At 39.6% G+C, this 64,679-nt stretch overlaps 1 protein-coding gene across 1 annotated transcript; it reads left to right on the top strand.

Annotated features, from left to right (window-relative positions):
* The first annotated feature begins 4,997 nt into the window (after positions 1 to 4,997).
* LOC100347582 (putative dimethylaniline monooxygenase [N-oxide-forming] 6) lies at positions 4,998 to 29,182 on the top strand. The gene is made up of 8 exons (XM_002715214.5): positions 4,998 to 5,934; positions 11,609 to 11,797; positions 15,684 to 15,846; positions 17,274 to 17,416; positions 18,698 to 18,897; positions 21,666 to 22,021; positions 26,029 to 26,101; positions 28,687 to 29,182. The coding sequence occupies exons 1-8, from the start codon at positions 5,803 to 5,805 to the stop codon at positions 29,027 to 29,029; spliced, it is 1,599 nt and encodes a 532-aa protein (XP_002715260.1). The 5' UTR covers positions 4,998 to 5,802; the 3' UTR covers positions 29,030 to 29,182.
* The last annotated feature ends 35,497 nt before the right edge of the window (positions 29,183 to 64,679 follow it).

Genomic DNA, 64,679 nt, shown 5'->3' on the forward strand with positions numbered 1-64,679 from the left:
AAGAGACTTACCAGGTAGCTTCCTGATGACCTCTTACCATATTAAACCCTTAAGCACTACTCCAGGACAGAAACTGAGATTTTAACAATCTTTTTAAAATCTGTTCCAACATCCTAGTAAGAGGTGGAGCTCTGTAAGTTCAAACCATATAGCCATCCAATAATTTTTTGAACACCTGCTATACACTTAGCTGGACCCTAGTCAGAGAAATAAGAAGATGAGTAAGGTGCAGTCTTTGAGTTGAAGACCCAATTATGAGATAATGCAAAGTTACTGAATTATTTATAGAGACCAGAAAAATCAGAAGATCAGAAGGGGGAGTATTGTAGAAACTGGACTATTAGAAAGAGCTAATTGCCCACAGAGCATCACCACCTATGTGAATGCAAACGCTAAATATGCAGAAATCCCGGTTGGAGACATTTGCTCTATCTGAGAACTTTGGAGAAACAAAAAGAAAAGGCACGAAGATATCTTGCTTTGCTTTGTTTTTTTTTTTTTTTTTAACAAATCCATTTTATTTATTTATTTATTTGACAAGCAGTTACAGACAGTGAGAGGGAGAGAGAGAGAAAAGTCTTCCTTCCGCTGGTTCACTCCCCAAATGGCTACTATGGCTGGCACTGCACCAATCCGAAGCCAGGAGCCAAGTGCTTCTTCCTGGTCTCCCGTGCGGGTGCAGGAGCCCAAGCACTTGGGCCATCCTCCACGCCCCGCCCCGGGGCAACAGCAGAGAGCTGGACTGGAAGAGGAACAACTGGGACTAGAACCCGGCATCCACATGGGATGCCGGTGCCGCAGGCAGAGGATTAACCAAGTGAGCCACAGCGCCAGCCCACAAAAGGTATCTTATAAGAAAATATTTTCCTTACTAGTTCTGTCTCCTTATGAAGTAGAACTGCTCAACAAATAAATTGAGTCTTACTGAATGCCAAACAGTTTTCATTTACTAGATAAAGGTTTTCAGGGACTAGCCCCACATGTCCTATAGCTAACTTAGCACAGCAGCCCACAGGCAGGAAGGCAGCTGTGTTTGTTACAGGCTGAATGAGCCTCTGGGATGGACTTTGAGCAGTGACAGGAGCTTCTCTTACAATGAGCAAGGTGAGGTATCATTTTTAACTAAACCAGACCATTTTTAGAGTAAGAGATGGCACTATTAATAAAGATACCAGCACAGCTGATGTAACTTAGGACTTTCAGGAACAAACCAGGATGAGTGGCTACCCTAACTGTGGGAAAACACGCTCCCGATTTTCCACAAATGCTTGAAACCCCATCATTAGAAGTATATTACTTCAGTTTAAAACATTCCTGTTTCTGGGCTGGTGCTGTCGTAGCTGGTAAAGCTACCACCTGTAGAGCCAGCATCCCATATGGGTGCAGGTTCGAGTCCTGACTGCCTACACTTCCGATCCAGCTCTCTGCTAAGGCCTGCTAAAGCAGTAGAAAATTCCCCAAGTCCTTAGGCTCCTGCACCCACCACATGGGAGACCTGGAAGAAGCTCCTGGCTCCTGACTTCGGATTGGCGCAGCTCCAGCCATTGTGGCTAATTGGGGAGTGAACCAGCAGATGGAAGACCTTTCTCTTTCTCTCTCTCTCTCTCTCTCTGCCTCTGCCTCTCTGTAACTCTGCCTCTCAAATAAATAAATAAATCTGTATAAAAAATTCTTATTTCTTAAAACCCTTGTTCTACTTTTAATGTTTCCTTAGTCATTAGCCACTGTTAGTCCATTTTTCATTAGTATAATGAAACACCTGATACAGGTGAACCTCAGAAGTAAAAGAGGTGTATTTGGTTCAAAGTTTTAGAGTTTAAAGGGCATGCTCCTGGCATCAGCTTAGTTCTGGTGAGGACCTTTTAGACTGTGTTTCCTCAGGACAGGAGCATACATGGGACAAAGAAATGATATCCCCAAACTGGAGGCCAGAGTTCTGAGTGGTGTGTGGGGCTCAGGCTTTTATAACAATCTTCTCTTGAGAACTTGAGAACCAATCAGGGTCTCATAAGAAATACCTCAGTCTCTTTTGCAGGTATGTCCACAGCTGACCTAAGGACCCTCTACGAGGCCTTACCTCTTCAAGGCTCCACCACGCCTTCCTGGGGAGCAAACTCCCCACACATGAATCTTCAAGGGGGCCAGGCTGGGGGCTGAGGGGACAACCTACAGACCACAGAAGCCACTTAGTGAAACTGTTACTCATAAGCCATGCTGAGCCATGGCTACCTGGGGTAAGGCTCTGAGATTCACGCAGGGCATGCACCTGCATTCTGACACTTGTGTTTGACAGCATGCTCACCTTCCTGTGCTCTCCCCCAGGCTTGTGGCTTGGTACCCTGGGGCTGCTAGTGCTTTTGCTAAACTCTAATCATATATTTCTCTGCATTCTTTAAGTCCTTGCTCAAACATCGAGGCAACTATGTGTCTTTATCCAGTCTTTACACACAGAGAAAACTTGTCACACTTCTGCATTTGGGGAATAATTGTTTTTAAGCCAGTTTTATGGTACAAATCATGATCAAAACTATGTTGAAATTGGCAATGTATGTGTCATCCTCCCATTATACTTCCATCTACATTTTCCAATACAGTGACTAACACCTAATAAACACTTCCTACATCTTCATTCCTTTCCCTCCTTTTGCTTTCCTTAAGTAGAGGTAACACATTGTCAATAACCCTACCAAGTGTTAGCTGTGTGGCCCTGTGCAGGTTGCCCTGAGTCTCAGTTTTGTATCTGTAAAGTGGAGAAAGTGATATCTGCCTCAGAAAGTCCTTATGAAAGTAAGTCAGCATATTTAAACTGCTGAACCAAGTGTCTGGTACTCAGTGAGTTCAGAATCAACAGTGGTTATTATTAGTGGCAATATTATTAGATAATTATAGGTATATAATTCAATATATAAAATTAAATAATATCAATATTATATCTAATTCTGATTCTTCCAAATTATGAACATGAGGTCCCATTCGTGGTGGGGAAGGGACACACAGCACACCAACAGCTGCTTCCAAAGAGATACGTGCCAAAGATTCTCTCTCCTGCTCTGCTATCTCAACCCTCTTCACTCTCTGCTGTGTCTGTGGAAATTGCCAGCTTAGTATCGGGGCACACAGCGGGGCACACAGACTAAAAAAGTTTGCCTTAATCATTTTAATTGTATTTTTTGTTTTCTTTGGCTTATATTTCCCATCTCTGAAAAGCTTTATTGAGGCATATGCAGCAACTTAAGATTTTCAGTGAATGTTAAAGGGGAATTAGTAATTATCTAGCTCATTTTACCAGGGAAGATCTGAAGTCCAACAAGAATTAGCCTAAAACATACAATGTAAGGGATAATTCACTGAGTTTTTGCTGTCTTTACATTAGAGAAGAATATGAGACTGTTTGAGTATTCTAAGACATGGCTGGCTTCTACTTAACACCGCATAATCCACTGGGCCAGACACTCTCTAGCTTCATTTGACATATACTACCTGGAAGGATATACTTCCTGTAATGCAAGACCCGAAAAACTAAAAACAACATTTGTATGACTTCCTTGCTATTAGGACTTGATTGCAATTTAACTTTTGCATGAGATAGACAACTGAGCTTGGAAGGGAAAAGGAAGCAGAGACTCAGTTTCTGAGCATGTTTTTGGGCAAACACATTCCAACCATTACAGGCAACTATGGCCACACAGGGGCTTCCTCCCTCTGGTAGTCTAATGTCACTAGTCCTGTGGAAGCCCCCTAATTTATGCTCCTCCAGCCCTTCTACATTTTACAAGCCTCTAATTCCATGTATTATGTCCCTTCTTTGTGAAATAGAGTGGTTTCTACTTCCTGAACTAGTAAATGAATGAAATGCACATAACTCATAAGATTTTAAAGATGGAAAAACCATCTTTGAGGCATGCAGCTTACAGTTAGTCATTAGATTCCCAAACTTCTGTTTCCCAAACAGCTCTTAGGTGCTGTTTCTATACTATGTTTTCCTGACATTGCTGGCATTCCTGTCCTTGGCACTCAGCATCTCTGGCCTAGATTATTGAAACAACCGGATTCTAGTCTCCTTGACTCTGGTCATCATCTACTCTGGTCTCCATGTCAATCTGGTCTTGTCTGATCTTGTGGCTTAATTGTTCAAAATTCCTGAATGGATCACAATCACCTAGAAGGTGGTATCCAGACCCTGGAGTATGGCAGTTCAATAGCCTTTATCACCTGTACCCTGTGTGTTTAACTCATCTTCTATTCCCGTCACTTTATGGCCCAACCACACTGAACTAATTGTTCTTTGTCACGTTCTCTTTTCTGTGCGTTTGCACTTATTTTTGTCTCTTCCTGTTTTGTGTTTCTTGCTTGTCTATGTAGCCAACATTTATTCATCCTTCAAGTCTCAGCACCACCCTCACTTCCTCCTGAAAACACTTCTGCTTCTATTTGTCTCCCAGTTGGACTTACCTGTTCTTGCTGAAGGCTGGCACTAAACTGATTTGAAACATCCAGGTGACACTTACCATCTCTCTCTCCACTAGACAACGTGTGTCCATACGGAAAGCACTGTATCTTCTCATCCTAGAGCCTCCCAAAAGGTTAATACAATGTGTGATATATGGAAGAGAAGAAGTGAGGGAGGTATGGGTGGAACAAAATGGAAGCTAGAAGAGCAGGTAAAGAAATGAGAGGAAGCTAGAGATCAGATTCAGTGACTTCACAAGTCTGACCTTGCATCCACTAGCTTTACAAAGGCTCATCATCGGGAAGAGTTAGCTCAGCTCCTCAGGTCAAGTTCATTTTACTTTCCGAAAATTGGACTATTTTTCACCGTTGGCACAACAAAATATTTTCTTACACTCCAGGTGCATAGCCTTTGTTTGTATATTCTTTAATTCCAGATCAAAAATAAATAAAAGAATCATTGTTCCCATAATCTCCCAGGGGTTTCATCTTACAGCTCTGGTGACCGTATCAGCCACTATTTTGTTTTGTGGAACCAGGACCAGAGACCTCCTTCTTGCCCTTCCCTGTTTCTTTCTTTCCTTGCTCCCTCATTCCCTCCCTTGTTCTTCTCTTATCAGTCCTTCTCTCCTGGGATCTACACCATGAAAAACTCAAGAAAACAGGAATTTTTACTTTAAGAATAATGACTCCTCCCCCTTTCTCACTTTTTATAACAAAAAGACATTGAAGAAAAAGCCATTCTCTTCCACATTTAGAGAACAGCTGGTTCTCTAGGGAGAAGGTGGTTCATCGAGAGGTAAGGCTTTGTAGAATCAAGCATTGAAAGTAAGAAGAGGATATATGGTTTGGTGGATTTAATGCAGAAGACTTGACTTCCACTTCTGACTCTAAGACCTTGAAGAACTCATTTCTTATTTTGGAGTGAGAAAGCTTTATTTGCATTGATTTGGATTGATGATTTTCAAGGTCCTTCCTGCTACAGTATTTAATGTCTACAGTTTGGGAACATTAAACAATCAAGAGAATAAGTCAGTTTTAGTAGGAAGATGCTTTTAAAATTTTGTGGAAAATGGAATTAAAAGATAAGTATATAGTGGCACAAAAAGCTTTTTTAATGCATGCAGTGTTTTTAGAATGTGCACATTCCCATGCCCATTTTGAAGATCCTTCACATCGTAGTATCCCAAAAGTAAAAATGATGAGCATAACCTGTTAATGTTCATCTATGCTTTCTTTTATTGAGGTAAGCATTCCAATACATAAACATCAACTGGTAATTTCTACTGAGAAGCCTCAAGGATTATAGGGCACTCTTGAAGAAATTCTCTCCAGACTCTCCAACAGGCGACCATGGGGAAGAGAGTGGCTGTCGTTGGAGCTGGTGTCAGTGGCTTGGCTGCCATACGGTGCTGTCTGGAAGAAGGGCTCCAGCCCACCTGCTTCGAAAGGAGCGATGATGTTGGAGGCCTGTGGAAATTCTCGGTGAGTGGCACATCACACAACACCAGTGGAAAGAAGTGGGGAGTGAGGGGAACCTGAGTAAAATAAAATCTAATCAGTTCTGGCCGGCACCATGGCTCACTTGGCTAATCCTCCACCTGCAGCGCCGGCACCCCAAGTTTTAGTCCTGGTTGGGGCACCGGGTACTAGTCCCAGTTGCTCCTCTTCCAGTCCAGCTCTCTGCTGTGTCCCGGGGGGTGGGGGTGGGGGGCAGTGGAGGATGACCCAAGTGTTTGGGTCCCTGCATTCCCATGGGAGACCGGGAGGAAGCACCAGGCTCCTGGCTTCAGATCGGCGCAGCACTGGCCTTAGCGGCAATTAGGGGAGTGAACCAACAGAAGGAAGACCTTTCTCTCTGTATCTCTCTCATTGTCTATATCTCTCTCTCTGTCTCACTCTGCCTGTCAAAAAATAAACCAGTCAATCAATAAATCTAATCAGTTCTAACTCAGGCATGAGAGGCAGATCACAAAAGCTCCACATCTGGGATTAAAATCTTATCTCCTGCATCACATTGATGTCTGACCATGCAAAACTACCTCACACCAGAAGGGCTTGTCCTAAAATAGGACATGTCTGGCTCATTTAGCATGACCACCTGCATTGTGGAGTCCAGGATTTTTTCTTTATTGACAAACAAACCTGGACAGAGGTCCTGAGATCAGCAGTCTTTAATTCTAGTCTCAATTGTTTGGTTTTCTAAGCAGACAGATTCTAGGCAAGTGTCTTTCTTTCTCGACTTTGAATGTCCATTTGACAAATGTAAAGTTTGGAAATCAGGTTACCTCTAGTGTGCCTTCCAATGTCACCAGCATGCGATTCTATAATTAATGCATGTCTTTGGGGCAGGTATAAGTTATTATAAATCATCGTGTGCATTACTTGTGTAGCTATTGAATAGTTTATCAGCTCTTCCACACTCATAAGGGAAAATGACTATCTTTGTCAGCTGGGTGTATTGTTGTAGAAACAATAGAATCGGGAAATAATCATTGTAAATATAATTTCTAAATTTCAAAATACAGGTTTGGAGAAACTTCTAGCGTTTCTGTCTTGAATTCCCTAGCCATTGAGTTTGGAGGCAGATGATACAAATGTGGCTTGAGAAGTACTGTATCCACATCATTCATCTTGGAGCCATATTCTATCCAGAGAATATGGGCACCGTGCCCAACCGACAACAACAGCTTCTTCCAACAGAGGAAGGACAGCAAGGCTGAGACCACATTAATATTCATCGCAACATGTTCATTACAAAAGCCTCCTTTAAAAATTTTTTGATTTTGTAATTTCAATGTATTATGTTAAATTTTTATTTCCCATTAGAGAGAAATGAAGAGTTCACTTTCTTTCATGAAATTCTCTTGTTTATATTTTCTCAGAGAAGTGTGTCTAATTTATACTATATTATAAAATGTATCTCTCTTTGCCAACAAATGCTGCTTGCACATACATTCTTTCAGAATTTAGTGCTAGGCACTGAGATGACAAACATGGCACAATCACTCAACATAAATAGGTCCCACTCTATTTGATGAAGCAAGCCATAATATATGTCCACAATCTTTTAAGAGTAAATCAGCAAAAACCCATATGATTGCAAAACCTGTGCTGTAGTAATAAAGATGAGAAACATGAGTTGAATTCACATGAGGCTAAATCTTACTTTGTGTTATGCCACAGAAACTGTTTTGCAGTGCAAAGGTGAGGAACCTTCTTCTGCCAATGACAGTTTGAATATTTATAACATCATTTGTGAGCCATACAAAATTATCAACTTAGAGTTAGCCTGCTGGCCGGCGCTGCGGCTCAATAGGCTAATCCTCCACCTGCAGCACCAGCACACCAGGTTCTAGTCCTGGTAGGGGCACTGGATTCTGTCCCGGTTGCCCCTCTTCCAGTCCAACTCTCTGCTATGGCCCGGGAGTGCAGTGGAGGATGGCCCAAGTGCTTGGGCCCTGCACCCGCATGGGAGACCAGGAGAAGCACCTGGCTCCAGGCTTCGGATCAGTGTGGTGCGGCGGCCACAGCGCGCCGGCCGCGGCGGCCATTGGAGGGTGAACCAACGGCAATGGAAGACCTTTCTCTCTATCTCTCTCTCTCTCTCACTGTCCACTCTGCCTGTCAAAAAAAAAAAAAAAAAGTTAGCCTGCTATCAATTTATTGAATTTTTTGTACCTCCTGTGGTTGTCTTTTATGGCCATGGGCTATACATTCCGCAGCCCTGAATCACAAATTGTTGCCACAGGTCTCACTAGGAGTGTTATAAAGCCAGGTCCAAAAAAAAAAAAAAAAATCATACATTGCAAAATATATCTGGTCCTTAATGTTTCAGAAGAAATTACAATAAGATATCCCTGGGTGACTGTGAACTCAGTGGACAAGTGCCTTGAGTTCTTGAAAGAGGGCTGACTACTGAAATCTTAGGTCCATCAGTCTTCCTGTGGGGATAGCTCTTAGCTGAGTCTTCAGAGATGTCCTTGGATGAGGGAAGTAGAGGACCACCACGAAACACAATTCCAGAGAGTGCCATTTCTGCCATTTCTTGAGTACCCTGTGAACGGCACCCCTTAATCTTATGTAGTCACTGGCAGTGGGGCCATATGAGGCAGGGGAAAACAGCAATTCATGAAGGGCACAGAGAAAGAGAGCTGAGTTAACCAGTGTAGCCAGATCACAAAATTTATTTAAGAAAGTAGTGACATATCAATGAGATGCAAAGTCAGAGTCTGGCTCATTCACAATAGTCTGTTCTATAAAGTCTTGTGTATAAGCAACAATTCTACTGAAAGGCCCAGTGGGTGATATGAACATATACAAATACTTGAGATTTTATCCCCCTCCTAAGCTATGCGGTTCTCTGTTATAGAAATCAGAGTCAAAGTTTTGAACACCTCACTTCTTCCTTTTCTTAAGAAAAGTTCCTTGGAACAATGTAAAATCTGAAAGGGATTTTTGAAAACTGTTATATAAGCTTTCATCTTGCAAACTTTTCATGTGCTTTTTCAGAAAAATGAACACTCAGTGGGGTTTAAACACCTAGCATGCAGAATATGAGCATGTTTTATGTTCCATACACTTTTTTTTTTTTGACAGCAGAATGGACAGTGAGAGAGAGGGACAGAGAGAAAGGTCTTCCTTTGCCGTTGGTTCACCCTCCAATGGCCGCCGCGGCCAGTGTGCTGCGGCCGGCGCACGGCGCTGATCCAAAGGCAGGAGCCAAGTGCTTCTCCTAGTCTCCCATGGGGTGCAGGGCCCAAGCACTTGGGCCATCCTCCACTGCACTCCCGGGCCATAGCAGAGAGCTAGCCTGGAAGAGGGGCAACCGGGACAGAATCCGGCACCCCGACCGGGACTAGAACCCGGTGTGCCGGTGCCGCTAGGTGGAGAATTAGCCTATTGAGCCACGGCACCGGCCTCCATACGCTTCTATATAGGGTGAGTCTCATGTCTTCAAAAGACTTCATTGCTGCTTTAATAAGAAATTGTTCAACAAGCACTAAGTTAATATAGTTTTAATTGCAAAAGAGGAAAGCAATGGAACCAAGACTGTCTGGACTTTCTCCCCCACTCATTCGTTAGTATATCCATTCAATACATATGTACTGAGTATATTATGTGAAAGGTACTGTTAGGCAGGTACTATTTAGCCAGGCAGGAAGCATTTTAAAAGCAGAGAAAAAAACAAGTATTGGAATAGACGTGAATACATGATCAGGGCATTAAAGACAAAGGGAGCTTGGTGGAAGCAGAGATGATTAGACAGTGAGGCAAAGGCGTAATGAAGGAAGCTTTTCACTTGGAACTTGGGGTGTATTTAGGCCTGCAGAAGGGGGGCAGATAGGTAGAGATGGAAGGTGGAAGGTCAGGACAGACTGCTAAAATGCATGCTCCACATTCTTGAATCAGCCTGGGACCTTACCCTCAAGTCATTTATGTTCTAGTGGGGAAGATGGGAGATGAACACAGTTAGGATCCAAAGCAGATGGTGCTAACATGCCCACAGCTGCTTCCGTCTCTGATTCTCCAGCAAGCTCTCTCAGCCAGGGGTACAGTTGAGCTGCATTTCTTCTGTACTGGCTCTAGCTACTCCACATATTGAAACAATGAAGACCTGTGCTCTCTGGAGCATTTGTCTGTTATATAACACCTGCCCCCCCCCCCCCCCCAGAACAAACATGCAGGGAAAATCCCAAGCTCTTTCCTCCTTCTGTTATGATTTGCTGTGGCCATGGGTCAACAACTGAGAACTTCATTCAAGACAAAAATACTCCATGGCCTCAGCAGCTCTGTTTCCCAGAGCAGAGACTTCATATTTTTAACCAAACCCTCATCTCAGTCCTCTCTCCTTTCTATGAGCAGCTGACACATCTCCTTCCCACCTTTCCTTCCCAACTCTGTCAACAACAGTCAACAGCTGTGGTTGAACAGAGGAGACTCCATCTGCCAGGCAGGAGCCCCACCCTTCCTCTGAACTCCACAAAAATTTCAAAGAGAATCTAAAAAAGTTTAAATCTCTGAGCTTTGATGTTTATGAGAAATACAGCAACCATGAGTGTTGCTGTAAAGGAAGATGCATTATTTTCAACTTGAGCACCACTGAGTCCTCAGGCAGCCCTCCTACCCCTCACCCCCCAAGACAGAGCTTTCTATCTTTTCCCCAGTTCTCACTCCATCCTCCAGAGGCCAGCTGGGTTAGGAGACACATAGACATAGACATCCTGCAGCCAGCAGCAACGTGGCTTTCTGTCCCTTTCCAACATTGTGCAAGAATCCCCCCAGGACGCAGGGAAGCAGGGGATGCCAGCTTTTAAATGCATTTTCAAATTGCCACATTGTCACACTTTCATTGTGTCCTTGCCTCAGAAAGGAAATATTTAGTTTTTCATTTAATCTTTGATTGCTTTCTCAAAAAGAAACCGCTTTTCAATTACTCCATGGCTTGGAAACAAAGTGCCAAGATCTAACACATGCTTGGATGCCTCTGGTTTCCTTGTTGTTTTGGTGAGGAGGGAATACCACTTGCTGGTGGGAAGAGAATTCCTCCAGCACAGAACTCATGAACAACAGAAAGGTGGTTCTCAAAGTGTGGTTCCTTACACATGCAGATGCTCAGGCTCTACTCCAGACTTGCTAAATGGGAAATTCTGGGGGTGACATCCAAGAATCGAAGGCCTTGGAGCCCTCCAGGTGATTCTGAGTAGATCAAAGTTGGGGAACAACTTCAGTGCAGGGTTCCTTTGCCAGTGAATATTCACTGGAGTCCAAATATCATCCAAATAGGCTAAAAGTCACAGCCTCCTTTGGATCGTGTGTGTGTGTGTGTATGTGTGTGCTTAACATGAGTGTGAGATCAGATCCAGTGATGGTGTAGGAGAAAAAAAAAAAGACAACTCTAAGGGACACTAAATACAGAGCTAATCTCTAAACACAGAAGTAATACTAGTGGTGTGCAGAGTAAGAGCTTGAATGTGGAGAGAGCACCAGTTCTGTGCCAGGTGCTGTGCAAAGGGCTTTCTATTCTGTACCTTACAGAGAGCCTTTGAATGTTCTTTAATTTTCTAATTTAAAAAGGTTTTTGGCACCTAAGAGTTGATTATGTGCTAAAGAGAACACCATTCTTGGCTTCTGTTTTAACCATTCTTATTCTTCGTAGGACCACGCAGAAGAAGGCAGAGCCAGCATTTACCAGTCTGTATTCACGAACTCCTCCAAAGAAATGATGTGCTTTCCTGACTTCCCTTACCCCGAGGATTACCCAAACTACATGCACCACAGCAAGCTCCAGGAGTACATAAAGTCATTTGCTCAAAAGAAGAATCTTTTAAGATACATACAGTTTGAGGTGGGAGCCTCATAGTTTGTGTTGTGGGTACTAATATGGTTTGGGCTAGAGTAGCAGTAAACCTATACAACCTTCTGTTATAGAAATCAGAGCCATATGTGTGAACACCTCACCAATCCAAGGTTGCCTCAGATGATAAAATATTACTACATTGATGTTTTTCCCTGTTGATTCATTTGCCACTGGTCTCTGAGAATTTTTAAGACATTAGAAAATGCTGGAGTTACCTAGCCTATCATGGTAAACATTCTACCTTCATGCTTTGGTGTTTTGAATACAACATTCTCTAATGCATATTTATACTTCTGTGCCTTATATGCCAGTAAGTTGCAGTTTAAAAATGTATTTGTTAAGAACCCTGGATTATGAAGACTGTGACAATGTGATTAAAACAGCCATTGCCTTCATCCCTCACCTACCTACTTCATTAGATTTCCTCTTAAAGTGCCTGTAGAGTTATGATACAGAAGCACTGTTTATATCAATGACAATAATGTTTTACAGTTGAATGGAATCCTTAATTGTTAATTGTTAACTGCAGACAGTGTAATGGGAAAAACAATCAGAAAATCATGAATTGGGATTATTTTACATAATTATATTACCTGGAGTTGTTCTAAACATATAGTTTTAAATTCCTCATTATAATTTTTAAAAAATATTTATTTTCATCTACCAGAAATGCAGAGTAACAAAGAGAGACAGTGATAGAGAGATATCTTCCATCTACTGGTTCACTCCCCAAATGTCTGTAATAGCAAGGTAACAGTAAGTCAAAGCCAGGAGCCAGACTTTCCATCCATGTCTCCCACATGGGTGGCACAGACCCAAAGACTTGAGTCATCATCTCCTACCTCCTAGGATGTATTAGCAGGAAACTGTACCACAAGCAAAGTAACTAAGGCTCGATGCATCATTCCGATGTGTGATGCAAGCATCCCAAGCAATGGCTTAACCCCATGTTGTAGCAGGATTCACGTACAGAGACAAGACACCAAGGCCTTTAACAGGAAGTAGTCTTTTAGTATTTATGCCAGCATAAAGACAGGTAGAGTTTTTTATCCAAAACTCTGAGCCCTGAACAAAGAGGAGTATTTCTTATGTATGATTTTAGCTTCTTTGTCTTCCTCATATGGTTACATGCATACACTGGATGAATATAAGAATTGATACAACAGTGTGCATGCACATATATTCACTGATAATGTTTCTTTTAGACACCTACTGAGCTGTACACTTTCTATCATGGGTTAACATCATTGCTCGGTGCTAACACGCAAAAAAATCCAAGCAGATAGTAACTTCACAAGCAAGCCGATGACAACCACTTTTCATTCCCAAGACAGATTCCTCCCTTTTTCTTCTTTTGACTTTTGGAAGGCTTTTACCACACCTTTTATTATGTCAGTTAGAAACGAGCATAATTAGAAGACAGAAGCCACAATACCCCCAATGTTGTCAATTTATTCATTTTTTTTTCATTCCATTCACTCATTTTATTGATGAATTTCCAAATGGGATAAGTAGTGTCATTTTTTTAAGATTTATTTATTTATTTTAAAGTCAGAGTTACACAAGAGAGAAGGAGTGGGGGGGGGAGAGAGAGAGAGAGAGGTCTTCTATCCGCTGGCTCATTCCCCAGTTGGCTGCAACAGCTGGAGCAGAGTCAATCTGAAGGCAGAAGACAGGAGGTAGGAGCTTTTTCCAGTCTCCCACGCAGGTGTAGGGGCACAAGGACTAGGGCCATCTTGTATTGCTTTCCCTGGCCATAGTAGAGAGGCGGATCAGAAGTGGAGCCCATATGGGATGTCAGCACTGCAGGAAGTGGCTTTTCCACCATGCCACAGCGTTGGCCCCCAGTCCTGTCAATTTATAGCAGCAATGTCAACAAATGTTAATGGAGTTCCTACCATCAGCTTGCTTTTACTGTATGCTGTACATCAAAAAATGAAGTCCAAGACTCAGGCCTCAAGAAACCTATACTCTAATTGGAGGTCAAAATAAATATATATAAAACAGTAACAATTAAGATTCAAGTAATGATTTAAATGAAAAGAGAAAAACTTAAACAGGTGTCTATAGCTTATAAATGAAATAATGCTATGGAAATCATGCAACAAGAGTCAAAACTTTGGAGAGAGTTATCTTTCTAGAGAAGGTAAAATTTCAGTTGCATTTGGCAAGTGTTTTAGATAAACGAATGGCTCAAGTAAAAATGGAGGGTATAAATATGCCCTACTCATTTTTATAAAAGTGAGCAAAGCAAATTGCTGAGGATGGAGATATATATGCTGTGATTAGATATGGCCACATAAATCAGTAAACCAGTGTGTATTGTGGAAAATCCAGGGTGGTGGTATGCAGAGCTGATGTGATGACACCACAGCCATCAAAGATTCAGCTTCACTCTTTTCAATATTAGGTCTACATTATCAAGTTAGCTAACAGTTTAAAACAGTTGCTGGAGCTTCAGCCGTCATATCTACCTCCTTGGGAAGAAAAGAGAGGAAGGGATAAAAGACAAAAAGATATTCTCCCAACTGAATCAGCCTCCTTTCACAAAGCTTCCTGGAAAGCCTATCCAAAATTATATGCTTATGTTTCATATGTCTCTCTGTTTGCATAGGAGCGTGGGAAGTCTATCTCTTTTCCAAGTACACTGTTATCCCAAACAAAATCTGGGTCTTGTTAGCAAGGAAGAGGGAAGAATAAATACTGAGGAATCATTCAGCTGTTTTTGTCTAAGAAGAAGTTGTGGGAATATTAGAAAATAAAACCAAGAGCGAAAATTGCAGCAAAATCGTGTAGACTTTAATTATAGCATGAAATGTGTAAATAAATCCTAAAGTAACAAAAACAACTTTGAGCACAAGATGAAAATTTAATGTGGTAGATTGATTCCTCTCTGCCTCTCTCTCCCTACCCTCTGTAACTTTTCCTTCAAAATAAATAAATAAATCTTTTAAAAAATGCAGTCCTTTAAAAAGGTTCATCTAAGAAGCAGAATGAAGCACAGCCTGTAGGAAATTCAGTAGTCCATGCAAGGGAGAAATAAGGACTTGAACCACGGCTGTGTTAGCAGCCATGGAATGAAAAAAAAGATTCCAGGAAATATGATAGTTTAGATATAAAGCAAAGATGGAGAAGCAAGCCAAATAACTAAGGGTTTGAAGTCTGGGTGGCTGGAAGCATGAAAATCAGAGCCAGTTTTGAGGGGAACATTAGTAGGTCAATAATGAATATGCTACATTTGAGAAAGCATTGGTAGCAAAAGGGAGATCAAGGCTGGATATATGTATGTGTTCCTACTATGGAGGATATTAATATGTACAATGGGGAGTACCTACACAGGGCGAAAAAGAGACCACAGGTAGACTCTTGAGACATTCCCATATTTACTGAGTTGATGGAAGGTGAAGTCAGATGATGGAGCCATGTTGGGGTAAACTAGCAGGAAGCAAGCAAACTAGATTTGTTGCATGGCATTCTTCACAGTTACTCACTGTTATTTACTCCCCCTAATCAACCACCAGGTGTCAGAGAGTAAGCATACCCCCAGTGAGTAATTTTCCTGGTGAAACTGGAAGCTAAGATTCAGTGTGACTCCATATTAGTATCTTTACACACATTTCTAAGTGACGAGGTGAGTGCATAATGATTATAGGAACTTTGAAAGAAAAGAAGAACTTTGAAAGAAAAGAAAAAAAGGCGGAAAGAAATTCAAAATGTTCATGTAATAAATGGAATTCAAAGATTAGCTTATTGTGGTACAAAGAATTTTTAAATCTGTACATAGTTTTCTCATAATACACATTTTCCAAGAATTTTTTGAAGACTCTCAGAGAAATCCAAATAAAAAGATTTTTTTCTTCTGGTTTTCTTTAAGACCCTGGTTTCCAGCATACAAAAAGGTCCCAGCTTCTTAGTCACTGGCCAATGGGTTGTTATTACTGAAAAAGATGGGAAGCAGGAATCTACTATTTTTGATGCTGTAATGGTTTGTTCTGGACATCATGTGTATCCTAATCTACCAACTGGTTCCTTCCCTGGTAAGTTTGGGAACTATACAATAATCTGGGAACTTACATGTAAGCATCAATGGTTGAAACAGATCTTCCCATAAATTGTAGACAATGAATTTCCTTAAGATCCTAAAGGTTCTTTAAAAAGTTTAGATCAAGTCATATGCTAATTTTAGTAATACATGACATCCTAAACCCCTATGTTAAAAGAATCAAAGATCAGCAAATCAGAAATCAGACAAAATTCTTGTTTTTAAAGAGAACTCATATAAATATAAGTCCTGATGGCACCCCATGGTATCTGAGTAGACTTATAAGAAGTCTAGAGTCTAGCTGCCAAGTGGTTTCAAGGAAGTCATGTTTTGCATATATTATTCATAGGAGAAACTTAAGCTTCTTTTTTAAAATATAATTTATATTTTTTAAGATTTATTTATTTTATTTGGAAGTCAGAGTTACACAGAGAGAAGGAGAGGCAGAGAGAGAGAAAGGTCTTCCACCCACTGGTTCACTCCCCATTTGACCGCAACAGCTAGAGCTGCACCGATCCGAAGCCAGGAGCCAGGATCCTCCTCTGGGTCTCCCATGTGGGTACAGGGGCCCAAAGACTTAGGCCATCTTCTACTGCTTTCCCAGGCCACAGCAGAGAGCTGGATCAGAAGTGGAGCAGCTGGGACCGGAACTGGTGCCTATATGGGATGCCAGCACTGCGGATGGCAGCTTTACCTGCTATGCCACAGCGCTGGCCCCACAAAACTTAAGTTTCTAATTTCTTTATCCACAATTTAGAAATGCACTTCAGAAATCTCAGTGACTTATGAATGTTAGTATGTATACATGTGTGCACACACAAGTGCATTAGTAACACACTCCATTAAACCCAACACTTGCAAATATCATATAAATACAATGCATTGAAGCCTTCCTTACTTCCTCTCTTCCTTGAAACAGGAACAAGTCCACCTAGGGTTACTACAGCCCCCATCTCCATGCACAATGATCATAACCCAAGGTTAGTAAAAAAGTTTGAGGTTCAGAAAGAATAGATTGAATCTGTTGATGCAAAGGGGCAGTTTCTTCAGCAGTTAGGACAACGGGATCACAGCACTAGGCTCAGCTCCTCATTCCACAGGTTCTTTACCACATCGTTGTCTTTATTTCACATTTAAAATATGGAAAGCAGTAACTATATTCAGGAATAGTAAACCATTGTAGCATTTATTATTAAACTATTTTTACAGATCTAGCCTGTAGTAAGTCTTCAATAACTATCAGCTATTAGTACTATCAAAATACAGGTTATCATATCTTCAGATTTATTTAGGGCACTAAAAGTAATCATTTAGATTTTTTAAAATTAAGATTGGTAATAGAAGGTATTAAGAACACAGTTAAAAATTGTACCTTCGTAATTTCTGAAGATCAACTCAAACCACTTCCTATGTTTCACTTAGGCCTAGACCAGTTCCGAGGCAACCACCTCCACAGCAGGGATTATAAAGGCCCAGAGGCTTTCAAGGGAAAGAGAGTCCTTGTGATTGGCCTTGGGAACTCAGGATCTGACATCGCTGTTGAGCTCAGTCGTCTGGCTACACAGGTATGCAGCATAAAAGGTTTGGAGAAATAAACCTAGGGAAGGCTGCGCCACTAAGTCAACAGCCTAGACACTGGGGCTGGAGTTTGCCTGCTGTATGTGCCTTCTCGGTCAAGGAGGACTTTGGGCATTCCCCAGGTGAAGCAAGGCAATGGGGCCCATGCTCGTTAAGGTTCACTTTGTTAAAACCAAGATTAAGTATAGGAATGTGTGCATGTGTAAACCAACAAAAGTGTGTGTCATTTTTGTTTGTTTGTGATCACTTCCGAGTAGAATGGCTGCTGATCAGGCTCTGTCTTTATTTATTTAACACTATTTCTTGTCACCTACCATACATGGGGTATTGTGTTTACCACCTAGAAGATTTGGAAGGTATATGAAACTTGAATTTGCTATCAGTAATTTGTTCAATAACAGGTACTCAATATTGGAATCTTTATGTATAAGAACTAAACTAGGAATAAACACAGAAGAAGTTGGACTAGTTCCTGACTTCCAGGAGAAACTAATGGATGGAGGTAGGGTGACAAGTACAGGAGCCAACAAAAAGAGGTCATGAATCTTCCAGTGAAATTAGGAATGACAATAACAACCACATGAAAAGAGAATTTAACTTGGATGCAGTCAAGACTTGCTACAGGATTCCAGGCTGAGTCACACATGACCAGTGGATCCTAAAGAGAGAACATATTTTAGGTAAACACGTACTTAATCAATAAATCTATAAATGGAAATAAATAAAACCTAAAGTATTTTTAAGCTGAATATTCCCTTCAGTTATCCCAAAGATGGCAAAACAAACAAGGAGTCAGTCTTGCCTCAGAACATAGGTTGATGCTGGAAGTCCTAGGGTGTGAGTGTGTAGGCAAAGGGACACCAGGCACAGAGAACAGAATTAAACTCTTGGATTCTTCTCAGCCTAATTTCATCTGGAGAGTTAGCCACATTTTCCCACTCAGCCCATCAACCACCCACACCCACCACTCTTTGGGCACACTGGATCGGTGATCTCTACCAGACCTCTCATCTTGGGCTATGAGTACAGGAAGACTGAATCTATCACAATTAAATACAAGAGGTGTGGCTCTAATTCTCTCCACAGCTATGCACCAGTCCTCTCCCTAGTTTCATTTGCGGACTACTGATCCAGATCTAACTCTTTTGAAGTATTCCCATCTGGAAATTGAGGAAAATGCATAGAATTGCCCAGAGAATTGTGTCTCATTTGCTTATTTCTTACAGAGTGATATTGAAATCGAAATCTGTGTTGCCTTTCCCCACCAGGTCATTATCAGTACCAGAAGTGGTTCCTGGGTCATGAGTCGAGTTTGGGATGAAGGCTACCCTTGGGATATGGTGTATGTTACCCGCTTTGCATCGTTTCTCCAGAGTATCCTCCCATCGTTTGTCTCTGACTGGTTATACACCAAGAAGATGAACACATGGTTTAAGCATGAGAACTATGGCCTGATGCCTTTAAATGGGTATACAAATCACATGTATTTTACATTCAAAAGAGAGCACTGGTTCAAGTGAATAATTTCTGCCTAGATATTACTTCATTGAGGCTAGTTGGATTAAATTGGGGACTGTATGGAAGAGACAATATACCCAGAGATCATGTAGGGAGTTAAAAATCTTAATGAAATTAGTCCAGTGGGAAAGGAGTATGCAAGAATCCAAAATGAGAATGGGTAAGTGATAGATCACTCTGACATACAGAATTCACATATGATAGCTACAAACTGTTGCAAAGAACTTGGAGGGTCATACACACTGAAATTGTTTTGAAGAATCTTCTCCATGCTTATGGGTAAAGAGGGATATCAATAATAATACCAGCTTCTCAATGTTGTAGTGATATCCAGTAAGACTATATATGAAAATTATATATATTTATATAAATTTATTTGCAAACTATACAAATACACAATGTATTTAGTTTATAAATTATAAATTATAAATTTTAAGGCTGGCGCCGCGGCTCACTAGGCTAATCCTCCACCTTGCAGCGCCGGCACACCGGGTTCTAGTCCCAGTCGGGGCGCCGGATTCTGTCCCGGTTGCCTCTCTTCCAGGCCAGCTCTCTGCTGTGGCCAGGGAGTGCAGTGGAGGATGGCCCAAGTCCTTGGGCCCTGCACCCCATGGGAGACCAGGAGAAGTACCTGGCTCCTGCCTTCGGATCAGTGCAGTGCGCCGGCTGCAGCACGCCAGCCGGGGTGGCCATTGGAGGGTGAACCAATGGCAAAAGGAAGACCTTTCTCTCTGTCTCTCTCTCACTATCCACTCTGCCTGTCAAAAAAAAAAATTATAAATTTTAGTAAAGCTTTATAGATATTGGTTCCTTTTTTTAATTTATGTAAGGTAAAAAGAAGCTCATGTATTTCAGATATAGATTTAGGAGTGTTGTGATAACTCCCACCCTACTCTCCCTCTTGCCCAGGCTCCCAACATGCTCCTCCTTCCTTATTCTTTCTTTTGTGATTCTAAAGATTAATTAACAAAATAGTTAATCAACATGTAAGAAATCTCAGAACAAAAGTACACACTTCCTGCACCCCTGAAGCCTGGATGTTTTTGCAGGACAGGCAGGAGGCACGGAACATGTAAAGCATTGGACAGTCACAGACCTGATGTGGCTCATAAAATTCACTAATTTACTTCATTATAGAGACAGCCCCAACACTTACTAATGAGGAAAGTATTCTGGGTAGGGGAATCAGTCTATCAGTATAAAAAAATATTTAAATTGGCAAGAAAAGAAAGGATTCACTAAGAAATTTTATCTTCTGGCCCATATTAGCCAAAAACTTTTATTATGTTTAGAGAAACAAGTTTTTAAAAAGTAAGAAGGAACTGTAAATCAGAACAGTAAACACCAGGTTTAAGAGCCAACCCTCATTCCAAGCTGCTTATCCTACTCAGTCTGTAGATTATTGTGTCCCTAAAAACTAAAATACATTTTAAATTCCGTTAATCTAATAAAAGTTCTGAAGTTTGAGCTAGTTAAGATATTTATCTTGTAAGGATAACTGCTAGGAATATTTTGGCTTTGCCACTGAGACAATTAAAACATGATTTTGGATATCCCCTTATACTGAAACCCAGGTTCCCTCTCCAGAAAGGTTCCAGTTACCCTAACTGGCTGCTGACACTTTCTTACTTTTCCCTTCGTTGGGGAGGGGAGGAGAACAGGGAAGAATCCAGGTTTCTCTGTGATCCACCTTCTAAGGAAAAAGCAGAGGTTGCAGAGCTACAGAGGTGGAAAACAGTGTGGATGTAGAGATAAATTTCAGGATTTACAAAGCCTGTATGTGAGGTACTCACAAGAAATTCCAGAACCTTTAAAGGATGCTTCAGTCAAAATGAAGTATGTTGTCATGAAAAATGCCATTCCTAGAATTTGGACAAGTCAAGTGCCATTTCAAAGTTCTCATGCTTTCTTTTGTGACCACAGCTGATGAAAGAAAACCAAACATGGCCACAAAACATTTCACCACCATCAATCTGATTTCCTCATGCAAGACTTTAAAGTTACAACAATAGCACACTTATAATACAATGGCACCTCACTAAGTACATGGGAAAATGGAATTAAAGGCAAGTTTATTTTGGTGCAAAAATATTTGAACTCCATGCGTGACTTTTTATGATACACTTTCTATTTTGAAGACCTTCATTTGTATAGATTTCATAACTTTTTGCACCAAAATAAACATGTATTTTAAATTCCATGTTTTGAAAATTTTTAAAAGTACCTTGTAATGTTATTTGCGTGTGCCAGGTACTGTTTTAAGTGCTTTATAGATCATTGTTAATTTAACTTTCACAACCCCAAGAGGAAGATTCTACCATTATCCCCACTATACACATAAGTATAAATTAATAGATGGTAAAGCATGGAGCTAGTTTATAATTATCTTGGGACAACTGGTTCCCAAGTTTGTACTCTTAACCACTTTATTGTGTCTAGAATTAGTTTTGTATTCATCTTTTTGGTGAATCCTCAAATTGTATAAGTACCTATAAGAGAATCTGCAAGTTTCCAGGAACAAAATGGACAGCTCAAACAGATATTCTTAAGGACTGTAACAGACAACAGGAAAGGAATTGCCACAGTGTGGAGAGTTCATTGCGCCTTATGCTGATGTTTAATTTTTAGAATTTGGTTTCAGTGCTATGGACTGTTGTAGGTATTTCTCAGAAATGAGGTATTTTACAGCAAGAATGTTTACCTCTTGTTTCTGCACAGTCCCTTGAGGAAAGAGCCTGTGTTCAATGATGAGCTCCCAGCTCGCATTCTCTGCGGCACTGTGTCCATCAAGCCCAATGTGAAGGAGTTCACAGAGACCTCAGCCATTTTTGAGGATGGGACCATGTTCGAGGCCATCGACTCCGTCATCTTTGCAACAGGCTATGAGTATGCCTACCCCTTCCTTGATGACTCCATCATCAAAAGCAGAAACAATGAAGTTACTTTGTTTAAAGGCATCTTCCCACCACTAATAGAAAAGCCAACCTTGGCTGTGATTGGCCTTGTCCAGTCCCTTGGAGCTGCCATCCCCACAGCTGACCTGCAGGCCCGCTGGGCTGCTAAAGTGTTTGCAAGTAAGTGGATCATTCTGTCTTTCATTTATTTAGTCAATGAGCATTAACTGAGCACCTACTGTGTGCCAAGGAAACAAAGTGAATAATACAAACATGCTCCTTGGGCTCACAGAGCTTAAAATTGGTGTGAGAGAATGAACAATAAGGGAAGTTTGTAGGTATTCTCAGGGAAGGGCATTGCTAGGTAATGGGTTATTCCAAGAGGAGGGATATGAGGAAAAATTTGAAGGTGAAGACCAACATGAAATATGTGAGGAATCAGAAACATTTTGGTGCAAGGGAATGTAAAGTAGAGGTAAGGAGTAGCAGGCCAGAGAGGAAGATCTGAGCATAAGCTATGCTCTCATAAGCTATGGTAAGGAAATTGGGAAAATTTTTCAAGGCTTTAAGAGAAGGACTTCAGTGGAGTAACTGCAATGTCAAGGTAGGATGTTGGGAGCTTGCTGGAGATCACATCAGAATCACAGTGTCAAACCACTGCATCTCTACAGTTAATCTTCTCCCCTCTTCCTCCACTCTATCATGTCTGCTCTCCAGGGGCTTGTAGGATGCTTATGTGAAAATACCAAGAATATGAAAATTACATCTAGAAAAACATGTCTCAAATAAGTTGATTTAATTTAGGACATTTATATTGATCTTTATTATTAAAAGTGTCCTTTTACTTTAGGTGCAACTTATCTAATGTAATGTTCATAGAAACTTATACTGTTGATAATGAAGAAAATATGAGCCATTTTCAAAATGTTCATGGGAAATAAATATTAGGAAAAAAAACTATGCATGGACTTCAAAAATTTTTTTACCAAAATAAATTTACCTTTTATCAACACTTATTTATTTTAATGGCAGAGTTACAGAAAGATAAGGAGAAACACAGAGAATGAGAGGCATATCGTCAATCAGCTGGTTCACCTCCCAAATGGCTACAAATGGCCAGGAATGGGCCAGGCCCAAACCAGGAGACTGGAACTCTATTCAGATCTCTCACATGCATGACAGAAGTCCAAGAAGTTGGGTCATCTTCTGCTGCTTTCCCAGGTTCATTAGCAGGGAGCTGAATTGGAAGTGGAGCAGCTAGGAGTCAAACCTGTGCTCATACAGAATGCTAGTGTCAAAGGCAGCATCTTAAGCCACTACATCATAACGCCAATCCCAAACTTATCCTTTAATTGCATTTACCACAAACTTTTTGGAGTACACTCATATTATAATCATGGAATGTGTGTATATGTTTTCTGAAAATATTGTGGACAAATAAGTTTTTATTTCAAGTGTACCATGCAGGGCTTGTCATGAAATCATTTGCAAAGGTGCTCCCCTGCAATACTTCTATTGTCTTTTACTCTTGAAAGCCACAATATTGCCAAGGTGCTGAAGTTTTATGAGAATATTTGGTGCAGTTAATAAACTTAGGAAATTTACATGAAGAAAGGAGTAATTTACTCACTCAGCAAATATGTATTGGGTACTTACTATGTGCCAAGATCTGTCTTGGCACTTAGGATACAATCTTAAACAGAACATATCCAAATTTTCATCACTTTGTTGTGAGATGCCCAGCAAATATCTGACCATAAAGTTCTATTAGGCTGAGACGAGATGCCAAAGAAACTGGGAAGTGTTCATGCATTGCAAATGTCATAGCAACTTTCTTGCATCATTTTAAAGGTAAGTGAGCTACAGGCATACTAAATAAATTAATAAAATAAAACAACAAAACAAAGAAGACAAGATCAGACATGGAGTTTATTATTTTCCATAATTAGGGTGTCAGGTATTAGAAAATAATGATAGTAATAAGTTTTGAGACAGGCACATTACAGTGTTTCATTACATTTCAGCCAAGAACGGTTGATGAGGTAGGGAGAGCTTAAATCTGACCTACTGAGCTACAATATATCTTGTGAGTTAGGAATGTCTAATATTTGGTAGAAACCATCTCATCTCATTGTTCCCATCTACACTTCTCCCTTATACTGGAAATTTTCTATCTATACTATTGTTCCTTGTCTGAAATAGTGCATGTGGCTAGTGGTATATTAAGCCTGTGATTATAGAGTAGACTGAAATTATGTATTTGCAAAATTTAAAGAAAAAAAGAAGGAAGGAGGAAGATTGAGGATGGGAGAAAGGGAGAGAGGGAATTATGAATAAAAGCAATCTTTTATTTAAGGAACACAAACTTCATGTATTTCATAAGTACAACTTTATGAATAAAGTGATTCTTCCCACCATACCCATCCTCTCACCCTCCTCCTCCTGCTGCTCCCATTCTCAGTACCATTATCCACTAAGATCCATTTTCAATTAACTTTATACACAGAGGACCAACTCTGTACTAAGTAAGGAATTCAACAATTTGCCTGAAAAATAGCAACAAAAACTGTTCCTCAACAGTGGAGACAAGGGCTGTTCAAAGTCATTGCATCTTGAAGTTAATTTCACTTCTTTTTTTTTTTTTTTTAAAGAAACTTAACTAACTTTAAAGAAGCACCCAAGAATGATATATCTTTTGCAAGCACTTAGACATAGTTATAATACAACTATTTGAGGACAGAGGTCCTGCATGGGAAGTTAGTGCACAGGGACTCCTGTTATTTTTTTTTTAAGAGGCAGAGTTAGACAGTGAGAGAGAAAGAGAGAGAGAGAGAGACAAAGGTCTTCCTTCCATTGGTTCACCCCCCAAATGGCTTCTATGGCTGGTGCGTTGCACCACGCCAATCTGAAGCCAGGAGCCAGGTGCTTCTTCCAGGTCTCCCATGTAGGTGCAGGGCCCAAGCACTTGGGCCATCCTCCACCTGCTTCCCTGGCCACAGCAGAGAGCTGGACTGCAGGAGGGGCAACCAGGACAGAATCTGGCGCCCCAACCAGAACTAGAACCCAGGGTGCCAGCGCCGTAGGCAGAGGATTAGCCAAGTGAGCCATGGCGCCAGCCTCAGTGACTCCTGTTGTTAATGTAACAATTAACACGCTTATGTATGACCTCAGTGATCACCCAAGGCTCTTGACATGAACTGCCTAGGCTATGAAGCCTTTTGAATCCACAAACTCCATCTATATTTAGACAAGGCCATAATCAAAATGGAAGTTCTCTCCTTTCTTCAGAGAAAAGTATATGGTTATCTTCTTAGAACTGTACTTTTGAAATACATGAAATTTTTTCTCTTTATGTAAGTAAAACAATTCAGGCTGGCGCCGCGACTCACTAGGCTAATCCTCCACCTTGCAGCGCCAGCACACCGGGTTCTAGTCCCGGTCGGGGCACCAGATTCTGTCTCAGTTGCCCCTCCTCCAGGCCAGCTCTCTGCTGTGGCCCGGGAGTGCAGTGGAGGATGGCCCAAGTACTTGGGCCCTGCACCCCATGGGAGACCAGGAGAAGCACCTGGCTCCTGCCATCGGATCAGCGCGGTGTACCGGCCGCACCACACCGGCCACAGCAGCCATTGGTGGGTGAACCAACGGCAAAAGGAAGACCTTTCTCTCTGTCTCTCTCTCTCACTGTCCACTCGGCCTGTCAAAAAAAAAATAAGTAAAACAATTCAAAAAGAATTCTTGTAAGGCCAAAAAAAGAATTTTACAAAACTAAAACTCTCTTCTGTCCCTGAACCTGCAGGTTCATTCAAGTCTCCTGCTTCTTTTCATTTAACTCATTTAATCATCATGTACCTGAGAGTAAACAATTTCCCCAGATTGTTTCTTGATGGAAGGTTTGCTAAGAGGATGCAGAAAGTACGTATGAGATGTATTGAAGCATATGGGAGATTAGGCCCCCGTAGTGTTACAGTAATAGATCGGTGAGCTACTACCATGTCGGAGGTTATGATCTGTCTACAGGCCAGTTTGCCCTTCCCAGACATGGTCTGTTAAATTCTCAGGTGTTTTTCTGTGGGTTGTTATTCTCCTGAAGATAGCTTTTCTAAACAGAAAATCATTCAGTCACTTAGTCCATAAACAATAATGAATTCCATCACTTGTTATCAAATATTTCTTCTTAAACTGTCCAGATTCATGTACCCTGCCAACAGCAAATGAGATGATGGCTGACATTGATGAGAAAATGGGGAAGAAACTCAAGTGGTAAGCAGTTGCCTCCTAATGAAACAAGTCCAAATTTTGCCTTTATGTTGGAACACATTATACATTCTATACCGTCACTAGTCCGAGTTCATGATTTTGGACAACACTTGCAATAACTGCAAAGTATTAGATGAATAAACAGTCACCACAATTCTATAACTGTAGAACAGGGGTTCTCTAATGGGGACAACGTTGCTAAGCATCTTTTAATGCAGAATACAGTCCAACAAAGCAAAGAATCATCTGGCTCAAAATGTCAGCAGCCTGACAATCTATTGCCCAGCGTGGTGACAACAGCCAGCAACCTCATTCTGTGATTTCAGGACAGCCAAGAGTTAAAGGTTTTAAATGCTCTTTGAGGCCATCCAGTGGGGCTAAGTGTCTGTGGACCCCTCAGATTTTGGTAGGATGTCCTGTGCAACCAGGCTGCAAGCCATGGGTGGGAGGCTTGCTTTGTGACCTATGGTCATTTTTCCCCCGCTACACCACCCTGTTCTGTATGTATGAGCTTGTGTTTTTAACTAGATCTTCAATCTAGTTGCAATTTTCCACCCACAACTAACAGAGTAGAGGGTTGAGCCCACCTAAGGTGAATCAGACTTTCTCTAAGAGACCCCCCCATCTCCATGTGACCCAAGTGAATCAGCATACAGTATGTGAAACTCTCATCGATGGGTACCCCTAGTAGAAAGACCCAATGAAAAGACAGTGAAGCCTTAAAACCCTTGTGCACTTCCTGAAAACCAGTGTCCCACTCCAGGCACTCCATCTAGTCTCCTCTTGAGTGATATGCTTCACTGTCACTTCGCAAAACAAAATATAGTTTCTGGGTTTTTTTCCAAATTTTTTCTTGGCTCGCTCTTTCTACACTAAGCTGAGGAAAAGAACCCACCTATGACTACCCTCCCTGCCATGATTTGTAACACTCTTACTATTAAAAAAAAAAAAAGTATTTGAGGTGATATTTAATTAGCCTTATTTAACCATTCTACAATGTATACATATATCAAAATGTCACATTGTGTCCTCTAAATATGTACATTTAATTCTCCATTACAAATATAAATAAATATTTTAAAATATCAACGGTGCTGAGGGTGAGAAGTAACTTTATAGTTTTCCCCCAAGCTCCTTCTCTGCTAGGCACATGTGTGCCAGCACGTAGACTAACTGGAAATTGCGCGATGTCTTCCAGTTTTTGTCATAAAAAAGCCAAGTGAATTCGCTTGTCCTAGTAATTTCTATGAAAATTATACTAACTCTGATGCATCCAAACATGTGTTTTCACATGCATCATAAACGAGATTTTTTTGTTGTTGTTTTGTTTTGTTTTTTTGTTTTTTTGACAGGCAGAGTGGACAGTGAGAGAGAGAGACAGAGAGAAAGGTCTTCCCTTTGCCGTTGGTTCACCCTCCAATGGCCGCTGCGGTTGGCGCGCTGCGGCCGGCGCACCGCGCTGATCCGATGGCAGGAGCCAGGAGCCAGGTGCTTTTCCTGGTCTCCCATGGGGTGCAGGGCCCAAGCACCTGGGCCATCCTCCACTGCACTCCCTGGCCACAGCAGAGAGCTGGCCTGGAAGAAGGGCAACCAGGACAGAATCCGGCGCCCCAACCGGGACTAGAACCCGGTGTGCTGGCGCCACTATGCGGAGGATTAGCCTAGTGAGCCGCGGCACCGGCCCATAAACGAGATTTGTAGAAAGTAATTTAAGTGGTGAGATATCAGATATTTCAATATACTCTTTTGTGTTATTTTCATATTAGTAACTCCTTTTCAAATGATATGCCAAATTAAGTTGAAAGTATCATTAGTTCAGAGTTGCATTAATAAATGACCACGCTGGAACTTTGTCTCCTCTTTCAAGCCTCTAGGCTCCTAGATAGTTATTGGCTTCATGCTTACAGAAGAGAAAATGTGGGATCCTGAGATTCAACAGAACCTCCCATCCCCACATTATTTCATCCAGTTCACAGGACAGAGTTCTCAGAGGTAGGCACTCCTAAGTGCTAAGACGTCGTGCAGCCTGATGCCCTTTCCTTTAGAGACCAGTAGAGACAAAGAGGAGGAAAAGAGACTTAACATCAACTTCATTACCTAAATAAATAAGCTTTTCTTCAGGTTTGAATGAAACAAATGAGGCCAAACTCCAAATAGAGCAGGAAGCAATTTATGTTAAATTGCAATAAATTGCAGAACATGAAAAACATACATAAATTCAATTTTAAGCAAACCAATATAAAAAGCTAAATGTTGTGGCAGACTTCAAGCAATGTCATTTAACTAGTAATTGTGTTTTAAAGAGTAAACTAAGTTTGTCAGTCACATGGAATTGAGGGTCGTTTTCCAGCAGGCCATACAACCAGTGGCAAGAGCCCAAAATTATGTCCAACTCAAATAGGGAATAGGAAAGAAAAAACACTTAACCAGAGAATGAATAATAAATTCAATTTTATAGAAACAAAGAGGGTGGGGAGTGGATATAATTGGAGACACTGACTGATGATTTTTCTGCAACAAACAATAAGAAACAAATGCTTCTTCTGCACCTGTGACACTCATTGCATTATATTCTTTTCTTTCCTCAGGTTTGGGCAGAGCAATACCTTGCAGACTGACTATATCACATACATGGATGAACTGGGCTCATTCATAGGGGCCAAGCCTAATATACCATGGCTCTTTCTAACTGATCCCCAGCTGGCCCTGGAGGTGTTCTTCGGCCCTTGTAGTCCATATCAGTTTCGACTGATGGGACCAGGAAAGTGGGATGGGGCGAGAAACGCAATCCTGACGCAATGGAGCCGGACAGTGAAGCCAACCAGGATGAGAACTATTTGTGAAGCTCAGCGGCCCCATTACTTTTGTAGTTTGCTAAAAATGCTTTCATTCTCAGTGCTCCTTCTGGCTGCTTGGCTTGCACTTTATTAATGAGGGAATCCTTTAGGTGTCAGAGTTCAGCCTAGTAGTTTTCTTGCAGAATGCAACCCATACCCATGCACACACAGAATCCTCTTTCCCTTCCTGAGGAATGAAAATGAATCCTGGCCCATTTAAATAGATGTATAAATAAAATGGAAAATTCCAAAACTCTCTGTTTCTGATGGTAATATGTCCTCTAGAAACCTTTCCACATGCTGACTTGGCAAGTTGGGAGTGCTAAGATAAGAAAGAAGGTGGGAGGATTGAATAGGCGCTGAGCACAGATTTTCAGGCTAAACAAAATTGTAGCTTTAACTCATCAATTACAGCATATCAACCAATGAGTTTTCCATAATGGAAACTGAATTTGACAGTGTTTCAATATGACAGATAAATTGATACCAATACAACTTATGTAAAATGAACAACGTGCTTCAAACATTAAGTATACTGCCAAAACTCTCTTGGGAAGAAACACAAAGCCTGAACAGAAATAACATCAGGACAAGACAGCTTCACTGGTGAATCCTACCAAGATTTAGGAAAATAACAATGCCAGTTATGCAAAAACTCTTCCAGAAAATTGAAAAAAAAAAGAATACTCCCTGCTTATTGTATGAAGCTATCATTACCCTGATAACAAAGCAAGACAAAAACATTAGACCCAATGAAAGCATTAAATTGCAGATCAAAATTCCTCACAAATATATATGTAAAGATTCTTTAAAAATGCTTACGAATATAATTCAACAGGATTCAAAGTGAATAACATATCATGACCAAGCAATATTTAGTTCAGGAAAGCAAAGTTGATTTAGTAGTCAAAATAATTCATGATATTTTATAAACTAAAAATGAAAAACCACATTATCATCTCAATAGATGCAGAAAAAGCATCTGACAAAACCTAATACCCATTCCTGATTGAAAACAAAAAACTGTCATATGGTTGGCAGTGTGGTGCAACAGGTTAAGCTGCCTCCTGCAATGCCAGCACCGCATGTTGTTCCAGTCCCACTGCTCCACTTCTGATCCAAGTCTCTGCGAATATGCCTAGGATCCAGCAGAAGATTGTCCAAGATGGAGTTATAGGCTCCTGGCTTTGCTTTGGTCCATCCCCAGTCATTGTGACCCTTTAAAGTATGAAGCAGCCGATTGAAGATCGAAATCTCTCTATATCTATCTCTCCTCCTGCCTTTCAAGTAAATAAATAAATGCATCTTTAAAAAAAAAAAAACTCTCAGCAAAGTAGGGATAGAAAGAAACTTCTTCAACTTGGCAAACAACAACTATGAAAAACCTACAGCTAACATCATACTATCACACTGAATGGTGATAGACTGAATGTTTTATTCCTAAAATCAGAAATAAGGCAAGGATGTCTACTCCCTCCAATACAACATTGCAATGGAGCTTCCAGCCAGTGCATTAAGGCAAGAAGAAAAAAAGAAATAAAATACATCCAAATTGGGATGGGAGATGTAAAACTACCATTTTATTCTTAGTGCTATGTATTGAACAGAATTTGGCTCCCGAAATTGATGCAAATGTTTAAACTCTGATGTCTTAGTATTAAGGGTCGATGGAGTAAGAGAGACTCGCAATAACTATGGTGTCTGAGAGGTGGATTTGGAGGGAAGACTGCACTGGGGCTTGCCCTCAGAAGACAGTTCCCAGGAGAGGGCTGGTTATCTAAGCCAAGCTGAGCCTCGCTTCTCTGTGCTTCCTGACTCACCATATGATTGTTCCTGCATTCCCACTCCGCTGTGCCAGCCTCCCCAGACACCTGACCAACGGAGAAACCCAACCCTGAATATGAACCTCTAAACTGCATGCTGAAATAAACCTTTTCATGCCTAATAAGTTCCACTTGTGTATTTTAGTTAGTGTATTGAAAAACTAATACACTTAGCATGACTCTTTAAGTAAAATTATTATGAAATCTAAATTTCTACATACTAAGAATTGACAAGAAATTAATTTCCAAATTATCATTTATAATAGCATCCAAAAATATTAAATATATAGGATAAATCTATAATAGCTGGTATAAGATCCAAACCCACGAATCTACAAAACACTGTTGAGAAACATTAAAATATATCTTAATTAATACAGAGATGTATTATGTCCTGGGTTTGCACATCATTCTATTGAGATGTCAGTTTTTCCCAAGTTGATTTATACTTTCAGTATATTAAGCAAATCCTCAACATAATGTTTTGTAGAAATCAAAGCTATTTCTAGAATTTATAAGGAAGGCAAAGAATCTAGAACTGTCAAACAATTTTTAAGAAAAGACCAAATTTGGAGTACTAACATTAACTTATTTTAAAATTTTATGATTTTATGAAGTTACAATAATCAAGGAGGGTATTATTGGTGTAAAGATAAACAAAAGATTAACAGAAAAGAATAGAATATCCAGAAATATAACTATTGACATGAACAAAGATGAAAGAAAATTCATGGAGACAGGAAAGCCTTTTTAACAGTGATGGAACAATTGAATATTCACATGATATTTTAAAAAATGGTCTTCAGTCAGTATCTGGTACAATATATAAGAAGCAACTCAAAGCGAATCATAAAACTAAAATCTAAATATATAAAACTTCTAGAACACAAGAGAAAGCTTTTTTGAATTAGGGAAATATAATTTAGATACCATGCCAAATGTACAATCTATTTTTAAAAATTACAAATAGGAATTCAACAAAATTAAGAATAGTTCAATTCCTTTAAATTATGGTGATATCTATGAAATCCACATTAAATTTACATGTAACAAAATGCAATGTTTTTATTTTTTTTAGTTTATTTGGAAGACAGAGTTACACAGAGAGGTAGAAACTGAGAGAAAGGTCTTCCATCTGCTGATTCACTCCATAAATAGTCACAACAGCTGGAACTGAGCCAGTCTGAAGCCAAGAGCCAGAAGCTTCTTCTGGGTCTCCCACATGGGTGCAGGGACCCAAGAAGTTGGGCCAGGCACATTAGCAGCAATCTGGATCAGAAGTGGAGCAGATGGGACTTGAACTGGCACCCATATGGGATGCTGGTGCTACAGGCTGTGGCTTTAACCCACTGTGCTGCAGTACCAGCCCAGCAAAAATGCATTTACTAACTCAACTTTTCAAATTTGAGAAATGAACAGGGTACACTACAGAAAGCTATAATTTAAGAAGAAAATTTTAGAGACAGGATGTCATCTTCTCAACAGTACTGGCAGCAGTGGCGGGGAGATAGCAACATTCAGCCAGTGGCCCTTGTGTACACGTGTGATCCAGAGATTCTAGTGGAGGGAGTAATCCGCAGTTCACACTGACTTTGAACCTGTCTAGGGTAACTACGTACAATGGTGAGGTACCTGAAGCCTCCCAAAAGCAAGACACCTAGGCAGAGCTGTCTCAGGGAACATCTGCCTCTCTACTTTCTGCCCTGCCAGCCTGCCCAGTCAATAATCTGTATACCCAGCTACTGTGGGAGCCATGTGTGCTGAGACTGTGGGGACTCGATGGTGACATGAGAAGGTACAGAATATAGCAGATTCTCTGGGAAAACACTGGGTGCAGTTACACATACTCAGAACTCCTTGGTTGCCTACATCAGGTCATTGCAGCAGGAACTGTGCTCCGGGTGAAGACTGTGCAAATCATTTGTGTGGTTCATTCAGTGGCATGGAGCACCCTGATACTTGCCTCACCCATGAGTACTGTCCATTGGCCACACACACACCTCTTAGTATTCACTGAAAAGTGTAGACATTCCATTAAGCCACAGGGGCATAGCTCAAAGATAAAATCATCAAAGGAAAAAAACAAAAACCAACTCTAAAAATGCCTAAAAATAAAAGCAGAAATTCAAAAAACAAGAATAAGAAAGACATCATGACACCCCCAAAGAAACACAAAAACATTTCAATATAAAAATGTGAAGATGGTTTAATGAAATTCGAGAAGTAGAATTCAAAAAAATTATCATAGGATTACTCAAAAGGAATCAGAAGCAAATCCACAAACTAAAGAAAACCATACACGACATGAATGAAAATTTTTCCCATGAAAATGAGATTTGAAAGGGAAATCAAAAGGAAATATGAGAAATGAAGAATTCAATTGATCAAATAAAAAATGAAGTGGAAATTTTAACAGCAGATTTGGTGAGGCAGATGGAAAAATATCTAAACAAGAAGACAAATCTTTGGAAATCTTACTATAGTAAGACCAAAAAAAAAAAAAAAAAGCAAATAGGAAATTTAAACACAGTGTTGGAGATTTATGGAATACTACCAAAGACCCAACATACAGGTGTTGGGGTCCCTGAGTCCCTGAAGGTGTGGAAAAAGGCAATGGACTAGAAGGCCTATTTAATGAAACAATTACAGAAAACTTTGCCAATTTGGAGAAGGAAAGGGACACCCAAGTAGAGGAAGCACACAGGACTCCTAACAGACAACCAGAAAAGATCTTCACCACAACACATTGTAGTCAAGCTTTCTATAGTAAATCATAAAGAAATGATTCTAAAATGTGCACAAGAAAAAACCCAAATTACTTCCAGAGGATCTCTAAGTAGATTCACAGTTGAATTCTCATCAGAAATCCTACAGACTAGGAAAGAAAGGCAAGATACATTCTAAGTCTTAAGAAACGAAAATTTTCAATCCAGAATACTATACCCTGCAAAGTTCTCATTTATGAATGAAGGTGAAATAAAGATCTTCCATAACAAACAGAAATTGAAAGAATTTGTTGCCATTCATACAGCCTTACAAAAGATGCTTAAGGATGCGCTACACAAACACAGAAAACTAGCCATCATTATGCAGAAATGTGAAGGCAGAAAATAATACAGTCAAACAACAAAAGAAATTCAAAGTAAACAATGGTCTTCAAAGAAGGAGGTACCTTTCTCTGAAGGGAGGAGAGAACCTCCACTTTGACTATGACCTTGTCTAAACAAGATAAGAATTGGAGAACTCAGAGGGCTTCCATAGCCTTGGAAACTCATGACTGGAGCATAGGGAGACTACTGATGCCATAGACAGGAGTGTCAATTGGTAAAGTCAACAACAGGAGTCACTGTGCACTTACTCCTCATGTAGGATCTCTGTCCTTAATGTGCTGTGTATTGAGATTTAATGCTATAACAAGTACCCAAACAATATATTTCACTTTGTGTTTCTATGGGGGTGCAAACTGTTGAAATCTTTACTTAATGTATACTAAACTGATCCTCTGTAAAAAAAAAAAAAAAAAAAAAAAAGAAATTATCAACTCCCAACTTGACTCTCACTGGGATTAAACATGACAATAGGTCTGATCTGATTTCATCATCATTTAAAAAAAATCATCTATTATTTTTCACTTTATGTTTCTGTGTGGGAGCAAACTGTTGAAATCCTTACTTAATGTATACTAAGCTGATCTTCTGTATATTAAGATAATCGAAAATGAATCTTGATGTGAATGGAAGGGGAGAGGGAGTGGGAAAGGGGAGGGTAGTGGGTGGGAGGGACGGTATGTGGGGGAAGCCATTGTAATCCATAAATCGTACTTTGGAAATTTATATTCATTAAATAAAAGTTAAAAAAAAAAGTAAACAATGGAAATACTTATGGAAAAATGACAGGGCAAAGTCATTTCTTATCAATAGTCACCTTTAATGTAAATGGTCTCGACTCTCCAGTTAAGATATGGACTGCCTGAATAGATTAAAAAACAAGACCCATCTATTTGTTGCCTACAAGAAACAAATCTCACAAAGATACATGCAAGTGAAAGTGAAAGTTTGGAAAAAGATATTCCATGCTAACAGAAAGCAAAAAAGGGCAGGTGTTGCCATCCTAAAATCAGACAAAATAGACCATAAAATAAAAACTGTTAAAATAGATGAAGAAGGGCACTACATAATGATCAAAAGATCAATTCAAGAGGAAGATGTGACTAAAATGAATGTATACACACACAATTACAGAGTGCCTGGCTATTTAAAAGAAATATCAATAGATCTAAAATGAGACATAGACTTCAATACCATAGTAATGGGAGACTTTAGCACCCCACCTTCATCAATGGACAGAGCAACTAGACAGAAAATCAAGAAAAAAAATAAAGCTAATCTACATTATGGACCTAATGGACCAAACTGATACCTACAGAACTTTTCAACCCAGAGTCTCAGAATACACATTCTTCTTATCAGTGCAAGGAACTTCTTCTAGGATAGAGCATATGCTAGGCCAAAAGAAAGTCTCAGCAAATTCATTAAAAAAAAAAATCAAAAACATGCCATGCATCTTCTCTGACCACAATGCAATGAAGCTGGAAATCAACAACTCAAGAATCTCATGATCACATGAAAACACATAGAGACCAAAAAAAAAAAAAACATGTTTCTGAATGAACAATAGGTTATAGAAAAAATAAAAATAGACATGAAAAATTTCTGGAAGCAAATGAGGATGACAATACATAATATCAAAACTTATGAGAAACAGTAAAAGCAGTATTAAGAGAGATTTTAGAACTCCCTACCTACCAGAAGAAAGTAGAAAGGTACCAAATAAACAAGCGATCAATGCATCTCAAGGACCTAGAACAACAACAACAAACCAATCACAAATAGTAGGAGGAAAAAATAATTAAAATTAGATGAGAAATGAACAAAATTGAAACAAAAAATAATACAAAAGATCAGTGAAATGAAGAGCTGGGTGTTTGAAAAATAAACAAAAGTGATAAACTATTGGTCCAACTAACAACATAAAAGAGGGAGAAGACTCACCTCAATAAAATCAGAGATGAAAAAGGAAATGTAACAACAGACAATACATAAATAAGTAGAATCATCAGGAATTACTACAAAGAGCTGTATGTCAAAAAAACTGGGAAACCTAGAAGAAATGGATAGATTCCTAGACACATACCAAAATTGAGTCATGAAGACATAGGAAACCTAAATAGACCAATAACCAAGATGGAAAGTGCAGAAAAATGGATGGAACTGGAGTTCATTATGATAAGAGAAACAAAGCAGTCACAGAAAGACAAAAACCATAGGTTTCTCATGCATGAAGAAATGGATCTGAACTTAGAATGGTGATTAACAATTGGGCACGACAAGGAAAGGAAGGATGGAGGAAAGTTGGATCTGATTCCCAAAATGTGGTTGGATAGAAGAAACAAGTTCTGATGTTCCTTCAGATAGCAGGGTGCTATAGTTCATAATAATGTATTACATACTGTATGAACATATGGAAGAGAAGAGCTGGTAGACTCCAAACAGAGAAAGAGTGAGGAAATGGAAGGGCTGGGTGTCTGGTTTGATTGATTTATGCTACATGTGTTCAGTGAGATATTGCACCATACACAATAAAAATGTATGATTGTTACATGTTAATCAAATTTTTTACAGCTTAAGAAAAAAGAACTATAGAATAATTTCCAAATGTCATCTTCATGTTTTTCTATGATCCTTCTGTTTAAATGCAGAGCACAAATGAAGAGTGATTATAAACTTGGAGTGACGCTTGTAAAGAACAAGAAAAAGGATGCTTGAGTAAGAGTGTCTGTGCTTCTAGAACAGATTCAGGGTGTGAGGATTTCTTCCCCTTCTCAGTACAGGAGGGTATCCTCTCTAGCCAATACCCTGGTGGAAATGTGCCTATACGTAGTGTTGGACCCTTCAGACAGAGTACTACTGGAAAGTTCTGAGAGATTAGACATGATGTCCTATTCATTCATAGGGTAGTATTAATCTTCACTTAATAAATTTCATGGAATGATGCTTATAACTTCTGGTACATGGTCCTGTGTAACAATTAGATGTATGTATGACTTTTCCCCTGTTTTTATCAACAATGCAATGTATGAGAACAAAGGACCATGGAGGAGTGACAAAGGCTTGGGAAGCATGCTAACCTAGCACACTTCATTCCTTTGATTTGGAACTTAGCTTGGTCATCTGTGAAGTCTGTGCTTGTGTGTGTATGTGGGTGTATGGGTGTGTCTCTGTGAGGGTTATTCCAGGCAAACTCATTAACAAATTAAATAAAACCATGTTTAACAATTCATGATCAAAGATAATTACTGATTTTCAATCAGACTGGTAGCAAGTCTAACAATGAGTAGACTGTTGTGTTTTGTATCATGAGACACAAAGGAAGCTATATCTCTAAAGCCTCACTTTGTATTTATACTGAACATAAATTAACTTATTAAAAGAAAAAGTAGCAGATACAGAACTGTGTTCAGAGGAACTAGTGAATGTTGATTGTCTTCTCTGTTATGATCACGTATTATTATATCATGTTTGTATATTTTACAAATATTTTTTCATAATCTGTATGGCATTTCCTCAAACTGCTAACTTCACCCCGCCCTGTTTTACAATGAGAAAATAGAAACTTTGAGCTGTTCTGTGGATTAAGGGCAAAGCTAAGCCTCTTCTTTCCCAATCCTAGCTATTTGGCTATCAATTCCTCTAAACAGCACAGGAGGGCACTGAGAACAAAAGGACACCCATATAATATTGTTCTTATATGAAACAGGTGCTACTCTTTAAAAATATAATTAAATACTTTATGTCTATGTATGCATGTAATACATATATATGTACATATATAATTGGCACAATGTGTACATGTATGTATGTAGCACATATATGTACATGAAATGGGCACTATGCATTTATTTAATCATGTCTGTGAATACTACAAACTTCATATATGAATATTATACATGTCTCTATATGCAGTAAAAATTTGACCAAGATTTTAACAGAGATATAAAAAGGGTAGTGTAAGAAGCAGAGAATTATTCCCTGGATACTGGAGAAGGTTTTCCAGAAGAGGTGTCATCAGAAATGGACTATGAATAATCTGCACCAAGAAGATAGAATGTGCTCTAAACATGATAAATCAAGTTTGATGATAAGAGTAAAAGATGTGAAGGGGAGTGGTAGAAAATGGTGTGAGAAGGTAAACAGAGTTACAATTCATACAAAGCACCTTGAAATTTATTATGTTTACCACAGAAAACCAACAGAGAAAAAAAGTAGATGACATTACCCTAATTTTGCAAAGAGAACTCTGGCAGTGGTATGGAGATACACTAGTTTCTACCTGAACATGTCAGGTGAATGGACAGCTGGAGTCAAGGAAGACACCACCATTTTCATTGGAACCTGGGTGGATGGTAATTCTTCCACTTGAACTATGTAATAGAGAAGGACTAGGTCTGGAGCAGGAAATAGTGATGATAAGTTAGAGTGAGCTAAACTTGAGATGCTTGTGGAAACGTCGCAAAGGAAGTTTGGACATATGATTTGGAGGGCAGAAGAGAGACATATCAGTTTATTATGGGTAAAATTCATTGTTGGAGGCATTGATCTATGTGAAATCAGTCAGGGAGAAAATGTAGAACCAAAATACAATAAGGGGGAGAATCCGAATTAGAAAAGCAAAAGAAGGGAAGTAAAAAGGAATAATCACAAAGCAGAAAAAAAATCAAGGAACAGGGATGTATTGGAACATAAGGAAGGAAGTTTCAGTGTGTTAGTACACCCAAAAACTCCACACTAACATGACAAGTACAAAACCCATCTAGAAGAATTCATGAAAAAGTTGATTCTACACACAGGGCAGCAGGTCTCCAAGTTGGAGAGAGGATGTGTCTTTTGTTGGAGCTTTGGATTTGGGATTGAGGCCTGCATGTACCCATCACGTGTGCTCTTTATTGCTATAACCCTGGTTGACTTGATAAGGAGATGGAAGAAGACCAGAACCTCTCTTACTTTCTTTAGGATGCCTTGGTCTTTTTTTGACAGGCAGAGTGGACAGAGAGAAAGGTCTTCCTTTTGCCATTAGTTCACCCTCCAATGGCCGCCGCAGCTGGCATGCTGCGGCCGGTGCACCGCGCTGATCCGATGGCAGGAGCCAGGTACTTCTCCTGGTCTCCCATGGGGTGCAGGGCCCAAGGACTTGGGCCATCCTCCACTGCACTCCCTGGCCACAGCAGAGAGCTGGCCTGGAAGAGGGGCAACCAGGACAGAATCCAGCACCCCAACTGGGACTAGAACCCGGTGTGCACACCGCAAGGCGGAGGATTAGCCTAGTGAGCCGCGGCGCCGGCACCTTGGTCTTTTTATTCATGGTCTTGAACTCAGTTTACAACTTTACTTTTCAGTTATTTATATACATTTTATCTACTTCATTAAACTCAATGATCTATAATCCTTTAAAAACAACAAAAACGCAATTAAAATAGTATATCTAAGCAGACATTTCTCAATGGACAATATACACTGACCAAGAGGCGTATTTAAAATATGGTCAACTTCACTAACCACAGGGGAGATGCAAATCAAAACTACAATGAGACATCACCTAACTCCAGTTAGATTGGCTGTTGTCAAAACAGTGGAGAAGAGAGAACACTCACAAACTGCTGCTGAGAATTTAAATTAGTACAGCCATGTGGAAAATAGTACAGAGTTTCCTCCAAACACTAAAACTATCATAGTATCCAGCAATACCACCACTGGGTATACATACAAGAGAAATGAAATCATTCTGTCAAAGAGATAACTACGAGTGCTAAAAAGACACCCTCACATGTATTGCATCAATATCCATAGTAGTTAAGAAATGGAAACAGCCTACATTTCCACCCACTGATGTACCAAGAGAGGAAATGTGGTAAATATATGAAAAATGGAATACTACCCAGCCATTAAAAATGTTAAAACCTTGTCATTTGCAGCAAAAAAAAAAAACAGAGAAAGAGTCTAAAAAAATTGACTAAGAAAAATGGGAGAAAATCTTGCTCTATCAGATTTGTAAATATAGTATAAAGATACTTTTATGTAAATGAAGTATACTTGTGTACTACTAATATAAATGAAGACACAGAAAGATGTAGCAGAAGACATTGTCCAGGAAAACACCAAGTCCTCAGGAGGAAAATGGCCAAGGAAATGAATAAAAAAAGAAACAAATAAAATGAGGAAATAAAATGAATCAGAACCACAGTTTTTGAAATATCAAACTCAATTATACCAAAATACAAATAATGACAAGCTACTTCTGCCATTTAGATTAGAAAAAATTAAAGGAAAACAAGCGATGTTGACAGAGTGTAAAGAAAGAGGTCTCTCTGGTATGGTGATGATGAGTGAACATAAACCAGATGAAGAGGAGGGGTTCCCACTGAGGGATATAAGGAAGGGCAGAAAACCTTCGGAAGAAAGGAGAAAATCCTTTATAGATTTAATTAGGGGAGAGGTAGTGGGAAGGGGTGAGTCTGGAGAGGAAAGCCTCTGGGAGTGTTTACATTCTTGTCCTAGAGACTCAGTAAGGTGTGAGCATTTAGCCTGCTTCAATACCTGACTCCCTGATAACACAGACCCCGGGAGGCAGCCCAGTCCCAGCAATGGAGACATTTGGGAAGTCAGTCAGGTCATGGGAGAATGTTCTCTTTGCCTCTCAAATAAATAAAATATTAAAAAGTCAAGACTAAGTAATAGACTTACTTACTAGGTAACTATACCTATAGATCCATATCTAGCAAACTCTTTAAAATGATAAAGTACAATCTAGTAATATAAAACTTTGATAATAAAGATAAATATGGGGGCCAACACTGTGGTGCAGTGGATAAAGCTGCTGCCTGCAGTGCCAGCATCCCATATGGACACTGGTTTGAATCCAAGCTGCACCACTTCCAATCCAGGTCTCTGCTGTGGCCTGGGAAAGCAATAGAAGATGGCCCAAATCCTTGGGCCTGTGCACCCTATTGAGAGACTGGAAGAAGCTCCTGGCTCCTGGCTTTGGATAAGCTTAGCTCCGGCCATTGTGGCCATTTGGGGAGTGAACCAGTGGATGGAAGATCTCTCTCTCTCTCTCTTTCTGCCTTTGCCTCTCTGTAGCTCTGCATTTCAAATAAATAAATAAATCTTTAAAAAGGGATAAATCTGGATACATTGTCAAAATACATACTAGTGAGAAAAATTAAAGCCCCAAAAAAGTGATAGCTGAAAATCCTATACAAATATTTAATATTTGCATTGTAGGGTGAATTGCAGTGGCCTAGGCTCATTCATTGGCCTTCTACTTAGATTTAATAAGGTATTGCTTCACTGATTATCTTTCCTTATCTTGTAATAAAGGATGTAGGATAACCAGAATCTCACTATTCACCTTTGTTGATCTCTTCTTTCTTAGAGACGGCATCTTCAAGTATTTGAAACATTATTAATTCGTCACAGATTCTTCACCACCCCACCCTGCGAGTCATCTAATTAGTTTTGCAGCTGTGAAGACTGACCCATATTATAGATATGCCTTCAGTTCCATAAGGTTTTGACCCCATCCCTGGTATGCAAACCCAGAGGCCTTCAGGAACTAGAGTGATCAATCAATGAGTAAACTAGACAGACTGCATGTTAATCATTTTGTTGGCAAATTAAACATAGAGGAAATGTTCTTTACTTCCACAAGGGATTTTCAATCCTTGGAAAGCCAGATACTCTATATTCTTTAGAGAAAGCTGGTATTGATATTTTTATCTGTTGTTTTATGAATTTTTAATGTTGAATAGTTACATTTTAGAAAGATATTTAAGCACCGGATGGCTCAAATAAAATTCAGCCAGGGTAGCCTTCAATGTAAGGGCTTACAGTTCAGGATTTTTCTCTTACCTTCCTTGAAAACAGTACGTTTTCCAACTTCCAATCACCATTCTCAAAGTTCAAAGGGAGTTTTAAGATCTCTCAATTCAATCTATTATTGGTTGATATTTGTGTCCTCTCTACATTATTCAGTCGCCTCTGTCATACTTCTTTGGACACATAGTCTATGCATTACCCTCTGTAGCAGCCTTCAGATAACTGCCTGCCTCTAGCTGTTACTCAATGTGACCACCATGCATTCAGAGAGGTGGACACCAGCCCTGGGAGACAGAAGAGATGATAAGTGCTGCAGCTCCCTGCTCAATAACCAAAAGTAAAGCATTGAGTTGATTCTGAGCTAGAGTTTTAATTACTTGCATGATTATTGATAAAGGAATGGATACGTCCAAGAATCTTCCTATAGAAAATTCTTGCATAAATGCTCAAAGATACATAAACAAAGACATTCATTGCAGTTTCATTTGTAATACTGACAAACCTTAAGCTTACCCTAGTATAAAACAATATGCAGTAAAATATGAGATCAACCTGTATTTGTTGACATGGAACTCTCTTCAAAATACTATTTAATGAAAAATTACTAAAATAAAATGCCTAGCATACTTTCTGGTTCATGTAAGAATGCATGTATATATCCATATAGAGATAGATAGATAGATGCCAATTGTACACAATTATATACATTGATGGCTTTATCTCTGAGGATTGGATTGGGATTAGGATGGAAGCGTAGGGACTATTACTTATTTTTCAATATATTTTTGTATTGTTTGATTTTTCCAATGAGCATGTTTTCATATGTGATTTTAATTGTTTTTAAAGAAAGCTACTATTCAGTCAAGAAAGGACATGTGAGATGCTTGATTGGTGAATTTGTGAAAGAAAATGAAAGATTTTGTGTTTGGATTCCAGCCTCAACTGCAAATCATTTTCCTGCTTTTTCAACAACATTAAGTTTTGTGTTATACTACCACTCCCTGTGCCCAGGTGACTGAGTTTTGTGTATTATATAACGATATTTATTGTGCAACTGCCAGAGAGGTATGTAATTTTTGAGTCACATACTCGCTGGAATGCACTTCAGCAGAACAAACAGTAGTAGATGAGCTAACAAAAGGTCAAATCAAGGCTATGGGCAAACAGTAAACCACAATGCTCAACCTGTGGGTAAAAACTCTTGGGGCAGATATTCCCTGGACAATGGTAGCAGGACACTTGGTCTGGTCTGGTTAATAAAAACGATGGAATCACAAAAGTCTTTAGGTCACTTATGTGAGAGGCTTCATAATGGATCACCCAGATAAATACTGAGATCTCGAAATAAATAGCCACAGGTTTTGATAATGCCCAGTCACTCCCTGTCCATCCTAGACACTGCTGCAAGCTTGGCCGTGATGCAGCCCTTCTCAAATCCCTTCAAAGGCTTCTCATCATCTCTTAGATAGTAATTCAACCTCAATAGCAATCAAGACCCTCCAAGACCCAGCCTGTATTCCTGATTCTTACCTGTTGCTTCCTCTAGGAAAAGTTAGACTCAATATTTCATAACACAAGTGATTCTCAGGCCAGGTTATGCATTACATATACCCTCAGTACATGTACCTTCATATACATATATATATACATATATATATACATACCTTCATTACATATGCCTTCATATACATATATATACATATATATACACATATACATACCTTCATTACATATACCCTTCATCTTCCCACACACATCTGTGCCACCACCCCCTTAGATAACTCCTGTTCTTTACTCCTTCTCCATGTCATCACACTTCTTTTGCCCATACTTGGCTTACACACCTATCCTTCCCCATGGAAACTGGCTTTCAATAAACAAACAAACAAACAAATAAATAAATAGATCTGGAGCCAGTGTTGTGGTGCTGTAGGTTAATCCTCTGCCTGTGGTGCCAGCATGCTATATGGGTGCGGGTTTGAGTCCCAGTTGCTCCAGTCCTGACCTAGCTCTCTGCTATGGCCTGGGAAAGCAGTAGAAGATGGCCCAAGTCCTTGGGCCCCTACACCCATGTGGGAGACCTGGAAGAAGCTCCTGGCTCCTGGCTTCGGATTGGCACAACATCAGCTGTTACTGCCATCTGGGGAGTGAACCAGCAGATAGAAGACCTCTCTCTCTCTCTCTCTCTCTCTCTCTCTCTCTCTCCTCTCTCTGTGTAACTCTTCCAAGTAAATAAATAAATCTTAAAATAAAGAAAAGAAAAATAATTTTTAGTACATCTCCTGCAGTTTCTGTATTTTATTTGACATTCCTCTGTCCAGAGTACCTGAATTCATCAATTTAACAACTAAGATGTGAAGCATCGAGTACTAAAAGCTTCAAGTGGATGAGATGGTTAATTCCCCAAGAATGGGACTTGTGGTATCAGCCAGCAGAGGGAGAAGGCACTTTTCTGGTCAGAGTCTTCACATCTCTCCTGAATCACATACCCTGAGAGAAAGGCCTTTTCCTAAATCGCATCTTAGCATATCCACATCACACTTAGAACCACCCTCTCCCTGCCACAACTTTCAGATCTGTTAACTCCCAAGTCTAGTCTTTTGCCCTCACTGTACTCTGCACAGACCCACAGATTTCACTGCCTCAAGTATCCTAGGCCCAATTCTAAAACCAGGTTCCAAACAGGCTGCACCAAGAAAGCTCTTGTTCATAGTTCATAAGGTTGGAAATTTTACAAATAATCTTTACTGTTTCTCTCTCTTTAGCTATTTGTAGCTATTAGGTTATCTAGATGCAAAAATAAAGGCATTTGTGGGAATAAAAAAGGGATGATCAAACCGCAAGATATCCATTCTCCTTCTTCATGCTTCTCTGTGCAAGAAACCAGCCAGCACACTGCATGCTTACGATGCAGACTTTATCAGGCCCCACTTCTCTCCCTCAGCTTGAAGTTCCTGTCTTCATTTGATCATTACAAGTCAATTCCTTGCTAAAGAATAACTCACTAAATTAAGGAAGTGGCACAGGGGTCAGTCTGGCCTCACAGGACCCCAGATATCAAACACTCAACATGCAGGTATCACCTCTATAGTTAACATCCTTAAGCTAAACTATATTCTGACATGCTTCATGGGTACTTTGGGCCAAGATCAAACAAAGCAAGACCCAATCTGCCTAACCCAGAGCACTGGAACCCACTTTGCCATCATGAAAGAACCTACCAGGCTCCTGTCACCAAACCATCAACAGCCTCAGGCACTGTGAACCCGGCAGAGACACACACAAGCTGACCATGCGCTGCTCAACCCCCAACTAATCTAGAAAATTCATCACCCTTAATCCCTCAGGGAATTTTGCCTGGCTCTTTGCTCTGCTCATTGCAAAATAAATGCCTACCTTTTCCAACACCCTGGTATCAGTGATTGCTTGTTATATGTCAGGCAAGCAGAGCCAGCTTTTCTGGGAGGTTCTGCAACACACACACTCACACACATATACACACTCAGAGAGAAACATACATACACGCAATTGAGCTTAGTGTACATTGAATTTATAATAAATAAATTAACCCTATTGACAAACTGTGTTCCCATCCCTACTTTAAAGTAGGCCTCAGCCATTCCCTACAAACATAGAAAATTCTATGGAATGTTGAGAAATTTTGTATACTTTTTCTGTGGGAAAACAAAGGAATACATGTGACACCATAAGGCAAAACTTAATTTAAAAACTAATCATTAGACCTCCAGCTTTTCTCAAAGTTTCTCTTGGATGATTTGTCACCCCACATTCTTGTCAGTCCTTCTCCCTCTAGGTGCTTTATCTTCTGGATCCAAACAAACTGCCTCCTTTACCTTCTGTAGGAAAGACCAGATTTCTTACCCATCGCAAGGTTCAAAGCTAAGTTCCTTCTAACAAGACAGGTTAACAAGAGTTTTCTCTAATTAGATTTTACATGATACAGGAGCCTTCAGAAATGAAGATCCAAAGCAACACAGAACACAGCGTGTCCTATACTAAGTTTGATGAAATGGAAACTTGCAGAGACATTTGACTGGAGAACAAAAGAGTATGACTTAATGATAAGAAACTTTGCCAGGATGACTTAGTGAGGCCTGTTTGTTCAGCATCTCGGCTTTGAGGATAAGGATATTGCTTTCTCTTGGGCATAGGGAGCGCACCTCTGGGAGGAGGGTGTTTTGGTGTCCTTTAGAGAAATAGATTAGAAAATTCTTTTATTGTCTACTTCAGAAGAGAAGGAGAGGGGAATGTCAGAGAGACTTTGTTACTTGTGCTAATTTCCCAAATGCTAAGGATCCATATCCTGAACCCCATCATTTACTAAACTTTGTTCTCTTTTCTTGTTAAGCAATTTAGTTATTCTGGCTTCTCCAGTCCTGCATTCTTCTGTCTATCACCCTAGTCAACAAGCAAAGGAACCTCCTTAGAAAACTTTGGAGATTCCCAATAGAACTGTTTTTCTTCCCCAATGTGTCACAATTGCTTGTCCTGTCAAGCGGAAATTGAGTCACCTTGAAAGTCAACAGAAAGAGCAAAGAAGTATTCTGCATCTAGCAAGAGGCTGTAGAAAGTGTTACCAGATCAAGATGAGTCTGCACAAACATATGAGAAAACCCAATACTGAAGCCAGGAGCAATGCTGACATCTGTTGCCCTGCACAGCTTTTACAAAAATATTTATGGGAGAAGTGGAGGTGGGACATGGGGATTTATTGGTTAACTAGCAGAGGGGAGTCCTTAGTCCTGCACAGGCATGAGTCAGCTATGTGCCTCTTCCTACAACATGTGCTCAAAAATGGTTGGTGGCCTTCCCACACTTGGCAGGGGGAGATTTGGGCTCCTACATCATCCAGAAGTCGGTGGTACCTGTGCTGCCATTTGTCCTGCTATGGTTCTGGCTGGTTTATACCAATTTTTCCAGCAAGTTTTAACAAAGCATCTTGTTGCTTGTAAGACAACTTCAGATTTTTATTAGTTCTGTTTCTTTATCTTATGGGGTATTGCTCCAAAAGAAAAAAAAAAACAGGCAATCAATTTGTTTTCTCTAAAATTTAAAGCCAAAAAAGCTAAAGTTAGGAGTTTGGTTTTTATTCTAAAATTTGGGAACTTCCCCCTAATCTCTTCTTTGGACACACTATAATTCCAGACCTGTATCCACATGTAGACTAATGGGTTTTGTAATTCTTCTAAATATCTGAGTGTTATAAAACTTGTTGTTGATTGGCTTCACTGTTTCATTCATCTCTCTGTGGTAATATTTCTTGTTTAATAAACATGTTACACACAATAAGCTGTGATTGCTCTAAAATATTTATAACATATTGATGAGGTTCAGTATGTACCACCTCAATATGACTGAAGGAGACTAGACTATCCCCCTTCAAGTAGGCGTCTTTCACATACAGATTATTTTGAGCTGATTATCTTGAGAGATGGCAGACACAGGAGAAGCTCTGAGAACAAATTTACATCTACAAAGGAAATCTCCATTTCAAGGGTATGTCCCCTTGTCAAGAGGCAATAGAATAATGTTAAGTCACTAGAAAATCTTATTAGTGAAAAAAGCATCTTCATAATTATGCATATTAAGCCTCTTTGTTGTTTACCAGGCTTTTCCAAGCCTTCTTGTCCTGAGTTTCTCCCCACATTCCATCTCTGATATCTATGTTAGAGATGTAATCATTTTTTTAAAAAGATTTATTTATTGGAAAGCCAGAACCACAGAGAGAAATCTTCCACCCATGTTTCACTCCCCCAGATGGCTGCAACTGCCAGGGCTGGGTCCAGCCAAAGTCAGGAACCAGGCGATTCTTTCAAGTCTTCCAGGTAGGGGACAGGGGCCCAAGCACTTGAGTCATCCTCTACTGCCTTCCCAGGCACTAGCAGGGAGCTGGATTGTTAGTGGAGCAACCAGGACATAAGGGGTGCTGGTGTGACAGGTGCTGGCTTTACCCAGGACACCACAACAAGGCCCTGAGATCTATTCACTTTTTCCCTGTGTAGCTCCCATATGTATATGAAAGAGAGCACCACAAAACTGGTTGGAGGAGTTGCTGTAGAAGCCTCAAAATTGCATACTTGCCTAACACCAGAGTGGTGAAAGAAAGGAGGAGTTTATTGCAAAGTGCAGAGCAAGAAACTGGGCAGCTATCCTTAATTCCTAGGATCCACGAGTTAAAGCTTATTAGAGATTGAGGTAGGGGCTGAGAGGTGTGAATTCAGCTCATGTCTAAGCTCCTGGTTTCATTGCTGTTTTCATGATACTCTTTTGATTGGTCAGCAACATCCTGTGCTTCAGGCAATTGTAGATGAAGACAAAGTAGGTTCCAGTCAGTCTAGGGATGACATACACATGGTAGCTGGTAGAGCCTGGGGTTCCTGGAGAACAAACAGCTCAAGACAAGATTGAATATTAAGGGAAAAATAGGGAACATGTCGGAAAAAATAAATGAGCTCATGACTCTAGTGATTAGCAACCTTTTGGTGCCAGGTGCACCACTCCCTCCAGTCAGAGAATTAATTTTAGTATAAGAGGTTGATTGCAATCACAAAAGCAGGACAAGGAAACTTTAAGCTAAAGAACAGAGGCTGGGACCGTGGGAGGAGACCAAGACCTGATGGCATCTAGCATCTGTATTCAAGGCACTATCAAGGGGCCCAGCCTCACATGATCATACACTTCTATTTGCTTTTCTCTTGGTAATCTGTTTTCTGGTACAGAAGTCTACCCCAACAAACAACTCACAAAGTGTAGAAAGAAAATTATTCTCCCTTTCACCATTCACTAAAAGACTCAAAAAGGAATATTTCATGAACACTTAATTCTACAAACAAAATATGACATAAAATATAAATGTTTGTACTGCAACACAGGACACTTCATACACACTAGAAGCAACCACATTCCCACGATTATTTATCAACCATTATTTGCTTTTGAAAGTGTGTTCTTGAAAGACCTTCATTGGGAAACAATTTGTCCAGTGGTGGAAGTATGTGCAATAGTTGGCACACGCTATGTGCTCAACATTCACTACATAAATATGCACTTGCATCATTTCTTTCAAACAACCCCTTACTCAGATATTATGCCTATTGACTGTTTTACCATCTTCCTCTACCTGTTACTATGAATAAAGTCTTCTACCCATAAAATATGTTTGAAGAATAAAAGCTAGCTGCTATTCTTATATATAAATATTTTAAAATAGACCAGAAATTATCTTTTTAACTACACAAAATATGGGGTTCAAATTTTGGATGTGTCTTCAGAGACAAAAGCCAGAAAGTTCAAATCTTTTTCCCCTAAACGTGAGTCAGAGTCATATTGAAGATATGTTGTTGTTGAGATTTGAAGGACCTGCCTAAAATAATAAAGAACTTCCTGACAGTGAGGACTACCAAAAGAAGAATAAGACGAAGAACTCATCATCTCTCTTTATAGGAGGCTTCCAAAAGATAACAGTCACTCCTCAGTCCCACTAAATCCCCACGTAGAATTCACAGTGTGTGAGCCAACATTTAATTTTGCTAGGGTTGGGGTTCAGAAAACAGAACCCAGAGTAAAGATTCTCTCTGATCTTCTGCCTTCCTCTCACACCTCATTCTCCTCCAAATCAAATTATAAACACAAGACTTCATCTTTCCCAAGACTGATCATAGAGACTAGAACTTCTTTTCCTCAAAATCAGCCATAAAACTTGAAAATATGATTCTAGAAGCCAGCATTGTGGTGCACCAGGTAAAGCTGCTGCTTGCAACGCTGGCACCCCAAAAGGTTGCAGGTTCAAGTCCCAGCTGCTCCACTTCTTATCCAGCTCCCTGCTAACATCCTGGGAAAAGCAGCAGAAGATGGCCCAAGGTCCAAGACCAAGGATCTGGGCCCTTGTCACCCATGTGGGAGACTCCTGGCTCCTGGCTTTTACGGCCATTCAGGAAAGTGAAGCAGTGGATGGAAGACATCTCTCTCTGTCTCTCCCTCTCTTTTTGTAGCTCCAACTTTCAAAATAAATAAATACATCTTTTAAAAAAAATACCTACCCTTCTGTACAAATGTTGGCCATAACAGAATTCTCTGACTGACCTTGTTTAAAATGAAGGTCATAAGACCTACACTCCAGAAAGGGTTCTGCCCCATACCTGGAAGGGAGGAACGCTACACAGAGAGACCAAGAAGAAATTGTATAAGTACCGCGCGCTAACCGATTGCGCCACTGGAGCTCCGAGACCAAGAAGAAATTGAACAGGCCTGTTGAGCATTACCTAAGTCCATAATGGACACTTTCTTTGTCCAATCATATTTCTGCATTGTTACACAGGCTTCATCAAACCTAAGCACGGAAATAGGCAGTTCACATTAAGCTTCACATTGTCAATGTGAACACAAAACCATGATCAAATAAATGTGTGTGACATTTGGGGGCTGGGGGAGGGACTAGCCATGACCCTGTATGATGAAAAGAAAATAATCACACCCCTTTTACCCATACACTCGCTATGAGTTCTGTTTTTTAGTTCAAAAGGCATATGAATGAACACTATTTCTGTGGGAAATGTTAAGCCTATCTAAGAAAGCAAACTGCAATTGGGTACTATTATACACAAAATCCATAAAAATAAGATTTGTAATGATCATAAATAATCAGTTTCCTAAGAAAATGTTCATCCAAGATTCTTGCCATAATTGAAAGTAATTGCATTACATGTATTTGAAATAAATCATTATTTAAACATCGCACTAATGTACACCAGTACCCTAAAAGTAAATATTAGGCTTGGGCTGGCGCCTTGGCTCACTTTGTTAATCCTCCGCCTGCAGCACGAGCATCCCATATGGGCTCAGGGTTCTAGTCCCGGTTGCTCCTCTTCCAGTCCAGCTCTCTGCTGTGGCCCAGGAGTGCAGTGGAGGATGGCCCAAGTGCTTGGGCGCTTGCACCTGCGTGGGAGACCAGGAGGAAGCACTTGGCTCCTGGCTTCAGACTGGTGCAGTGCCGGCCGTAGCGGCCATTTGGGGGGTGAACCAATGGAAGGAAGACCTTTCTCTCTGTCTCTCTCTCTCACTGTCTAACTCTATCTGTCAAGTTTAAAAAAAAAAAAAAGTAAATATTAGGCTGTTCCTTTGGCTTAAATTCAAATCGTAACGTAAGTTCAAAACTAGAAGGACCATTCTCATCATTACTAAGTACTACTTGCTGTTTGACTCAATATTGTATTTATGAGATCTTTGTTTTCTTTTTTTTAAGATTTATTTATTTATTCAAAAGGCAGATTTACAAAAAGGCAGAGGCAGAGAGAGAGAAGTCTTCTATTTGCTGATTCACTCCCCAAATGGCCCCAATGGCTGGAGCTGGGCCAATCCGAAGCCAGGAGCCAGGAGCTTCTTCCAAGTCTCCCATGTGGGTGCAGAGAGCCATCTTCTACTGCTTTCCCAAGTCATAGCAGAGAGCTGGATTGGAAGTGGAACAGCCAGGACTCTAATTGGCACCCATATGGGATGCCCACACTGCAGGCAGCGACTTTACCCACTATACCAGCGCACCGGCCCCAAGATCTCTGTTTTCTAATTCAAACGATTTTATTTCATTTCTTTTCATCATATGGAAAAATTCTTTGTATAAATATAGCATAATTCATTTGTTTCCCTTTGGTGAATATTTAGATTATTTCCATTTTTTTCTAATACAGACAATACTGCCGTAACATTCTTGTATCGTTTACTTGTGTATCTGTTCACAAGATTCCCAAGAGTATAGGCCTAACTTGCTTCTCCCTTCTTTACTCCCTCCTTTCTTTTCCATTATCTAATTCTCTAGACACAATTTGCCTTCATATTTTGTATTTTTATGATATTGGAGTATTTTCTAAATTCTTCATTTAATGGTGCCCTCTTCTGAAAGAATAAAAAATTTCAAGTATTTAACAACTTTTTGTTTTAATAAAGAAGGTGTTGCAACTACATTTTTATGATTCTTTTTATTGAATCCTAAATTTTTTCTTTATTTTCTTTTCACTGCCAATTTGCAAATGACTTCCCTTCTTTCTGCTGTTTTCTCTCCTAAGCCTATGCTTTCAAAGACCCTCTCTCTGAATGTATTCTATTCTTTTAAAATGTGTCTGTCCCTTTATACTGCAAAGATCCTTTTCAATAGTGTCTGGTCCTTAAAATCACCAATATTTCTATGTGCTCTGATCTGGCTAGGTGCCTGCCCTAACTTTCTAATGTGTGGTGGGCTTAATTAATCTATGAGTTGTTCAGCCCTTCATTAGATCCCTTCACTAGGCGCCCCCATTTTTCTTCCGTGTGTCTTTTCTTGGTCTCACTCTATGAAGTCTTGTGACTAAGAGGGAAGGAATGGCAGAGTAAGAGATCACACATCATGATTTGGAGACTTTTGTCTTTTACTCAAAATATACATCTTTTCAGATTTATTTATTTATTTGAGAGGAAGAGTTATGGGCAGAGAGAGGGAGAGACAGAGAGAGAGGTTACACTGTTTCACTCCTCAAATGACCACAACAGCCAGAGCTGAGCTAATCCAAAGCCAGGAGCCAGCAGCTTCTTCTAGGTCTCCCAAACAGGTACAGGGGCCCAAGCACTTGGGCCATCTTCCACTGCTTTTCCAGGCAATAGCAGAGAGCTGGATTGGAAGAGGAGCGGCAGGTACTCCAACCTATACCCATATGGGATGCCAGTGCCACAGTCCAAGGCTAGCCTATACATCACAATATATTTTTACATTTTTTAAAGCAAAGTGAGAAAAGAGACAGATAGACAAAACGAAGAAACTAACCAGAACAGAGACAAATTTTCCATTCTGCTGGTTCAATCCCTAAATACCATTAACAGTAGAGCAGGGGGCTAGGCCAAAGCCAGGATCCTGAAACTTAATACGAATCTACCACATAGGTGGCAGGGTACTCACATACTTGAGCCATTAACTTCTACCTCTCAGAGTGTGTGCATTAGCAGGAAGATGGAATAAAAGCAGAGGCTTGACTCACAGGCACTCTGATATGGAATGTGGGTATCCCAGGTGACAACCACACTACTGAATTATTCTGAAGTGTTGGCATTCTCTATCTTGAAGTTACATTAAAAGCACATTTTATTTTAGAAATAACTTTTTTTCTAATTTTTATTTGATGAAGGGGTCCTGGGAGATGGATTGTTATACAGTTAGCACTGTATTCAGCACAAGATTTTTTGTTTTTTTTTTGTGTGCTTGAATGTATAATTCATTTAGATAATAAATTATTAGAATACATAATCTAGCTATTTTTATCTTGCTAGCAGAAATCCCTGTATGTACTAGGTGCTAAATTCTAGCTAAAACCCAAACAAAAAGTTGACCTGGTGAAGGACTCTGAGGCCTAGTTTGGGCATATGAACAACAAGAGAAGCTAATTCCAGTATCAACTGTAAGCTTCTCTCCTTATTGAACTATTATCCCCAAGATTTTGTTATTTCATAGCATTGTCTAAGGAAATAAAACTTAAAATCACAGTGGAATATTATTTCACATCTTAACATCAGCAAAAGTAAAAATAAAAGCCTAACAATACCAACTTCCAGCTAGAATGAGGAGTAACAGAATCCTTCCCTGTTCTGGGAGCATAAGTAGGTACAACATTTTGGGGAACAATTAATTGCCATCCAGTAAATCTGAAAGCATTCATGTCCTAAAACAGGCATTCCACAGCTTGGCATGAACAGGTGCACAAGTAAAGTATTAGAAAAAGTAGAAATGATCTAAATATCAACGGGGAAAGCTACAGAAATGATAGCATATTTATAGAAAGGAGTTATTACACATAATGCAAATAAATGAAACAAGTTTGCATAAATAAGAAAACAGCTCTCATAAAGATAACGTTGCTAAAAGCAAGAATGTGTATATTATATTTTATTATATAAGAATGTTTTTATTCATACATATGCAGTACAAATACAAAAACATGTGAAAAAGAAATAACTAAAAAGATTACTTACCTTTGGTGGACATATAAAGAGAGAAATTAATAAAATCAGGGAGCAATTCAAAAAGGGATTTGATTAGATAAGGAGTTGTAAATACCTTCTGTATACCTAGCATTTTAATATATAATTTTTTGTTGTTTGTTGTTTTTTTTTTTTTTTGACAGGCAGAGTTAGACAGTGAGAGAGAGAGACAGAGAGAAAGGTCTTCCTTCCGTTGGTTCACCCCACAAATGGCCGCCACGGCTGGTGCTGCATATATAATTTGTAAAGATTTATTTATTTGCCCAGGACCAGATGGATTCACTGCTGAATTCTACCAGACATTTAAAGAAGAACTGACTCCAATTCTTCTCAAACTATTCAGAACAATCAAAAAAGAGGGAATCCTCCCAAATTCTTTCTATGAAGCCAGCATCACCTTAATTCCTAAGCCGGAAAAAGATGCAGCATTGAAAGAGAATTACAGACCAATATCCCTGATGAACATAGATGCAAAAATCCTCAATAAAATTCTCGCCAATAGAATGCAACAACACATCAGAAAGATCATCCACCCAGACCAAGTGGGATTTATCCCTGGTATGCAGGGATGGTTTAATGTGCGCAAAACAATCAATGTGATACAACACATAAACAGACTGCAGAAGAAAAACCATATGATTATCTCAATAGATGCCAAGAAAGCATTTGATAAAATACAACACCTGTTCATGATGAAAACTCTAAGCAAACTGGGTTTGGAAGGAACGTTCCTCAATACAATCAAAGCAATCTATGAAAAACCCACAGCCAACATCCTATTGAATGGGGAAAAGTTGGAAGCATTTCCACTGAGATCTGGTACCAGACAGGGATGCCCACTCTCACCACTGCTATTCAATATAGTTCTGGAAGTTCTAGCCAGAGCTATTAGGCAAGAAAAAGAAATTAAAGAGATACAAATTGGGAAGGAAGAACTCAAACTATCCCTCTTTGCAGATGATATGATTCTTTATGTAGGGGACCCAAAGAACTCTACTAAGAGACTATTGGAACTCATAGAAGAGTTTGGCAAAGTAGCAGGGTATAAAATCAATGCACAAAAACCAACAGCCTTTGTATACACAGGCAATGCCATGGCTGAGGAAGAACTTCTAAGATCAATCCCATTCACAACAGCTACAAAAACAATAAAATACCTTGGAATAAACTTAACCAAGGACGTTAAAGATCTCTACAATGAAAATTACAAAACCTTAAAGAAAGAAATAGAAGAGGATACCAAGAAATGGAAAAATCTTCCATGCTCATGGATTGGAAGAATCAATATCATCAAAATGTCCATTCTCCCAAAAGCAATTTACAGATTCAATGCAATACCAATCAAGATACCAAAGACCTTCTTCTCAGATCTGGAAAAAATGGTGCTGAAATTTATATGGAGACACAGGAGACCTCGAATAGCTAAAGCAATCTTATACAACAAAAACAAAGCTGGAGGCATCACAATACCAGATTTCAGGACATACTACAGGGCAGTTGTAATCAAAACAGCATGGTACTGGTACAGAAACATATGGATAGACCAATGGAACAGAATTGAAACACCAGAAATCAATTCAAACATCTACAGACAACTCATATTTGATCAAGGATCCAAAACCAATTCCTGGAGTAAGGACAGTCTATTCAATAAATGGTGCTGGGAAAACTGGATTTCCACGTGCAGAAGCATGAAGCAAGACACCTACCTTTCACCTTACACAAAAATCCACTCAACATGGATTAAAGACTTAAATCTATGACCTGACACCATCAAATTATTAGAGAGCATTGGAAAAACCCTGCAAGATATAGGTACCGGCAATGACTTCTTGGAAAACACCCCAGAAGCACAGGCAGTCAAAGCCAAAATCAACTATTGGGATTGCATCAAATTGAGAAGTTTCTGTACTGCAAAAGAAACAGTCAGGAAAGTGAAGACACAACTGACAGAATGGGAAAATATATTTGCAAACTATGCAACTGATAAAGGGTTGATAACCAGAATCTACAAAGAAATCAAGAAACTCCACAACATCAAAACAAACAACCCACTTAAGAGATGGGCCAAGGACCTCAATAGACATTTTTCAAAAGAGGAAATCCAAATGGCCAACAGACACATGAAAAAATGTTCAAGATCACTAGCAATCAGGGAAATGCAAATCAAAACCACAATGAGGTTCCACCTCACCCCAGTTAGAATGGCTCACATTCAGAAATCTACCAACAACAGATGCTGGAGAGGATGTAGGAAAAAGGGACACTAACCCACTGTTGGTGGGAATGCAAACTGGTTAAGCCACTATGGAAGTCAGTCTGGAGATTCCTCAGAAACCTGAATATAACCCTACCATTCAACCCAGCCATCCCACTCCTTGGAATTTACCCAAAGGAAATTAAATTGGCAAACAAAAAAGCAGCCTGCACATTAATGTTTATTGCAGCTCAATTCACAATAGCTAAGACCTGGAACCAACCCAAATGCCCATCAACAGTAGACTGGATAAAGAAATTATGGGACATGTACTCTATAGAATACTATACAGCAGTCAAAAACAACGAAACCCAGTCATTTGCAACAAGATGGAGGAATTTGGAAAACATCATGCTGAGTGAAGTAAGCCAGTCCCAATGGGACAAATATCATATGGTCTCCCTGATTGGCGACAACTAACTGAGCACCAAAGGGGAAACTTGTTGAAGTGAAATGGACACTGTCAGAAACAGTGACTTGATCAGCTCTTGTCCTGACGGTTGATGTACAATGTAATACTTTATCCATTTTAGTACTTTTTTTTTGTTCTAGTACCATTGGTTGAACTCTGTAATTAACACACAATTATTCGTAGGTGTTTAAATTTTAACTGAAAAGTGATCCCTGTTAGGAATTCGGAAAACATTATGCTGAGTGAAATAAGCCAATCCCAAAGGGACAAATACCACTTGTTCTCCTTGAAAGTTGACAACTAACTGAGCACCAAAAAGGAAACCTGTTAAAGTGAAATGAACACTATGAGAAACAGTGACTTGATCAGCCCTCACCCTGACTGTTGATGAGCAACTTGATATGTTATCCCTCTTAGTATTTTTTTTGTTTGTTCTACTTAATACTTTTGGTTGAATACTGTAATCAATACACAATTCTTCTTAAGTGCTGAAACTTAACTGAAAAGTGATCACTGTTAAATGTAAGAGTGGGAATAAGAGAGGGAAGAGATGTGCAATTTGGGACATGCTCAAGCTGACTTACCTCAAATGGTAAAGTTAGAAACATACCAGTGGATTCCAATTCAATCTCATCAGGGTGGCATGTACCAATGCCATCTCACTAGTCCCAGTGATCAATTTCTGTTCACAATTGATCGTAACGATAGGACTAAGAGCCAAAGGGAGCACATAAACAAGAATAGTGTCTGCAAATACTAGCTGATAGAATAAAAAAGGGAGAGAATGATCCAATATGGGAAGTGAGATACACAGCAGACCCATAGAATGGCAAGTGTCCTAACAGCACTCTGGCCTCATAATCAGCCCTTAAGGCATGCGGATCCAGCTGAAATGCCCATGAGAGTATTTCAGGCATGGAAAGCCAAGACACTCTGGGAAAAAAAAAAAAAAAAAAAAAAACCTAAATGAAAGATCTCCGCAAGTGAGATCCCAGTGGAAAGAATGGGTCATCAAAGAAGGAGGTACCTTTCTCTGAAGGGAGGAGAGAACTTCCACTTTGACCATGGCCTTGTCTAAATATGATCAGAGTCAGTGAACTCAGGGGGCTTCCATAGCCTTGGCAGCTCATGACAAGAGCCTAGGGTGATTACTGAGGCCATAAACAAGAGTGTCAATTTGTTAAGTCAACAACAGGAGTCACTGTGCACTTACTCCTCATGTAGGATCTTTGTCCTTAGTGTGCTGTACATTGAGATTTAATGCTATAACTAGTACTCAAACAGTATTTTTCACTTTATGTTTCTGTGTGGGAGCAAACTGTTGAAATCTTTACTTAATGTATGCTAAACTGATCTTCTGTATATAAAGAGAATCGAAAATGAATCTTGATGTGAATGGAAGGGGAGAGGGAGTGGATAAGGGGAGGGTTGCAGGTTGGAGGGACGTTATGGGGGGGAAGCCATTGTAACCCATATTCTGTACTTTGGAAATTTGTATTCATATTCTGTCTTTGCTACTTGCAAATAAAAATGTCAAAAAATTTTTAAACTAAAAAAAAAGATTTATTTATTTGAAAGGCAGAAGAGAGAGGGAAGGAGGGAAAGAGGTGAAGGGCGAGAGAGAGAGAGAGAGAGAGAGAGAGAGAGAGAGGATATCAGTCCTCTATCTGCTTGCTTACTCCCAAATGGCCAAAATGGCCAGGACCAGATAAGGCCAAAGCCAGGAACCAGTAACTACTTCTTGGTCTCCCCCATGGGTGCAGGGATTGGGTCATCTTCTGCTGCTTTCCCTAGGACATCAGCAGGGATCTGGATCAGAAATGGAGCAGTTAGGACTAAAACTTGCACTCATATAGGATACTTGCATTGCATGAGGCAGCTTAATTCACTGTGCTACAATGCTGGTCCCTGTATATTTTTTAAAGATTTAATTTATTCATTTGGGAGGTAGAGTTACAGACAGTGAGAGAGAGAGAGAGAGAGACAAAGGTCCTCCCTTCATTGGTTCACTCTCCAAATGGCAGCAATGTCCAGAACTGCACCAATCCAAAGCCAGAAGTCAGGTAGGCACCTGATCTCCCATGTGGGTGCAGGGGCCCAAGTGTCTGGGCCATCCTCCACTGCTTTCCCAGGCCACAGCAGACAGCTGGACCAGAAGAGGAGCAGACAGGACTCAAACTGGCGCCCATATGGGATGCCAGCACCACAGGTGGAATATCAACCTATTGTGCCACAGTGCTGGCCCCTGGTCCCTACATTTTTAAAAAAATAAGGTAACATCTTTATATTGCAGTAGGGACTTAGAGAGGAGATGTCTTGAACTAAGGATATTCACATAGTTCAGCAATAAAGAAAAGCTGTTGAAAAGATGTCATTAAAAAATTCATTCAGAAATAAAATGTTGGCAAGATTATGAGACCAGAGCAGAAGAAAATGAACAACTTTTCTGGACCTAATAAAGAGAGAAACCCTTCAGAAATAGCTGATAATTAATTAAAATCTAGCTATGCTGGCTAGCTTGGTATTTAGTAGGCTTTCTACTAACAATGATTATAAAGACTAGATTAAACATTATCATTTTTCTACAAATATATTCTTTCTTGAAATATCAGAGAATGACAAAGGCAGCAAGAATAAAAATCCTGAAAAGAACAAAAGCCTGATGAGGATGAACACTCAGCTTTACTTTCTGTTTGAGACATGTGTCATTAGAAAGCAGATATTGGGAGATTGGACTTTGGAAAATCCCAAGGAGCTAGGGAGGCAAAAAGCTGAAGTTCAAGGAATGTGGAGCTGGCAAATATTCCAGGCCATTAACTGTGACTTATGAGGGACTCTTAGTCTGTCAGGTTCGACCTAAGTACCTTCCAGACCACCCCAGGAAAATAATCTGTGCACCTAGTAGTAAAACTGATGGAAACCAAGTGCTGGGGAATATTTTTAAAAATGTTGCAGGAGATAAAAAAAATAAATAAAAGACAGCTACTTTCAAACAATAACAGAAAGACCAGCAGGTGACTTTTTGAATGAAATGATTGAGGACAGAAAGCAATGGAATAACATCATCGAAGTGCTGTGGGAAAAGTACTGCCAATCCAGAGTTCTGAATCTTTTGAAAATAGCCTCCAAAAAAAGGTAAATTCATTCATATTTTTAAAAAAGCTAAGATAATCATCATAAGACCCACACTAAAGGAAATATGACTGCTCTTTGGACAAATGAAAATGATCCTATATAAGAGCACAAAAATATTGAAGAATAGAGAGTAAAATTGTATGTAAATTTGAAAGAATGTGACTGTATGAGGAAACAACAAAAATGTCTTTTGAGGGGTTAAATTCAAAAAGAATTAAATATCCAAGATACTGGCACCACAAAAAGTATGAGGTAATGAAAGAATTCAAAGTGTTATGTAGACCTCTCATTTTGTTGTGAGTGGTAAAAATAAAAATATATCTTCATACTTCAAAAAGGCAAGGGTGCATATTGTAATCACTAGTAATCACCCTAAAAGAAAGAAAGAAAATTAAACAAACTGATGAAGGAGAAGAAATATTTTATAATCCAAAGCAGGTACCAAAGAAAAAGAACACAGAACAAAAAGAGACAAATAAAATATAACTGCTAAAATGGCAGATTTAGAGAATAATGAAAATATTTAACCTGCTTGCATTTAAGACCAAAATTGTCAAACTGCATTTTTAATGAAGCAGTTGTGGAACTGTTTGAAAATTGCTAAATTTGAGAAACTGGCATAGCCATGTAGGAATGAAGTCTACAAAGAGCAGGGAGGTGGTGCACTATGAAAATGAACATACCATTCTAAGGACTTTGAATTTTACTCTGTTAATTAAAACTAATCCTGGAGCAAATACTGCTGTTCCTGATTTCCAGGCTTAGAAGCGCGAAGAAAGGTGAACCAGCAACACTGTTACAGAGACTCTCATCTAATTAATTACCTTAATTAATGTCACACAACACGTGAGTCTCCACACACCTACCACCTCTAAGTTTGTCTGATGATACCATGAATAAAAGGATATCCTGCCCGGCGCCACGGCTCAATAGGCTAATCCTCCACCTGCAGCACCAGCACCCCAGTTTCTAGTCCCGGTTGGGGCACCGGGTTCTGTCCCGGTTGCTCCTCTTCCAGTCCAGCTGTCTGCTGTGGCCCAGGAGTGCAGTGGAGGATGGCCCAAGTGTTTGGGCCCTGCACCCACATAGGAGACCAGGAGGAAGCACCTGGCTCCTGGCTTCAGATAGGCGCAGCGCGCCAGCTGTAGTGGCCATTTTGGGGGGTGAACCAATGGAAGGAAGACCTGTCTCTCTGTCTCTCTCTCACTGCCTAACTCTGCCTGTCAAAAATAAATAAATAAATAAAATAAATTTTTAAAAAAGGATATCCTATGAAGTTAATTCCTTGGCTTAACATCCCCTTTTTGGTGAGATTTTCAGCATTTTATGTAATTCTTCTGTGTGTCAACTTTGTTGCTCAAAAAATACAGCTAAAAAATTTATTTTCTCATAGGATTGCACTTGCAATCAAGTGAGTTAACCTAGATAAAATTTAGACAATTCTTGACAAATAATAAGTACCACATACATGGTGCATTTGTATAGCTTTTATCTACCTCTATGGTATAAATTCCACACATCTCTGCTCCAGGCTTCTCCCACCTTTTCTGGGCCATCACATCTGCCCTAGTTAGTCAAGATTATTCTATGGAAATTCTATTTTTCACACTGCCAAATTTAAAAACAACTCCAGAATGGGAGAAAATATTTTCAAATAATGTACATGGTAAAGGATTTGTATCTAGAATATATAAAGAACTGATAATTCATTATAATGAAGGAAAAGCGGGCAACATATCTGCACGGCCATTCCTGCAAGGAAGATATACGAATGGCCACAGAGGCTAGGAGTTTTCTGTAGCAGTGAAGACACTTCAGACACCCATATCCCACTTCATAGTGCCTCTTTTCAGTCCCAGCACCGCTCCCAGTTCCAGCATGCTGTTCATGCAAACTTTACAAGGCAGCAGGCTGGGGCCCTGTCACCCACATAGGAAACCCAAACCAAATTCCCAGCTGCTGGAACTCCCAGCTGCTGGTTTCAGCCTTTCCCAGCTCTGGCTGTTACAAAATTTGTACAGTGAACCAGTACTTGGGAGATTCTCTGTCTCTATCTTTGTTTCAAATTAAATAAATGAAAAATCTTAACTATCTAACAAGTATGTTAAAAGATAATGAGAAATGGAAATTCTCTTTGAAAATACAAATCAAAACCAAGATACTACTTCACATCCAATAGGAAAATCATAACCAAAAAACAATGACAAGTACTGGAGAAGTTACAGAGAAATGAGGATATTCATACATTTCTGGTATATAAAATGTTACAATTTATTTGGGAATACTTTTGCAATTCCTCAAAGTTATAAGCACTGAGTTATCATATAACCTAGCAATTTATCTCCAAGGTATGTATATCTAAGAGAAATGAAAAATACGTCCCTAAAATTTATGCATGCCTGATATCATGATATTCAAAGAGTAGAAAGAATCCAAAAGTCTATCAGCTGATGAATAAATAAAATACAATATTCATAAAATGGAATATTACTCAATAAAAAGAAATGAAGTACTGATATTTTCTACAATGTGTGAACCTTTAAAAAGTATTCTCTTAAGTAAAAAAAGCCAGTCACAAAAAAAAAAAAAAGAGAAAAAATCATAGTATGATGCACTCATGAATCTTTTGGAATAGATAAGTTTATAAAGGTGGGATGTAAGTTAGTGGTTGTCTACAGAGTAGGGATATTGGAGAGAAGTGAAAATTGACTGCTGATTGACACAGGAGCTCTGGGGAGTGATGAAAATGTTCTAAAATTAACTGTTGTGATAGTGCACAACTCTGAATCTGCTATAAACTAATGGGTCTTACATTTTAAATGAGCAAGTTATATTGAATACAAATTATATTTAAGGAAATCATTTTTTAAAAATTCGACCCACATAACATTCCCCATTCTCCATCCTGTCATGGGTTTACTTGTTTTGTATAACTTTCTTACCATATCAGTCAGATCTTGAAAGAGGAAATAAATGTGGTTGCTCAGTTCATGCTCTTGCTCTAGAAGCTCCTTAGGATTATTTTACAAGAGAACAGCTCCCGAAAATTTAGGGCACACAGAACTTATGGGATTGGATGTATCACACAGGATCTATCATTGAGTTCACCCAGGCAGGAAAATCTCAAGTCACAGTGAAGGGCTGAGAAGACTAACTGGGCTTGCCATTTAAGATCTAAAGCAGTCGAGAGAAATTGTCCTCCTGGATCTTTGCTCCTTGGAGAATGTAACATGGTTCCAAGAAGCTTTCTGTTGAAATATGCAATAGAGAATTTAAAATGCAGTAGGAAGAGATACATTGCTCTCACAGGGGTATGCACAATGAAGAACACTTGGACTCTTCCAGGAATGGTTCTGTAATGTGGATCGGGACTCCTCTCCTGCACCACAGGAATCAAGTTATTCTCAAACCCAATCTAAGGGCTTCTCAGCACCTTTTTTTCTTAGAACTTTAGTTGATAATCACAGGGTGTCAGGTCTCAGACCCCACACTGTTGGCAACAACTTTACTTCACCATCAAAAGCACACGGACCCCTCTATCATCCACTACCAAGTGGACAACTAACTTCTGTTTGGGAGTTTACAGTGACATGAAATCCACTACCTTACAACAATCTTCATTCTTTATTTGTACAGCATTATGGACTAGAAAGTTCTTTCTTATTTTAGGAATATTAAGTTTTTCTTTAACATTCACACATTGGGTCCTAAGAATTTGGTTTCTACTCAAACATCTTCCTTATGACAGCCTTCTTGATGTTCATCATTATGAACTTTTTAACATATGTCCTCCAGGCTAAACTCAAAACTTTCATCACTATCTCCTTATGTGACAAGAATTTTAAAAGCTCATTATCATTGTGGTTATCCTTGAACTCCCTAGTAACTAGACTGAACTTGTTTCCACATCTATAAAATAGGGATGGGTGGTAAACCTACCATCCTGAACTAGAAAAATTAAATATGTGAGAGTGTTTTCATAATCTTAAACACTTTCTAAACATAAAATGCTTTTAAAATGAACCTGCTTCCTGGAAGGCCTCTTGGCAACACGCGTTAGGAACGTGCAGTTCAGAATGCAGTCTGCAGACACACCTGGAATTACCTGGAAGTTTGTTCACAATAAAGAATCACAGGCCCACCCCACAACCCTTAAATCCCTGTCTGCATCTTGACAAGATCTCCAAGTGTTTCATATGCAATGAAAGTTTGAGGAGCACTGTCAACTTGAAACTCTGCAAACACTTGACTGTGCAACTCTTGTGTTGGGAATTTATCATGAGAAAATGATTAGACAAATGTGAAGAGATGTGCATAAAGTGCACACCATTTTCACCACAGCAGAACCTCAGAAAGAACCTAACTGTCGACTAAGAGAAAATTGGCCAGGTGCTTTATGGCTCATATATGGATATATCTGTTTCCCAAGGAAGTTTTTTTGGTATTTGGCATGCCTAGACCAATTGCCAACTAGGACATTGGTATGCCAATGTACCAAAATACCAAAAATGCCATTTGCCAGCCAGCGCTGTGAAGTAACTACCTGACCTGTATGGTACCAAGAAAATGCCAGCTGCTCAGTTGATATATGCTTCTTAGAACACACTCGTGGGTTTAGTTTGGCACAAAAAACATCAGTATCTCTACATTATTTATATCTGGAGGAGAATCAGGGTTTAGTCAGTAAAAAAATGGCCAGCATATCCAGGTGTTTCCTTTGCTTTGTAGGATAATCAGATATAATTATTACTAATAGGTCTTCCATTGACATAACCAACCAAAGGGATAGTGAAGATATAAATAATTCTTTACAAGCTACTTACAAAATCTGTGACACAACTGTCAATGAAGCAGCTTAAATTTTGTTTCCTTTTCAAATGAGAAATTGATTTAGTTCTTTATTTCTTAGCCACTGATGATCACCTTTGTTTAATTTATTACTCTTATTGCAGACCTGTTCTATTTGTTAAAGAAAGCCTTTCTTCCTGACCAAATTCAGTTTGGCAGTTGGAGGGGAAAGGGTGCTTCCTGCACAACTTACGTAACCTTGCAAATCCACCCTGCACGCCTGAACCCCAGAGCTCCCGTCTCTCTTTTATTTTCCTTCATAACTCTCATCACCACATACCACTCATTTCATTTTACTTGTTAGTTGTCTGACTCCTTCC

The sequence above is a fragment of the Oryctolagus cuniculus genome, chromosome 7 (genome assembly GCF_964237555.1).
Source record: "Oryctolagus cuniculus chromosome 7, mOryCun1.1, whole genome shotgun sequence".
Taxonomy (NCBI): Eukaryota; Metazoa; Chordata; class Mammalia; order Lagomorpha; family Leporidae; genus Oryctolagus; species Oryctolagus cuniculus.

Excerpts from the sequence above, each read along its gene's own strand:
- LOC100347582 (XM_002715214.5), top strand. The coding sequence starts at position 5,803 with ATGGGGAAGAGAGTGGCTGTCGTTGGAGCTGGTGTCAGTGGCTTGGCT. Across the intron at positions 15,847-17,273 it reads ACCAACTGGTTCCTTCCCTG|GCCTAGACCAGTTCCGAGGC; the intron begins GTAAGTTTGGGA and ends TGTTTCACTTAG. Across the intron at positions 26,102-28,686 it reads ATGGGGAAGAAACTCAAGTG|GTTTGGGCAGAGCAATACCT; the intron begins GTAAGCAGTTGC and ends TTCTTTCCTCAG.